The 72,089-nt window shown below is 44.2% G+C and overlaps 1 protein-coding gene and 1 pseudogene across 1 annotated transcript; both read right to left on the bottom strand.

Annotated features, from left to right (window-relative positions):
• Positions 1-37,928: 37,928 nt before the first annotated feature.
• On the bottom strand, positions 37,929-54,811 carry GJA5 (gap junction protein alpha 5). Its single transcript, XM_036099902.2, has 2 exons — positions 54,687-54,811; positions 37,929-40,081 (listed from the first exon to the last, which is right to left on the bottom strand). The coding sequence occupies exon 2, from the start codon at positions 40,047-40,049 to the stop codon at positions 38,973-38,975; it is 1,077 nt and encodes a 358-aa protein (XP_035955795.1). The 5' UTR covers positions 40,050-40,081; positions 54,687-54,811; the 3' UTR covers positions 37,929-38,972.
• Positions 54,812-67,489: 12,678 nt separating this feature from the next.
• On the bottom strand, positions 67,490-69,065 carry LOC118540644 (large ribosomal subunit protein eL34 pseudogene; annotated as a pseudogene).
• Between the last annotated feature and the right edge of the window lie 3,024 nt (positions 69,066-72,089).

Here is a 72,089-nt window from a genome sequence, read left to right as displayed (position 1 = left end):
AGACTGTGTTTCAATTATTTAAGCCTTTCTTTGCCCCAAATTACAGATCATAGTGCTTTGAGCATAGTAGGAACTCAATACATATGGATTGAATGATTCCAATTGGAATGATTTGAAAGGGAGGAGTGGAGCAGGATAAAGGACAAACCCTACACTCCATCTGAGGGTCCATATGGTGGTCAGTTAAAGCTGTGGCAGGACATTGTTCCCAAGGTACCTTCATATCATTTTCTAAAGCTATTTTCCCTGTCAGTGTGATTGAGAGACAGAGCAAGACAGAGAGAGAAAGAGAAAGCAGAGGCAGAGACAGAGACAGAGATGGAGAAAGAAGTGTGGGTGAGGGTAAAAGGCAGGAGGAAACTGCAATAGTCTTTTTTTTTCTCCTCATTCAACTTCACTAAATAACCCAAATATTTTAATAGCCCTATTTCTCAATTCTCTTGCAATTTAATTTGAGGGCTTTGGTAATGCACAATTGTTAGCACATTAAGGATTTTTTTTCTTAAATAAAGAAAAGTTTTGTGTTTGAATGGAAGTCACATACAGAAGGAATCTTTTTTTTTTTTTTTATTCTCTATTGTAGAACAATTCTCACACTTGAGTCAAACACTCTTCCCATCCCTTTCTCCACCAACCTCCCCCAGTGCCATGTAAGGAGATTTGAAAATAACTCATGGTATTTCAGGGAAAATCAGCAGACTATTTAACTTATCCTAGATGGGTCTTAATTAAGAATTATCCTCCCCTCAGTTTATAGCACAAAGCAAGTGTAGGAGGGTCCAGGGTGGAGGAGCTGAGTGGGCCTGCCCATTTAAGGAGCTCAAGCATATCAAGGCATGTCAGAACTTTGAGGGCAGCTGGTCGTGGTTTCTGAGTGTGGGCTTAAGGAGCCTCAAGGAAGAGGACCAGGACCAGTTGGAGCTGGTTCTTATTTTAATATCTGCAACCAGTGAAAGGGATAATTTTTAATGTCCCAAACTGAAACACTTTACCTGGAGAAAAAGGACAAGCAGGTGTACCAAGTCAAACCAAGGATGCTGTATAGGGTGAGGGGAGGGATGGTTTTGAGCATAACATTGCATAATGATGTAGAGTATGATATCACTGATAGTAAAACTTCAGGGGTGTCTCTGTCTTTGCCAGGTTCTGACCATTTTGGACACCTGCATATTGATTTCAAAAGTCAGGTAAGATCCATACAATCCAGATATCGCTCTGTAACCAGAACTAAAAAAGTCTTTTTACTTCAGGACTTTATGAAAATGGAAGAATTAAGAATGACTAAGCTCACATTCTGGAATTAGAATTTCCTACATTTTACCATATGGATAATGCACACATAAATGTATACACAAACTGCAAAGGATATAAAGTAGACTTGCTATGATACTGGTAAAAATCCTCAGGTCTGGCTGAGAGAATGACCTGTGTTCTTGTCCAATTCATAATTCTCTTATTGTAGTTATGTAAATTCTCTTCTATGTGCCATTTTTTCTAGATAAGAGGCCATACTGAGATGTGTCTTTCTTCTCTTGCCTTTATTATACGCTGGTTCACTTCATGCACAGTTTTTATCCATGTATTGCCAAGAAAATTGTTGACTTCCCCCTATGAGCAAAAAGAATCAATCAGACAAGAGTTGCTGCCAGCACATTGGCCTGCCTACCCAATTCCATTGGCCTGCCTACCCAAATCTATTGTGTATACTCTGCCTTTCTGACTTCAGTGTAGATGAACCCTCTGTCTTGTCTCCAAGCCCAGCTCCTCCACTTGGACCTTCAATCCCATACCCTTTTACCTATTCTAACACAGTGCTCCAGAAGTTCTTCCTGTCCCTGTCTCCCTACCCTCTATTGACAGAATGTCCATGTGCTGTTACTCTCCCATCTAAAAAATAAATCTTTCCTTGAACCCACTTCCTTCCGCAGCTACATCCCTTCTCTCTGTTCCCCTTTACAACAAAACTAATTGAAAGAGTTGCTGCCTCCAATTTCTTTCTCCTATTATCTCGTAAACCCACTTCAAGCAGGTGTTCATCTCCTTTAGATCACTGAAACTACTTTCCTCGGGGTCTTCTATGGACACACAATGACTTCTATGGAACTATAGCCAGTAGTCATTTCTCTTTTCTTATGATCAGCCACTGCCCCTCCCCTATCACCTCTCCAATCTTACCTTCGACTTTGCTCCTTCTCTCTCCACTCCACACAGTCCTTACTATGTTCCTCAAATCTTACAGCACATTCTCTCCACAGGCCTTGGTACGGGCTGTTTTCTCAGCCTGGGATGCTCTTCCTCCAGCTATATACATGCCTATCTCCCAGATTTTTCTTAAAGCTCTGCTCAAGTGTCACGTTTTTCAAGGAGGCTTACCCGGACCATCCTACTTAAAATTGTAGTCCCCACCCCACCTTGCTGTCATTCCTGATTCTCCTTTGTCTTAGTTAACTATTACTGCATAACAAATTACCCCAAACTTAGCATCTTAAAGCAATAACAGATATGTCCTATCTCTCATAGTTTCTGTGGGTCAGGAATTGGGAGTGCTGGGTGGGTCCTGGCTTGGGCTGTTCCATGAGGTTGCAGTCACACGTCACCCCAGACTGCAGCAGTCATCTGAAGGTTTGACTGGGGCTGGTTTCTAAGATGGCTTATGCACCTGGCTGTGGGCAGGAGACCTCAGTTTCTCCCCACATGGATGTCTCCCAGGGTACTTGAGTATGCCTTATGACATGGCAGCTGGCTTCCCCCAGAACAAGCAATCCAAGGGATAGCCAGCCAAAGCTAAAACATCAATTTTAACCTAGCCTTGAAAGTCACACACCATCCCTTCTGCAGTACCCTGTTGGTCACATAGGCCAGACCTATTTAGTGTGGGAGGAAACACAGGGAGGTGGGATCACTGGGTACCATCTTGAAGGCTGACCACAACACCTTCACTCTATTTCTTTCCATAGTATTTACCACCTTCTGATAAACATGTCATTTACTTATATCATATGTTTACTTTTGGTCTCCCCACACTGGATGTAAGCTCCCTGAGGGTGGTGGATCTGTTTCCTTGAGTATTATATCTCTAGTGTCTGTACTGTGTCTGGCATATAGTAAACACTCAGTTATTTGTCAAATGAGCAATTGAATGTAAAGCTCTGTAAAATTCTGTCTGCCTACATGATTATTCTGGAACAGCTTCTCTCTCTTAAATTTCAAGGAGCTGCAGCTTCAGTGGACTCTACACTTCTTTGAGCATTCGGTGACCCATCTTTATTTTCTGACCCAATCTATTTAGTGCCTTTGCTGGAGTGGATAACTTCCTGATTGAGATCTGACCTAAAAACAAACTCTCTCCCTTTGGAACCCACCCCTCCCAAGACCACTGCTACTATACACACTCACACAGTAAGTAAATGTTTTTCTTTGACCATTTCATGCCTAGTAAGTATATACGTAAAAGTAATAAGGTTTCATTCACAATATCTTCTCAGTCAGGCCTAGGTAGCTAAGGAAGGAATGATGTAAGTAGAAAGAGCAAGTCAAAGGAAGGAGCTGTGGGGTTAGGGTAGCTGCAAGAGAACCAAGGGCACATGGTGGTTCTGTTCTGTGGTCTAAGAGAGGAATTATTAGCATCTGGGTGGTGATCCTGCCACCACCAGAGTTCAGGAATTACTGAGAGGAGAAGCAGCATCTGTTTCCTCCCTGCCGGGTCTTGGCAGGGCTGGCAGGCAGCTGAGGTAGTAGGGGACATGCTGGTGACTGAGGAGGTAGGAATCCCAGCTGAGGACAGTAGTGAAAGAGCAGGTGGCAGGACGAGCTGGTGAGGAGAGAGCCCTGGCTTCTCCTCTGTCCACAGCTGTTTCCTCCACCTGTGCTCTTGGGCCCATCCTGACATTCTCTAACATGCTCCTGCTTCAACCATTTCCCTATACACATTCCTTGTTTCTTTCTTTACCACAAACTTTTCCCCCTCAGTCTGCAAACCTGATTAGCTCTCCCCTTTCCTAAAAACTTCTCCGCTCTCCCCAGACCACTTTTTCTCAGGTCTTAGCCACCTCCCAGGTAAAATGAATACACACAGGAAACCATGTTCCTTTACCACTTGGTCCCATTTCCAACCATCATTTGTCTTTCCTTAGAAAACTTACTAAATGAGCTGTTCATATGCCTGGCCTTCCTCATCAATTTATTCAGTTATTAATTTATTCATTTAAGCAATTTATTGAGGACCCAGCATATATAACATACTGGGAATAGAACAATGGAGTATGGTTTAACCTTCAAGGAGCTCTCTGTCTAACAGGGGACAGAGATAGGTAAACAAATTAATATAACGTGTTAAGTACAACAATATAATGTCAGGAGGTAACAAAGGAGAGAGAGTCATTGGTTAGAGAGAAGAGAGGCAGGAATCAGAGATGGTTTCCCAGAGATGTGGAGTCTGAACTAGATTTTGAAAGACAACAGATAAATCTAGGGCTGGGGAGTTGAGGGAAACAGAGAGAATCTTGGAAGCTGAATAAGAGATACTAGCCAGCTTACATGCACAGAGAGATGATGTAAAATGAGGAAAACATACATGAGTTGGCAGGGTGAAGATCATTGGAGGACTTTGCAGACGCAGTTGGAGTGAAGAGCATTCCAACGGCCCAACTCTGGAAGAAATATTAACATAATAGTCACCAGCCTCTTAGGATTGGTATGACGATTAAATGAGTTAATACAAGTAGAGTGTCAATGCCTGGCACACACTTGATTAGTAGGTGGTGGAGCCAGAATGTATATTCTCATCCTTGGGTGCCAATCACATGCTCATTCAGTTGCATCAGGAAGGCCTAGAAAAAGGTTTCCACTTTCAGAGAGCTCCTGGGTAATGGGGAGAGAAAAGAGAGATTGCGCAGGGCCACCCAAGACCACTCAGAGGACTCTTTGCCCATTTGGAAGAAGGAGGCTCTGAGCTGTCTCTCCCCAACAGGGCCAAACCTCCCTCACCAGTTGTCCCCATATGGCTTCCTAATATGACTTCTTCAAAGAGGAGGATGCCTTCTAGTGTGAGGCTGAGGGATGACCTTATCTCCTGATAGCCCCAAGAAGTCCCTGCTCCCCTCCCCACTGCACATTGATTTTGGGGAGTTTGCTATCAGGGGAGAGGACTAAGGTTGCTGAAGATGGCTGATCTGTGGCCACTGCAGTTTCGTTGACTACCCTGCAATGAGGAGGGAGTGTTCTCCAGCAAGAGAGCTGTGGGAAGCTCTCTGACACCAGCCCAGGAGGAATGAGCCACACTGACTGAAGGGAGCAGCAGATCCTGTTCAATCCATGACCTGGGGACAGTCTCAGATAAAGGCAAAAGTAGCATATTTATGCTAAAATTTTTAAAATGCCATTCATAAAGAAGGAAGAAAAATCACCCATAATCATACCACCCAGAGATAACCACCGCTAACATGTGGAGTAAGTCCTTCCAGACTTCTCTCCTCACTGGCTTTTTCCACTTAATATGCAAACTTTATTTCATATTAATAAATATACTTCCAAATACATCACTTTATTTTTTTCATGACAATATAAATGTTTTTATTTTTTTAACTTTTTAAAAGTTTTAATTCCAGTTAGCATACAGTGTTATATTAGTTTTAGGTGTACAATATAGTGATTCAACAATTCCATACATCACCCTCCAAATATATCACTTTAAATGATCATATAGTATTCCCGTGAATCAACTAAAGGGGTATTTGAATGGAACAAGAAGACATGGTTTATGCGATCCTGTATTCCACCTCATCCATCTCCCGCCAGGGAGCCCCTCCAGAGACCAAATTCCCACAACCTCAGTATATCTCAAACAGGGCTTTTTCCTCCAAACCATTCCCTCCTTCCGAATTCCATTCTTCTAGCCACCCCCACTCAAAACCCAAGAGTCACTTTTTCTCCCTTCCCTTTACGTCTGCTTGTCACCACATCTTGTAAATTCTTTGTAATACTTTTTCACCCACCCCATCCCCTTTTCATTTCTATTTTCAGTACATGAGGCCAGAACATTAATTTATGCCTAATTATAAAATTCTCCAACTTACTGCAATTGCTCCTTAACATATGCCTTCTCTGCCTTCTCTCTCTCTCTCATTTATTTCTCTAATTCATTCTGCAGAATGCTGTCAGACTTTAAATACTACTCAAAAACCTCCAATCACTTCAAATTTCCTTAAAAAAATCTTGCATTTGTATAATGCATCTCATATCATTTCTATTTCTGTAAATAAAGTATACCTGGTAACATATAGGAACATATTATCCTCTATAATCTAGAAATATCTGTCAACCTCAATACCTAGCCCAATACTTGAGAAATGGTAGCCACTCAATAGTGATGAATGGATGAATAAATGCATGAATGAAGTGCATTCTATTTCCCACTGACCTTCATCATGAAGTTGGAGTTCTGTCTTCTCTGGGTTAACATTTAAAAGTTAATTAATGGACAGACTTGAAGATCTTGATGAGGAAAAATTAATATGGTGGATAGGCATGAGGCATTGCACTGGGGAGGGTGGTGGTAGGAACTTTCTATCAGTTGTTTTTTTTTTTTTTTTAAGTATTCTAGAATAACACTTGACAGCATATCCAAACTCTGGCATCTTTAATGCTCTTCAATTTCCCTAGCTTCCTTCCTTAGATGACCGGAATGTCTGTCAAAAGCAACTTGGAATGTCCATCAACAGATGAATGGATAAAGAAGATGTGGTATATATATACAATGGAATATTATGCAGCCATCAAAAGGAATGAGATCTTGCCATTTGCAACGACATGGATGGAACTGGAGGGTATTATGCTGAGCAAAATAAGTCAAACAGAGAAAGACATGTATCATATGACCTCACTGATATGAGGAATTTTTAATCTCAGGAAACAAACTGAGGGTTGCTGGAGTGGGGGGTGGGGTGGGAGGGATGGGGTGACTGGGTGATGGACACTGGGGAGGGTATGTGTTCTGGTAAGCGCTGTGAATTGTGCAAGACTGTTGAATCTCAGATCTGTACCTCTGAAACAAATAATGCAATATATGTTAAGAAAGAAAAAAAGAAGAAGAAGAATGTAGCAAGAGGGGAAGAATGAAGGGGGGGAAATCGGAGGGGGAGTAGAACCATGAGAGACAATGGACTCTGAAAAACAAACTGAGGGTTCTAGAGGGGAGGGGGTGGGAGGATGGGTTAGCTTGGTGATGGGTATTGAGGAGGGCACGTTCTGCATGGAGCACTGGGTGTTATGCACAAACAATGAATCATGGAACACTATATCTAAAACTAATGATGTAATGTATGGGGATTAACATAACAATAAAAAAATTTAAAAAAAAAAGCAACTTGGAGGAAAAGTTAAAATATTTGGTTTGGAATCTAATGAGTGTCAGCAGTGCAGAGAGAGGAAAAGAAACCTCCCATTTGGTGAGGGTCACACACAGGTGACCAGAAAACTGATGATTCCCATCAGTACAGCATGGTGCTGGACTTTGGGATGAGAGTACCTGGAACACACTACCATCCCTCTCTGAGCCTGATTCCTTATCTATAAAATAGAAATAATACTTATCATGAATAGGTATATAGAGGAGTAAGGGCAGTTGGGATGTGTTTGTGCTTAGCCCATAGTAAAACAGTGAAATAAATAACTATAACTATTGTATTAGTCAGGGTTCTCCAGAGGAACAGAATCAATAGGATTTATGAGAATTATTATTAGGAACTGGCTCACATGGCCATGTAGGCTGGCAAGTCAAAAATCTGCAGAATTGATGTCTCAGTTCAAGTCCCAAAGCCAGCAGACTGTTGTAGAACCAGGAAGAGCCAATGTCCCAGTTTAAAGGCCATCAGGCAGGGGAATTCTCCCCTACTCAGGGGAGGGTCAGCCTTTTTTCTTTTTAAAAATTTTTTATTTAAATTCAATTTAGTTAACATATAGTGTGTTATTAGTTTCAGGGATAGAATTTGGTGATTCACAAGTTGCATATAACACTCAGTGCTCATCACATCAAGTGCCCTCCTTAATGCCCATCACCCAGTTACCCCATCCCCTACCCACTGCCCCTCCAGCAGCCCTCAGTTTGTTTCCTAGAGTTAAGAGTCCCTCTCTCTTTGCCTCCCTCTCTCTTTTTATCTTATTTTATTTTGCCTTTCCTTCCCCTATGTACATCTGTTTTGTTTCTTAAATTCTACATAGGAGTGAAATCATATATTTGTCTTTCTCTGACTGACTTACATGCTTAACATAATACACTCTAGTTCCATCCACGTCATTGCAAATAGCAAGATTTCATTCTTTTTGATGACTAATATTCCCCTGTGTGTGTGTGTATGTATGTATGTGTGTGTATATATATATATATATGTATACCACATCTTCTTTATCCATTCATCTGGTGATGGACACTTGGGCTCTTTCCATATTTTGGTTATTGTGGACATTGCTGCTATAAACATTGGGGTGCATGTGCCCCTTCAAATCACTATGTTTGTATCCTTTGGATAAAAAACAAGTAGTACAATTGCTGGGTCATAAGGTAGTTCTATTTTTAACTTTTTGAGGAACCTCCATACTGTTTTCCTGAGTGGCTGCACCATTTCGCATTCCCACCAACAGTGTAAGAGGACTCCCCTTTCTCCGCATCCTCACCGATGTCTGTTGTTTCCTGAGTTGTTTATTTTAGCCATTAGGGTCAGCCTTTTTTCTATTCAAAAGTTCAACTGACTGGATGAAGTCCATTTACATGATGGAGAGCAATCTGTTTTACTCAGTCTACCAATGTGAATGTTAATTTCATCTAAAAACACCCTCACAAAAGCACCCAGAATAATTTTTGACCAATTATCTGGGTACCCAGTGGCCCAGTCAAGTTGAAACATAAAATTAACCATCATAAATTTTATCAGTAAATTGTGGGCACAGAGTGCTATAAGAGTAGATCACAAGATATCGATCAGTCAGGGTGGTAGGTGTAGGGTAGGCCTCGGAAGAAAGAATTGATGAAGGCTCCCTGAAAGTTATGGAGTCTAACAGATTGTGCATCATCCGAGGGAAGATGTCCATTCAATGTAGAGATCTGGGGCTCAGGGGGAACTGCCAGGAGATAATCAAATGAGGGGAGAGAATGGATGAGATTAGTCAGAAGAAGTGTATAAGTGAAAAGAGGGGAATGGAGCCATGAAGAATACAGCATTTTACAGGCAGCCAACAGAGAAAACTATCTAAAAGAAAACTACTGAACTGGAATGTTCCTCCAAATCTAAGACTTGAGACAAATAAATGCTTTCTTCTTGATCTGTTCTGTCAATTCAAAGATCTAAAAATGAGTTTGCAGACAGTTGGTGCTCCTCCACTGGAAGCATAAGCACACATGGGGCAAGGCCTTTGCGATATTTGGCTCTGGCTGTAATGATACCTTACTTACCTGTTGTAGGCTCCCCAGCTCTGGCCCAGATTTCTAGGAACCACCATTAGGTGCCCAAGGCAGGGGACAACCTAGTAGATAACCACTTATATGGAATGATTTGGGAAGGTCTTTCTACCCCAATCCCACCTTGCTCTTACCTGCAGCAACTCTTCAGTCACAAACTTCTTGAAGCGAAGGAACCTTTTCCTATCCAACAGTAAAGGGTAAAGAGAGCTGGCTCTGCTTCTAACTGGCTATATGATTGAAAACCAGTCACTTCCTTCTCCAGAACTCAGATTCCTGCTTTGTAGAATGAGGAGATTGAAATTGATGAGCTTTAAAGACCTGTCTTTCTTTAATCTTTCATGAATCAGACTGTAAAGAATTGAATTATCTCAGTTAATGAATTTGTATTTTTCCATTTGGGTTAGGAAATCCCACCAAGAGAGGCAACATGTTATAAAATATTAATATTTCTGATTGCTGAGTGTAGGATTTTGTCAAAGAGTCCTGTAGGATTTTGGGGGGTGAAGGGAGGAGAGAGAGAAAGAAATAGTCTGAGTAGGGAACACTGTTCATGAGAATAAGCCTTTTGGGTGATTAGGGTTTGGGGTGGAGATAATGGGATAAAATCTATCCCAGCTAGTGGGGGCTCCTAGAATCCTAGAAATCTCAAGAGGCAAGTGTGTCCCCTGCACAACTGGTGGTCATTCTACACCTTTGTGTTTATTTCTCTTTATCTTTTCTGGCTCTCTACCAAACCACATGCCTACTCACCCCACCCCACAGGGCCGGTGATTTGCCATCATGAGCCAGCAGAGTAAGAGTCTCCCATTCTCAATGCCCCTTTGATGAGGAAGTCCTTGCCTCCAGGAAACAGAAGTCATCTTTATTCTTGTCCAGTGTACTTCCTTCAGCCACCTCTGTCAGTCATCCCCACCATCCCCCTGAGCTCCTGTCCTGAGATCATTTCCCCAGGACACTTGCGCTTCTCATCACAGCCTGAGCAGTGGGTGTCGCTGGTCTCCAGCTTTTCCTGCTCTTGGGTATCTGCTTAATTCTCCTTCCCTCTGGGTGTGGTGTCCTCCTGCCTCTCTGTGCCATCCAATGATGTTAAGAAAACCAGGAAGCGAAAACAGATTAAGGGATGGCAACTGATAATATTCTAGTGTGGGAGCTTTAGAAGCACTGGTCCAGGAAATAGAGGACAGGTGCCCCCTGACTCTGCCACCAGCTAGCCACGTGACCCAGGCCAAATCTCTACCTCAGTCGGTTTCCTCTTCTGGGTTGTAAAGTGAAAGTGTTGTGTGAAGTTAGTAGTTTGCAAACTTTTCACCACCATGGACCTCTTTTATTGTTTCTCTCTGCATGTGTTTCTCTCCAAAAATCCTCTGCATTTTAAAGAAATTATTTTGCCATCTGTAATTAAGCAGAGACTTTAATCATCGAGAGAGTTTTATAACCCTGAATTGACAAAAGCCTAACTAGAAGCAAATATAAATAGGCCAGACTTTTTTAGAGGTTTTATCATATTATTCCTGGTAAGTGCATGATTTCCACTGGACTTTTTGAAATATTAAAAATAGCTCTGGCTCTACCATTGTCCATTTAGTATATTCCTGAGTATGTACAGTCTCTGAGCTGGAACAACTTGGCTAGGTGATCTCTAAAGTCCCTTCTCCAAAAGTGGTTTAAATTTATGACATCCTTATGCTGTTAGCGGGCTAAAATGGGCTGGAGGCTAGAGGTCCAACCAAAAGAGGCATGTGGGGGCTAGCTGTGCTTCTATGTGTAGTACAATCAACCTTCATCCATTTTGTTACAATGATTCAAAATTGGTGATATTTTCACATGGGTTGAATGGAAGTTATCTTCGCTAAGTTTATGAACAGGTTTGCTAACCACAGTGGCATTTGCCAAGTCTCCCAGTAGCTTGTCAGGGTAATATTAGGGCAGGCACAGAGTTTTCAGGCACTTAATTTCCCCAACCCCACTTACATACCCCACAAAAATGATATCCTCATAATGAAAAATTTTGACTATCTTAAACATCTTAAGTTCCCTGGAATTATATAGCATTACATAAAACCATGTATTAATTGAGCAAATAGTTCTCGAGGCAAGAACCGTGCTAGGCATAGCTGGGAGGGCTATAGAAGTATATAAGATGTAGCTTAATTGCATTTCTACAAAAACATTTTTTAGCAGGAAAACCTTTTCAAATAGTGTGCATTATAGAGGCTTTGTTCCCATTCTCACTCCTGGGGAGACACAGAAGAGAGATGAGTAGAAAAGAGAGAATGAAAGAGAAAACTGGGAGAACTAGAGGCTGTTGCCAAAGAAGCAGACCCAGCTAATGAGTTAGGACACCTGGCTTCTGCTTCTTGAGGTGGGGTCGGCTTTGACCACAGCTGTAGGGCATCATTAGTTAGTAGAGGTATAAACAGAAATGCTAAATGCAGACCAGAAATTCTTCAGTAAGTCTATTCAACAACTACTCATTGCCTATCTACCATATGTCAAGCACCATGTGGAGATAAAATGCCAAATAAGTCCAGTCTTTGTCTTCAAGAATCCTGAAGCCAAAGGAGAAGTCACATAGGGAAATAGACATGCCTGGATGAAGTGTGCCACAGGGGTACCAAGCAGCACGGAGAAGAGAATGGTTTTTACTGTCATGGGTTATTGAGGCCACTTTACAAAGGAAGTGACCTTGAGGCCGGCCTTGAAGTAAGTTTCAGTCTAAGGGCTAATGACTAAGGGCATTTCAGGCACAGAGAGCCACATGGACAAAGCTGTGAACATTCATAGACATAGGTGGCCGGACCTGAAGGGAGGGTAAATGAGGGTGAAAAATTAAAGATTGGATAGGATTAGTTGAGATTAGTGTTCCCCAGATGAGGAAGAATCTAGTATTGTTGTAGGCATCACTTTACTTAAAATATTTCAGGGTATTTCCTCCAGGACTCCAGTAGGGCATGACTCTCAGTTGACTATCCAAGACAATGAGTAGACAGACATTCAGCAATCATGAAAACTATAATTTATTTAGTTGTTTGTTTGTTTGTTTTTGTTTTTAGGTTTTTTTTAATGCTAGTTTTGTCATTGTATTTTATTTTAGTTTTTAAATGTTAATTCCAGTATAGTCAACATACAGTTGTACATATTAGTTTCAGGTGTACAATATAGTAATTCAACAGTTCCATATATTACTCAGTGCTCATCACAAGTGCATTCCTTAATCCCCATCACCTATTTCCCCATTCCTTTACCCCCCCTTCCCTCTGGTAACCATCAGTTTGTTCTCTATAGTTAAGGGTCTATTTCTTGGTTTGTCTCTCTCTCTCTCTTTCTCTCTCTCTTTTCCCTTTGCTCATCTGTTTTGTTTCTTAAATTCCACATATGAATGAAATCATATGGTATTTGTCTTTCTCTGACTGACTTATTTTGCTTAGCATAATATTCTCTAGCTTCATCCATGTCATGACAAATGGCAAGATTTCATTATTTTTTATGGCTGAATATTTTTCCATTGTATATATATACACCACCTCTTTTTTATCCATTCATCTATCAATGGACACTTGGGCTGCTTCCATAATTTGGGAATTGGCTATTGTAAACCATGCTGCCATAAACATAGGGGTGCGTGTATCCCTTTGAATTAGTGTTTTTGTATTCTTTGGTTAAATACACAGTAGTGTGATTACTGGATCATAGGGTGGTTCTATTTTTAACTTTTTTGAGGAAACTCCATACTGTTTTCCACAGAGGCCGTACCAGTTTGCATTTCCACCAACAGTGCACGAGGGTTCCTTTTTCTCTACATCCTTGCCAACACTTGTTGCTTCTTGTGTTTTTTATTTTAGCCATTCTGACAAGTGTGAGGTAATATCTCATTGTAGTTTTGATTTGCATTTCCCTGATGATGGGTGATGTTGAGCATCTTTTCATGTGTCTGTTGGCCATCTGTATGTCTTCTTTGGAAAAATGTCTGTTCATGTCTTCTGCCCATTTTTTAATTGGCTTATTGGTTTTTGGGTGTTGAGTTGTATCAGTTCTTTATATATTTTGGATACTAACCCTTTTTTGGATATACCATTTGCAAATATCTTCTCTCATTCAGTAGGTTACCTTTTAGTTTTTTGGTTGTTTACTTTGCTGTGCACAGAAGCTTTCAATTTTGATGTAATCCCAACAGTTTATTTTTGCTTTTATTTCCCTTGCCTCAGGAGACATATCTAGAAAAATGTTGCTACAGCCGATGTCAGAGACATTATTGCCTGTGCTCTCTCCTAGGATTTTTATGGTTTCACATCTCACATTTAGGTCTTTAAACTATTTTGAGTTTATTTTTGCGTAAGTGTAAGAAAGTGGTCCAGTTTCATTCTTTTGCATGTAGCTGACCGCTTTTCCCAATACCATTTGCTGAAGAGACTGTCTTTTTCCCATTGGATATTCTTTTCTGCTTTGTTGAAAATTAATTGACCATATAATTATGAGTTTATTTCTGGGTTTTCTATTCTGTTCTATTGGTCTATGTGTCTATTTTTGTGCTAGTACCCTACTGTTTTGATTACTACAGCTTCATAATAGAACTTGAAGTCTAGAACTGTGATACCTACATCTTTCCTTTTCTCTTTCAAAATTACATTGGTTATTCAGGTTATTCTGTGGTTCCATATAAATTTCAGGATTATTTGTTCTAGTTCTGTGAAAAATACTGTTGGTGTTTTGATAGGGATGCATTAAATCTGTAGATTGCTTTGTGTAGTACAGACATTTTAACAATATTTGTTCTTCCAATCCATGAGCATGGAATGTCTTTCCATTTCTTTGTGTCGTCCTCAATTTCTTTCATCAATGTTTTATAGTTTTCAGAATATAGATCTTTCACCTCTTTGGTTGTAGGTTGATTGCTAGGTATCTTATTATTTTTGGTACAATTGTAAATGGAATTGTTTTCTTCATTTCTCTTTCTGCTGCTTCATTATTAGTGTATAGAAACCCAACAGATTTCTGCACATTGATTTTGTATCCTGCAAGAAAACCATATTTTAGATCTTGACAAGTAACAGGTAAGAATTTCTATTTAGAAGCATTTTTTCTTTGCCTTTTAAAAAATAATCTTAGAATTCTTATTAATCATCCATTTTTATGTAATACAGGACATAAAAGTATTTTTGAATATTGAACATGCTTCAAAACTGTCACAGGAAATGTCACATTATAGAAACAATTTATGCCATCAAAAACATTATTTACTTATGTGTTAATAAATAACTATATGTTGCTCTCTTAAAACTTATCATTGGGCTTGTTAAGAATATGGGAAGAACAAGATTACTCTGTTTACAATAAAATATATGAATAACTCAATAAAATGTTAGTATCTTATGGATAACTATTAAATTAAATTAAAAGGTATATTTTGAGCTATGTATGAGTTAAAAAAAGAGGGGACTAGATCGTGGTATGTGTTGTATGAGCATGTGTGTGTGTGTGTTCGTGTGTCTGTGTAAGAAAGGGAGGAAATGGGACAAAGACGCATTGTAAAGAGACATTGCAAAGTAAGTTTCTTGAGGCTATTTTGCGAAAGCAAATGCCAATTAAAAAACTATAGCAAGAAAAGTACAAAGAGGGAAGACTTCATGAGTTCTATAAATTAGGAAAGGAAAGAAAATGTTAGTTTAAGAAAAGCAATGCAAGAAAACATACATAAAGCATGCACAATAGTGTGCATCTGCAATACATGTGGTATACAAAATACGCATTGCTGAATTTGTATGCTGTGCAATAAATATTTATTAAGCATTTGCTGTATACCAGGCACATACATGGTATTTCTTCCTTTCTTGGCATTTTTACTATATCTCTCTGCACTTGACAGAAGAAAGTGGTAGAATTTTCTACAATGATTTTAACTTTTTCCCACTGTGTTGTAATTGCCAGGGCTATTTTTTATATTTTTAAATATATCAAATCAGAACCAGGGTGTAAATATGAGTGAGTTTTCCCCAGACCTCCAGTGGCTATTTTGTGAATGAGTGGCAACATCTTTTTGGTCTCAATCCAGTGCACTCTTTCAGAGTTTAATTCTGAAGCAGACCACTTTATTTATTTATTCATTTACTCATTTATTTTCTATCGGCCCTCAGGTGTAGTGAATTGACTTGGTAACACTTCTCAGTTCATGGCTCCTCATCACTGTCGGTTTATTCAAGAACCTTTTAAATTGTTCATTGTTTTTTTCCTGTCCCACAGGTCCCTGTCCCACACTGTTTTCCCTTTTATCCCCTCTCCCTGTCCCACACTGCTTCTGTGGTTTTTTTTTTTTTAAATTTAATTTAATTTTATTATGTTATGTTAGTCACCATATAATACATCATTAGTTTTTGATGTAGTGATCCACGATTCATTGTTTTCGTATAACACCCAGTGATCCATGCAGTACATGCTTCTGTGTTTTTAATGTGTGTCTTTTCAACTCACTGTCCATACATTTATTACATAGAGTGGTCTTGTTGGAGGACTGGCCAGAATAGTGACACACACTGAGCTGAAGTTATTTTGACCTTGTTTTGCTGGCGAATCAGGAAGTGAGCAAAGCAGCAATGCAGAAGGCATCCACTAGAGGAAGGAAATGTGGGTTCTCAGTGGCTCCCCAATGCCTGCCTTGTTCTCATCACAGAGACTCCTCTGTGAAGTCTGGTGGTCTCAGCATCCCCAAAAGAGTAAGGAATTCTCCAGCTCACAGGAGGTCAGAACTGTGGGCTCACTGCCTTTAGTCCCTTTTTGGCCTGGACCGTCACTATCAAGCTTAGTGATAACATTGTTTTAGACACTCTCAGCCATCTGTAGATTCCACCATTGCCTGTAAGGGAGCTGGGGTAGGGTTGGTCAGGGCAGGGGAGAGGGGGTGCAGTTTCACCTTGAAGTGAAAAGTTTCTGTTTGGTAATTGGAATACTCCTCTTTCCCGATGTCTTCCTAGATTTTTATCACGCCATCCCCCTTTGAAGGAGAGGGAATGAGCTTTTGTGGATTAATAGTTAATGAACCTCAAAGTTTGGCAGAAGGCATGTGATCACCCATGATCTGTGTGACACAAACCTTTGGCCTCCTGGCCTTCCTGTGTGTCTGTGACAGGTGTCTGCTGAGATCCTTTCCAGAGAAGTTCTACAGGACCATCGCAACGTTGGCACTTCTGTGTGTGTGGTACTCCTCTTCTGCATGTAACAGACAGCTTGAACACCTCCTGAGTAAGACACAGAAGCAGAATGGGGATGTGGGCTGGGAAAGCATCATGTTTAAGCTCTGACTTTGTGTTGAGTCACTTTTCAGTCTGAGTTTTCAGCTCTGTCAGCAACCCAGGAGTCACTGGGCACAGCCACTTTGATTCTTGGAAACTGAGCTGAGGGTGTGGCTGCTGCCGGAGCTGGTGTTAGAGTGTGACTGGATGGGGTGCAGTCTCAGCTGTGCTTGTGGTGACAAGGAGATTGCCATGCCCGCCCCCTTCCTATCCTGACTGGTCCCTATTCACTGAGCTTGCCAACAAAATATCCCACCTTGTGGCCTTCTGAAGGGGGCAAGGGAAGGGGAGAGGCCCCGGGAGGAGAGGCCCCGGGAGGAGAGGCTGTGAGGGTTTGCATCAGCCTCGTCATGTGTGGTGCAACACCTAGTGCTGGCTCGGGCTTCGCACCCACGAGGGCACACAGCCCACACTCAGACTTGATAGGCACCCATGAGGATAAGCACATGGGGGACTTGGACAGGTAGGAACTCCTTGGAATTCTCTCTACAATTTCCTGTTGTTGTTCAGAGTCATGTGACCTTGGGAGGGGTCCAGCTCAGCCCTCTAGGGGTACCTTAGACTGGCCTACAGAGGCGACTACCATCATGAGAACTTGGTGGCCATCTACAGCCTGCTACATGCAAGATCCTCTCTGGGCCGCAGGCTCACGTCAGACCACAGTGAACCCCTTCCTGGCCTGAAACAAAAGAACAGTTAAGGGTGATCATTTTTTCATTTTATGCACATGAGAGCACTTTTCATAAGTGATGTGGCCTAAAGGTGCCTTTATTTTTAAGTCAATTTTGGGGAATTTCACATACCAAATCCACTGACCTAAATGAACATTACCAGATCCCACTTCCTCTACTGGCTGTGGGACCTTGGGCAAGTTATCGAAGCCTCAGTTTCCTCATTTGTAAAAGGTAAATAAAAATAGTCAATCCACCTCAGAGGGTTGTTGTGAGGGTTAAGTAAGATCTTCCAAGTAACACCCCTATCACAGGACCTGACACATCTACTGCTCAATAAATGTTAACTCCCACTATGATATTTACTTATAGCTCTTCCACACTTTACAAGAGATAACACACTTGCCATGTGACTTCACTGTCAGAGAGGTTATTACCATCACCCGCCATCTTGTGAACGCACTGTGCAGAGAGATGTTGGGATCAACAGGGCCACGAGGAAAATCAATCAAGCAGAACTCAGCGAGCCACTGGCACCCAGATGTGTTGGCTCCCACCAGCCGCTGAAACCCTGTAACCGAGTAGCGGTAGTGGATGGAACACTTCTAAAAGTGGGGTAGAGTGATGTAGAGTGATTGAAAAAAAACAAGGAACCCATCAATGGCAAGCAATTACAAAATACTGTTTAACTTACTGTGAGAATATCTGCAAATGGGAGAGGATGAAACATGGGCAGACAACCAAAACAACTTAAACCAGTCTATTCAAAAGGACAAAGGGAGGACATGGAGGAGAGCAGCTTGTTTCAGGAAGGTCTTCTGCTGAGGACTCACTCCCTGCTCTCTAGGGCCTCCTCCTGGGACACCAAGGGGCTCCCAGAGCCACCCTGACAGACACCTGGGTGTGCTTCTAGTGTTGACCCTTGTAAGCACATCTTCTCTGAAGCTTAGAAACCTTCTCCAGGAGATCGGCCCCTCTTGCATGGCCCCATTTCTACTGCCTATCCAAAGAGAGGTGTCAGCCACACAACTTCTTAGGTTGGCAGGCCAGCAGGATTTGGGGCTGCCTCTGGAGTGTCCTGCCACCACACATCCTGGCTCCTTTGTCATTTATTGTAGCACTAAGTTGGAGAAAAATGAGGGAGTTGGGAGTAGAGGAAGCAAAAGTAGCTCCCATTTCCATGGCATTTGCAGTTTGTAAAGATTTCCTAACTGTGCAGGTATGTGACCCTCCCAACAACACTCAGAGGAGGGGAGGGGGCGTCCTTCTCACTTAGCAGAAGAAGACACTGAGCTCAAGTGAAATGACTTGCTCCGTGGAAGGTCTGGATTCACAGCTCTGTTGTGCCACTCATTTTGTGGAACCGCAGGCAAGTCATTTGGCTTCTTTAGTGTCAGCTTCCTTCTCTTTAAAATGTGGGGGTTGGATTAGCTGACCTTAAACAGTCTTTTCACTCTGACATTCTCCAACTCACCTAGTTCAGTATATAGGCTCTTCTCAGCTTGCAAATCATTTTCAGTGAACATTTATTCCATAAAAGCATCCATTCTAGGCAAGGACTCCCATCTCTGAAGGAAGCATATGAAGTCCCCTCTTCTCCTTGCTGCTGGGGACACTTAGGCACCCACTTACAAACACTGGCAGCTCCTGAGACTCCCCTTTTAGCCATTTATGCTAGCAGAGGGCACGAGGAACTCAGAACTTCTGTCACTGTGGTGGCCTGTGCAGAGGACAGGATCTCCAGGCCTCCTTGGCAGAGACAGCATTCCATTTTAGAATGCAGAATGGCTTCTTCTGCTGGAATAAGATTTTAAAGGCTGCTTGAGGTCTGTAATGCTAAGGTACTATAGTTAGTCACCTTGTGAGTTTAATAGGCTCCTGTGGAATAGCCTGGAAGCCTCCCTCTCCTGTTCATAGGTTTCTCTGAAATAAGCCTATTAAGTTTCAACATGTGTGGTTCAGGAACACAACCTATCCATAGGCCGTGGACTGACTGGTACTTAACCATCATTCTTAACCTTTCAGGACTGTGTCTCCTACAGTCTCTGGTCCAGAGCCCTGCATATAGACACGATCAGTAAATTATCTCAGGTGACTCCTGTATCTCTTAAATACCATTTTGTTCATTGCTAAGTGCCTGTGTTCCCCCAAAGCCTTCATAGACTAAGCAGTGTGTCAACATCAGATGATAAACCCAGAGTGGGAGAAAAGGGACTTAAGCCACGTGGTGGGTAATGTCCTAGCGTTATGATATTGACGCCATGCCTCTCCCCAAATCGCCAGCCTGGCTCCACTGTTAGACATAACACTGGGCTGGGAGGGGTGCAGGAGATTCTTGGCCAACTCAGCGTTTCTTATCTAGTGCTGACCTCACCTACCATAGAACAGGGCTAGGAAGTGTGTGGGTCTTGAAAGTTCAGAGTGTCCTGGCTCAGCATGGCTGTTCTTAGTTTTAAAAATTTCTATAGAGCTATCCACCCGCCAGAATTAATAAGCTCTGCTCGCCAATACAAGAAATTCAACTATATATTTTGGTAACTCTGTTTTTGCTTTCTTAGAATGTACAGCATAATAGGAGAAACAGCCATTTATAAATAACCCTGACATGAGGCAGACAGATAAGTGCTAGACCAGATACACTGGATATACAAACCCAGTGCCTTGAGAGACTATTTCAGAGGATCTTAAAAGGGTTTTTGAGGGGCACGAGATTAGAACCAGACCTTAAAGAATAACAGATCTTCAGCAGAGGTTCTGAGATAAGGTAAGGGATGCTGGAGAGGGAAAGGAGAGCAGGTGGAAGGTGCAGCGTGCGCCAGCCAGGGGCAGGGAAGAGCGTGGGGAGCCGCAGGTGCATGTGGGTGTGGTGAGGAGAAAGCTGGAAAGGGAGGCTGTAGCATCACTGTGGAGGACTTGCAAAGCCAGGCTTAGGAGCTGAAGGAGGCGGTGGCATGTTGTGCCAGGTTTGTGTTTCAGGGAGACCACTGCATCAGAATGGAGGATGGACTCATACAGGGGGATGGAAGGTGAGTACCAGTAGGAAGCTGAGCGAGGGCCTAGGCGGAATGACTGGGCCTCTAAACTTAGGTGGGGCAGAGATGACGGAAGGGAAGGAGAGGATGCAAGAGACATTGTGAAGTGTTTGTCAAAAGTTTTTATAGTCCAGACACATGCCTCTTTAGGGCTGATTTTATGAGAGGCCCCTATTCTTCTGGGGTCTCTTTCATGAGATATTCCTCTGCTCAGAAAATTACAGTGGTTCCCCTATTGTCCATTGGATCAAATCCAGGCTTCCCATTCTGACCTTCAAAGTTGTCCAGTAACTGGATCCTTCATGATTTCCTCTCCACTTCATCTGCAAATGCTAACATTGTAAACACTGTAGTTTGTTTGGGTCAAGACAGTCTGCTCATAGTCTCTGGCCCTGCCTGAATCCCTGACCCTTAAGGACTCTCTCCTCTCAGCTGAGGCCACCTGACACCCCACATCTACACCCCTATATATATATATATATATACAGGTTAAAAAGCTAAGTTCGGCCCAGCCTCCTTGGTATAATATTGCCATGAGGTAGGATTGAGTTCCAAGTCCTGGCTGTATTCGGTGTGTCCCTTTCTGCTGGGGCTCTCTGGGCCTCACACTGTTCTTCCCTGAGTATGACAGAAGGGATTCTTATAGCTTGTCCAGGACCACAGGAAGGAGAGACAGAGGAGGAGCAAAGTGGGTGAGGCTCAGACACACATTTCTCCCTGTTCCACAATTCATTCAGGACTGCTCAGTTTGAGGAGTTCTGTATGTGAGCTGATAGGGCATTGTATTTGAAGAATTTCACACTACAGAGGGCTGTAAATGCATTGACCTAGACTTAGCCAGCCTCTCCTTGGTGTAAAAATGGAGTACAGGATCAAAAAGACTTGCTCCTTCTATTTGCTTCCTGGTCAGGTGCCTACAGGGGCACAGGCAGGGGCTTAAGCGTGAGGGAGTTGGAACCAGGGCCTTGGGATTTATACTCAGTCTGTTTCTGGCTACAGCAGTTGTTCAGTACAACTTATTTTGAGAGACTCTATAATCCTTGAGTCAGAAGGTGGTGACTTTGTGAATCTATATTGGGCAGGAGGTAGTAAAGCTACGGGGGATAGCCATGATGGGGTGTGGTATGTGGTGGTATTAGAGGTGGGGGGTGGAATGGAAGGCTTGGACAGCCTTCCTTCAGGGGGCCTGGGATAGGAAAACAGACTGCACCACTGCCATCAGGTGCCCACTCTCCCCTAGCAAAGGCCCTATGAGGTACTCCTTTTCAGAAGTCAAACTCGACTTTCCCAAAACACCTGCTCCTGACAGTGTCTGTTTCCAGGCTTATTTTTAGCCAGTTTTAACTGCACCCAACCCTGTTCCACCCTCTGCAAAGTTCTAAAGAAGCGATGGATTAACAATGGGACCAGGCATCAGGCCCCAGAGTTTGTCTTATCAGGGGGAAACACCTAGAACTTCCATAATCCCTCCTCTCCCACATCGCCACAAGGAAAGGGTGCCTTTTCCTTGCTTGGCCAAAAGGAAGTGTGGCTACTTGTATAGAGGGGTGGTGGTAGCTTGCAGATTTCCCTGTCCATACTGACTGCCAGTGGCAGAGCTGCCCCAACTCGACTGCACCTAGAAGGCAAGCCCTGCTTTACCTCACTTCCCCCCATTGTGCTCTGCTCTCTTCCTAGCTGTAGGCACACACCATGTTCATTCATTCAGTGGGAGCTGGGCACAGGCCAACCAGGCAGACTTCCAAAGTGCCAATCCATAAGGGTTGCATTACCGGGCTGTAAAACATCACTGAGTATAATGAAATGAAAGAAAATATGTTTACCAGAACATCTTGCAAGGAGAGCACTAAATTTATTTCATTCATTTACCAAATAAATGTTTAGTTGTTCCTATCCCATTCATTCGATCAATAGATATTTATTTAGCACCTTAAATTGAGTACCAGACACTGGTCTAAGCACTGAGATACAGTAATGAGCATAACAAGTTTTCACCAGGGTAGAATTTATATCCTAAAAGGGAGACAGACATACACAAGGATCTTAGGTCAAGTTCCTCACAAGCAGACACTGAAATGATTTGGGTTTAGTGATCTGTTAATGAATAAAACAACCCCCCCCAACACCTTGTAATATAAAACAACTCTCAAGCTTCTAAAGTTGCACTAGCTAGAAGCAAGCTGTGAATGCTATATAGTCCCAAGCTATATATATATAATGAAATGAAAAAAAATTTCAACTCAGCAATGCTCACTTCAGATAAGGCTATGGAGGAAAGTGGACATGGACCAGTCTTCCAAAGCTGTAGTCAGACACCAGAGAGAACAATGGACAAGGAAATTCCTCCAGAGATCAGGATTAAGGTCTAGTCAAGGAATTCCACACTCACACAGGAGCAAACAGTCTTTACTGTGTCTACCCAGCAAGATATTATCATTGCTGTGGACAAGTGACTGCCCTGTAGCTCCCATTCTTCCCTCTTCTGAAATGGAATTTTATTTTGGCTTTTGTGTTCTTGCCTCCACATTGTATTTTGAGTGCTGGTTAGAGGAGAGAAGATACTTGTTTTTGAGATATAGGTCTCTGTACCACAAGGAGATACATCTAGACTTGCTAGAGATTACTGTATATCACCCTGAGATCCTGGTCTTTGAGCTGGATATAGTGACTGGGTGGGATTTTGGGTGTGTGTGTGTGTGTGTGTGCACATGCTAAGTGTGTAAGTATGGAAAGAAAGATGTGCACTAATATTTGATGATCAGTCTACCTCCTTGGTAGGCTGATAACATTAGACCTAGATGACTAGCTGTCCATCCAGTATTCATATAGTATGGGATTGATGTTGGGGTAGACTACATTTCCCAGAATCCCTTACATCCATATAACTAGCTATCACCAATGGACTATGAGTGGAAATGATGTGTATCACTTCCAGGCTGGGACTTTGAAGAAAGTAATGAGAAATATCCACATTTTCTTCTCCTGTCTGCCATCTGAATGTTGAGAACTCTGAGTTTCTAAGGAATAGTGGAGCCACAAGATGGCTCCTAAAGACCACATAAAGGAATGTTGAACCCCACCCATATGAAACATGTACACTGGACATTACATGATCAAGAAATAAATATAGATCATGTTAAACCACAATTTGGAGGGTTATACAAACTAGATTACCATAATGCTAGAAACAGCTTCATGTAAGATATCATGACACTGAATCAGGCATTCATTAAGCCCTTAACTGATGTTCCTGACATCATGGTAGGCAGAGACAAAAATGCATATCTAGATAAATACCTATTTCAGTGAGAACCAAATTGTTGCCCCCTCCACAATAAAAGGATTTAATGTAGTCAGACTTCCAGGCAAGTGCTAGGTTGGTACCTCTGGGCCATGGTACCATACTGAGGGTTCAAGTGTAGTCACTGCTTCTGGGAAGTTGGATACTCAGCAGTGATGGTGGCCAGGTCAGCCTCCATGAAGGAAAATGCATGTCATAGCCTATCTATAATTGTGACCCTGCCACTATGATGATGTTCATAGCCTCATTGATTAAATATGGGCGTGACTGGGAAAGAGGCTGACTGACATTCGTAGGGCAAGATATCTTGTATACTGTTTGAGAGCCTTCTGCATTGTGGACACCTTTGGGAGAACATTCTCATGGAACAAATATATTTTCACATCCTGGACCCATTATGATTGATCCATTCATATGCCTCTTTCCCAAAAATGCTTTGTCACAAATCCCTCACTTACCCCTTCCAAGTCCCTGACTATTTTCCCAAACCATTAGTCATTGTCCATGAACTGGCTTAGATCTAGATCTCACGCCATTTCTCATTTCAGACAAAGTACCACTTAAAGCTCTGCACAATGGAAGGATTTCTCTCCTCTACAGTCCTTCAGAGCCACCCATTAAATAGAACTATAACACTACAGGAGTCCACTTACTGCTCGTGCTAGCATATTGTGCAGATCCCTCTGTAAACCACGTTCTTTTAGGCTAGGACCAAAGGTGGGAGATGCTGCAGTTGAAATGTGCTCCCTGAGTTCATAGGAGATGATGGGATCCTGAAGTAGGAGAGGCAATGTAGCAGCACTGAGCCATCAGAGGCAGGATGGGCATGGTTACCATAAGGGGCATCAAGGCCAGAGTATAATTAGCAAGTTTGACCCACAGGAATCATTGTAAATGTTAAGCTAATAATGCATCCCTAGGAGCAACATGGAGGAGCAACTCAATACATTCCTTCTTGACCTGTGTAACCAAAGGAACTCTAGGTCTGAAAAATGTAAGCCTGACTTGAATCACCAACAGTAGAAAATCTAGATCAGGATCAACTCAAAGACCCAGAGCCCATTGAATGAAAGAAAGGCTGAAAACCCTTGAGAAAATACCCAGAGATATTGCCACAAGTATGTACTACAAATCTTTCTAGCCTTCACCAAGTGGGCCTTCTATAGCCATTTCCCAGGTAACTGTGTGCTATGGAGAAAGGAAATACCCAGACATTTTCAGAGATTATTGAATACTGGCTCTGAGCTAAACCCTGAGGACTCAGAATACCACTCTAACACATAAGCCAGGGTGGAGTCTTTTGGGGAGTGTGTCAAGTCATAGGGTATCAGGGTAGGTGGCTTTACCTCAGGCTTCCTGCCTGACCAAGATGGTAAGAAAGAAACACATGGAATTTGGGGCTTTGTCCATATCACAGTAGTCCCAGTAGATCACAAACACATCCCAACCCACCCCCCCGCCCATATTCCTGAGTATATACTGGGAATAAAGATACTCAAAAACTAAAAAATCTTCATGTTTTCTCCTGACCTGTACAGTGAAGGCTATCATTGTAGGAAGAAAGTGGAATCCTTGGAGCTACCCTAGTGAAATGGCAAACCAAAGCACCCAGGTTATGGTGGAATCACAGAGATTAGAACTAACAAAGCCTTGAAAGAAGCAAGGAGGTCAATCCTCATTATACTCCCATTTACTTTACTTGTTTATGTAGAAGACAGAACTTGGAGCATGATAGTGGACTCTCATAAAGCAAATCAGGTGGAGGCTACATTTTGTTCCAAACATAATCTTTTTAGCATAGTAAGTTAATACATACCCTGGCACTTAGTATGCAACTGTTCATCTGGAAAATGATTTTATTTCTACAACAATAAAAAAACATCACAATCAAGTAACTTTCATGTGGAGAAGACAGTTTTCTCCATCTTGCTACAGAATTACATCAGTTCTCCAGAGTCATGTCACTTTTTTACTCTAAAAGGCATGCCTTTCTCAATATGGTGGTGAAGAGAAATGTCTTTGAGCCCTCTTCAGGGACAAAGTTAAGGGGTGAATGAGTGGGGTTCTATGTGATAAATATACTCCAACATTCCTATCTCCCTAAATTTTTTGATTCCTCCCTCTACATTTAACCAAAGAATTTCTTTCTGTTGTTGCTGATGAGAAACCTACTGTTGTTCTTTTGTAGTTAATCTATCTCTTCCATAAATTCTGGGATTTTTCATTATTTTTATGTTTTATAGTTTATCTATAATGTGGAGTTTGGAAATTTATCATAGTTAACACTTGAGCTTTATAAAGCTGGACACATTTCTCCCTTCAGTTCTACAAATATCTACCATTCTGTCTTCAATTATTGTGTCTTTGTCATTTTCTTCAGTCTCTCCTGAAACTCTTTTATTAAACCATATTGGTCCACCTCCCTGTCTTTTAATTTCCTTTTTAGATTTTCTATTTTTTAATTCACTGGGCTGAAATTCTAAGAAATTTCATCAGTTCTATTTCCCAATTCAGTAATTCTCTCTTCATTTCTGTCCAATCTTTAACTTGGATGATTTTTTTAATTTTAATGCTCTATTTTTTATTTTTAAGATATACACTTGATTTTTTTTTCATATTTACATGTTCCTGCTTTGTAAATCCTCTTTTTCTTTTGTGGATGCTACTCCATCCTTTATTCCTTTGAGGATTTTAAACATGCATTTTTTTTTAAAGATTTTATTTATTTATTTGACAGAGAGAGAGAGACAGTGAGAGCAGGAACACAAGCAGGGGGAGTGGGAGAGGGAGAAGCAGGCTTCCCGCCGAGCAGGGAGCCCGATGTGGGGCTTGATCCCAGGACCCTGGGATCATGACCTGAGCCGAAGGCAGACGCTTAATGACTGAGCCACCCAAGCGACCCTAAACATGCATTTTTGAAGTTTTTTTCAAATTACTCTGTTATTTCTCTTTTCTCAGATGTGTTTCTTTTGATTTATTGGATATGATGACTGTATCATGGTCCTGCCTTTCTTCAAATGCTTTATTAAGAATTGTGAGCTTGTCTTCCATAACATTTTTAACAGCTTTATTGCAATATAACTTATCTACCATACAATTCACCTATTTAAAGTGTATAATTCAATTGCTTTTAGAATATTTAAGGTTGTATGTCCATCACCACAATCAATTTTTCATTACCCATTCCATGACATTTTGTCCCATATACACTCCTGAACTATGATGACCTCCCTGTGGAGCAATTTTGCAATTTCAATGCACAGCACCAAAGCAGATCTTTTGTTTGAGGCTTGGCTCAAGACTCGGGCTCTGAGAAAACAGAGTCATACTAAGTCCTGCACTCATCATAGAGGTTTATGCCTGGGTGTTATGCAGGTGACTCTTCTTCCTTAGCCACTGGTATACCTCGTTTTTGCATGCAGTTCCAGGAGGGAGGGTAGAGTTATTCTAATTTCCTTTTTAAGGTATCAGCTTACTCAGGAATTCTGATCCAGACCCATTGCCAGTAATGGAGCTACCAATAAGAACACTGGCCTTTATCCTTGCTTGGGCATCAAAACTCTGGTTTTGATGATGTTTATGTATTTCCTCCTTCCATGGATCATGAGGTTCCAGCCTTTGCCTGTGACTGTAGGTTCTTTCCATATATTTGCTTCTCCTCTCTTAGGGTGGCAACTTTATTTCTGGTCCATGAAGACTTCTCTTTCTAGTGCTTTATGTATGGATGGATTTTTAAATGTTCTATTTATCATATGTGATGTGGAATGAAAGTGTGAGGTTCAGCCTATGCTCAATCCACCCCATTGCCACAGAACTGGTAAATGCTTTTCCAAACAACCTTCTGGCAGCCTTCTCAGATGCTCAGGGTGTTTATCCTGTCCTCAGTTCCCCAGGATGCTCCCAGTGGTGCATCCCATGCTTTGTGCTACCATCTCTATGGAATAGGCTTTCTGGAAGCAGAAAGGTTTTTGCAGTTTTGATGCAAGACCCCCTATGGAACTGAAGGACTAATCTTGTCTTTCCAATATACTTGCAGGCCAGAACTGTTCCTGTCCTTTAACCCACTCATTAGCATAAGAAAGTGTGCAGGGACAGATAAAGGGCTGGTATCCAAGATCTATAAAAAACTTCTCAAACTCAACACCCAGAAAACAAATAATCAAGTCAAAAAATGGGCAGAAGATATGAAAAGACACTTCTCTGAAGAAGACATACAAATGGCTAACAGACACATGAAAAAATGTTCATCATCATTAGCCATCAGGGAAATACAAATCAAAACCACATTGAGATACCACCTTACACCAGTTAGAATGGCAAAAATGGACAGGGAAAGAAACAACAAATGTTGGAGAGGTTGTGGAGAAAGGGGAACCCTCTTACACTGTTGGTGGGAATGCAAGTTGGTACAGCCACTTTGGAAAATAGTGTGGAGGTTCCTCAAAAATTTAAAAATAGAGCTACCCTATGACCCAGCAATTGCACTCCTGGGTATTTACCCCAAAGACACAGATGTAGTGAAAAGAAGGGCCATATGCACCCCAATGTTCATAGCAGCAATGTCCGCAATAGCCAAACTGTGGAAAGAGCCGAGATGCCCTTCAACAGATGAATGGATAAAGATGTGGTCCATATATACAATGGAATATTACTCAGCCATCAGAAAGGATGAATACCCAACTTTTACATCAACATGGATGGGACTGGAGGAGATTATGCTAAGTGAAATAAGTCAAGCAGAGAAAGTCAATTATCATATGGTTTCACTTATCTGTGGAACATAAGGAATAACATGGAGGACATTAGGAGAAGGAAGGGAAAGATGGGCAGGGGAATTGGAGGGAGAGATGAACCATGAGAGACTATGGACCTGAGAAACAAACAGGGTTTTAGAGGGGAGGGGGGAGGGGGGATTTGTTAGCCTGGTGATGGGTATTAAGGAGGGCACGTACTGCATGGAGCACTGGGTGTTATACGAAAACAATGGATCATGGATCACTACATCAAAAACTAATGATGTATTGTATGGTGACTAACATAACATAATAAAATTAAAAAAAAAAGAAAGTGTGCAGGGGAGATGGGTGGGATCTCATGGTGGGCTGCTATCTACCTGCATCTACAAATCTCCCTCTCTGATCTGAGAAGATGGAAGGAACAGAAACTCATTAAAGTCATACCTGTAGTGGAACAGAGCACCAGACTAGAGAGGAGACACATGATTTTAACTGATTCTATCACTAACTAGCTCTGAGGCTGGTGGAAATCACTCTGTTGTCTTAACTTCTATGGGAATAATTATAACAGCAGTTTATTATGGCAAATTGCTTTCTTTTTTCACTCATGGAGCATGTATTTCAGAGACAGCCTGGCCCATTCTAGTCCCAACTCTGCCGCTAACTCTAACTCACCTGATGACTTAGGGCAGCTCACACAAGATGGAAATTCCATGAGTACAGATTTCAACTAAAAGAAAACTTAGAAGTTGCTACCAGAGCTATCTGAAGATAGGCTGGGTTGTCTTGGGAAATGGCATAATAATAGTTAATATTTATATTTAGTAATCATTTGATACTAGGTATTATTTGCTTTACTTTTCATAGCAAGCCTATGAGTTAGATACTATCACACCATTTCATAGATGAGAAACAAGAACTCAAAAAGTTGCATAAGCAGAAAACTGGGCTCTGACCCCAGATCTGTGAAACCAGGCTGACTACTCCTAAACACTCTGCTGTTTTGCCAATGGAAGTGCTCAGAAGAAACTGGATGACTGCTGTCAGGCAGGGGAGAGATCACAGCTGCAATTAGGAGGCTAGGCTGGGTGACTGCTCAACATTGAGAACTCTTCATTCTCCAGGGCTCTGTTTCCTGGAAAGTAGGGCTTGAATTTAATTGCTAGAAGCTCCTTTCTGTTTTAAAAATCCTGTGATGCGGGCACCTGGGTGGCTCAGTTGGTTAAGTGTCTGCCTTCGGCTCAGGTCATGATCCCAGGGTCCTGGGATCGAGTCCCGCGTCGGGCTCCCTGCTCTGTGGGGAGCCTGCTTCTCCCTCTCCTCCCCACTCGTGCTCTCTCTCTCGCTATCTCTGTCTCTCTCTCTCTCAAATAAATAAAATCTAAAAAAAAAAAAATTTTTTTTAAATTCTGTGATGCATATGCTAGAGACAGAGGGTGACAGAAAGAAATGTCATATATACTCTGTTATGTCCCAGGGTTTAGTTGGGAATACAAGTCATTTGTGCATGAACCCAGCTGCCCACGACCAGTGCTCTGCCAGGTGGGCAGGAAAAGTCAGCAGGGTAGACAAAAAGTGTTGGAAGGAATGAGCAGGGGGCTTAGAATTGCAGGGTCTAAGTGGGTGCCAGGAAAAGGAAACAGAAAGGGTGCATGTTTGAAAAGCCAGACGTGTTTCTCTTTGAAAGCTTAGCTGCCACTGGAGCAGCTCCATCCATGCCCTGACAGCAACCAGCCCCGGTAGTCAGAGGGTGCCTTTCACTCTGTCTAACCAGCCAAAGTGCCCTGGCCATCCGGAACTCAACACCTTCTCTCCTGGTCTCCCGCCTGAGCCTGACAGAGGAGGCTGAGAGAAAGGCCACCATCACTTTGGCTACCTCCCACTCCCAGAAAGCCCTTTGGGTTAAGGGCTGCTATAAATATTAAGATAGGGGCCCTGCCCTGCCAGGTGTGTGTGTGTGTGTGTGTGTGTGTGTGTGTGTGTGTGAGAGAGAGAGAGAGAGAGAGAGAGAGAACAACTTTTTATTTTCCTCAAATCTTGAGACTACTTTAGGGATGGAGAGGAAGAAAGACAAGTTAGTGGCAGTGATGTCCTTGATTAACTGGGGAGGGGAGAATAATTTCTTTCTATACTTTAACTTCCTTTCCTACTAAAAAGTTGAACAAAACTAGGAGGTTGTTATGGTTTGTTGGTAGGGGTGGATGGGAGAGTGGACTTGTCCTGGAAAGAGGGACATAGGGGCATGATAGAAGCAACCAACTTGGATATTTCCTAGGCAGAATCTCTAAAGCCACTGCTTGGGAAGGGGGAACTCTTTGGATAAACCATTGTATAATCACATAGTATCTGTTGGAGCATGGTCACACTTTCACACCAAATGGAATTTCCAATAGTGCTATCTTACCATGCACAAGCAGTACAAGGAAAGGAAGGAAATGCCCTTTTGGAAACTAGTTTGTAGATAAAGCAAGGCAATGAAAGACAATATGGAATCCAGGGAAATTAAAGAGAACAACTTTGGTTCAACGTGGCAGATGTTTTCTGGCATCTTCTGCCTGCCCAACACTGTCTAAATGCTGTGAGGCACAGGGTCTTGGAAGTAAGATCTATCCAGGCAGACAAGACTAACATACAAGAAACTATGGGAATCTCTATAAATGCTGAACAGAAATGTCAGGATTTTTTGACCTACACTACTATAGTGTACTTGTTCTAGAAGTGAAGTATTGCTACTAACCTTAATGTTCCAGGCTTGGTCTAAATGCTATATAGTTTTGCCTAAAGTGAGAACAGCTAGAGTTTAAGTAAGAATCATTGGTTCCATCTGGATTTCCCAAGAAGCGGAGTCTGAGGCAGAGACTGATGTGCTAACACTTTATTAAGGTGTGCAGCTCCAGGAACAAGAGTGGGAAACAAGAGGAGAGAGTCAGGGAAGCTCGTGGATCCAATAGGAAGATGTATTACCGAGCTGGGCACTGCTAAGTGGGACCGGTTGTTCAGTCTAAGGTACTATAACTGGGAGAAGTGCTAAGAACCAGGTCTCAGAACTACCAGGGTGGTGGGGGTAGGGGTGGAGGAAGGGCTTCTGTCCCCTTGTGGTCAGAGGTTTGCCCTTTATTGCACAGATTACTCAATAGTTCTGGGTTGTTCATTTGTTGGGATAGGTGCTGAGCAGAGTTTTACCACTGTCAGTAAGGGGAGCTTGGAGGGGAGTAAGATCCACACCCACCGGCAGCTGGAACAAGAGGCAGGTGAGGCCAAGAGGATCTGAAGTGATGCATAAAAGGGGTCTAAAATACCCATTACCCCTCCACTGCATAACAATCACTGTCTTCCCACAGATTTCCTCTCTGGGTCCCCAGGTCCTGGCACTGAGTGAGGTACAGAGCAGGCCAGGTTATATTTGTGTTAACTAAATGAATGGAATGAATTTTGTTGAAATAAATTAATAAATGGTTGCACAGACCTGAAACCTCTTCATTATCTCTGGCTTCCTTCTCCTACTACCATCCCCACCCTATACCTAGTCCCCATGGTTGAGGCTCTATGTTTTCTCATTTCATCCCTGGTTCAAAAGGGAGCCTCATGGATGACCACAGCCTCCCAGCCTCCGGGGTCTTCCCTCTGCAGCCCCTTGACAAGCTTCTGCCTCTAGTCAACCTCAGGTACCGCACTGATCACCCCACTCCCCAGATACCCAAAGAAATGCAGTAGCTCCTTAGTGCCTACCAAGTGAAAGTTACACTCTCAAGCAATCTCCACAGGTGCACTTGCCATATCTTCTCCTCGCGGTTCCTTGTGCTTCCTGGAACATACCATCTTACTCATCTTTCACAGCCAATTTCAAATGGCATTTATTTTTTTTAAAGATTTTATTTATTTATTTGACAGAGAGAGAGACAGTGAGAGAAGGAACACAAGCAGGGGGAGTGGGAGAGGGAGAAGCAGGCTTCCCACTGAGCAGGAACCCTGACGTGAGGCTCGATCCCAGGACCCCGGGGGATCATGACCTGAGCCGAAGGCAGACGCTTAACGACTGAGTCACCCAGGCGCCCCTCAAATGGCATTTAACTCTAGGAAGCTTTTCCTGCTGTTTCCCTCTCCCTGGGTCCTCGCCTTGCCCTGAGGGCCCGCACTGCCACTTTCCTCTCACCATACTCAGCTTCTCCCTTGGAATATGGCATGGTTCTCCTCTCCTGCTGGGTCTGAGCACCTGGGGGCTCTCCTACTGGTATGTTCCCAAGCTGCCCAAACAGCGCCTGCCCACAGCCCTGACCTGACATAGAGCAAGAGCTCCCCACACTCACTGCACTGAGGGGGTGCAAGAGCTCACGGCTGCGGGTCGTGCCCCCGCCCTCACTCCAATGCTTGGCCTCATCCAGAGGCACAGCTGGCTGACCATCCACTGTCTCAGAGTTGGGGTGGGTGCGTCCTGCTAACCTTATTCCATTTAAGGGTGGCACTCAGAGCCCAAATAAAGACAGATTTTCCCAGGCATGAGTACTGCGGAAATGAAGAGAGGCAGCTCCCGGCAGTCACCCCAAGGGAACACCAAATTTAGCCCGACGGTTGAAGATAAATATATTTTAAATTTTTTAATTACAAAAATAACATGATAACATTAAAATAGTTTAGAAATGAGAATTAAAGCATTCCCACAGATCCACCGTACTGGAACAACCACTTTCGTTTTGGTTTGTTTCTTTCAAATCTTTGTTCTTTTAAGTACCCACTTTACACATTGGAATCAGGGTGTGGGTACAGTTTTGTATCTTGCCTTTTTCCATAAAGCTATATGAGAAGCATTTAAGAGAAGCATGCTGTAGACAAAGAGAAGAGTGTTTGAATCTCACTTCTACCACCTACTAGCTGTGCAGGTTACAGAATCTGTTTCCTTATCTGTAAGGGGGGCGTCCAATGACCTCATAGGATTATTATAAGGATGAAATGATAATTCATGAAATCTCTTAGCACAGGGCCTAGAAAATAACACTTAACAATTCCAAGTTTGTTTCATAATTATTACCAAAATATGTGGGTTTTTTTTTTAAATTTGACTTTTCTCCAGCTAATGACACCCTACACAGGTTTTGACATTGGTTTCCAAATGTACAATTTTGGCTTAAACATTTGTAAGCTTAAACCTCTCCAAGTAATCCCAGGAAGGCATGCAACAACTTTCCACCCTGCTCTGCATGTCCGCTGCCCTTGTTTGAAAGGTAGCTGCTGTCTGCGGGAATTTAGCTAGGCCAGCCTGCAGAGCCCAGGGCAAGAGCTCTCCTGAATGGGTTCATGCCTGGCTCTCAGTTTCTCTCAGAGGAAACCCTTGTCAGCAAGTAAATGCGCCCCATCCCATAGTGCCTTGAGTCAGAGTAATGGAAAATCGGCTAGGTTAAAGGGACAGAGGGGACTTAAGCCTTGTTTCCTGGCCATGACTTCCCAGGGCTGCGTTAGCCTTCCGTGTGGTTGAAGGAGGTGCCAACTTGGGGTGATTTCAGAGCAGTATCAGATCCCCTGCCAAAAATCATCTTCCCACCCACCACCATGCTTGATGAGGTGCCTGGAAGTCTCACTATTGGTCATTCCTTTAGATTTATGACTTTGAAGGCATCTAGTATATGTTACCATCAATAAATGTCTTTAGCAGCACCTCACATTAATTCTGATAATGGGTACCCACCTTGTACTCTGTCCAAGACTCTGTCCTGATGCATTGCCTAGTAACCCAGCCACTAGCATGAAGCTGTGCTTTGCCCATGTCAACCTCCTCCTCTGAGTCTGGAGGCCCAGCTCCAAAAAAACCCAGATCAGGGGCTGTTTCCCTGCTGCCGGCTGAGAGATGTTCCCAGTGATGCCTGCGTGCCTGGCGTCTTGCACAACTTCTGTGGCCTGGCTTCCCTGCCACTGTACTCTCCCTCCTTCCTCACTGCCCCCCTCTCTGTGCACTTGATGTCTCACTGTTTTTACTCCTCTGATGCCAACGCTCCTCTGGACCACACCCCACTGGCTCTTTCCCAGCCCCCTGGGATGCAATCTATGCCCACCAGCCTGGACTCTAGGGAATGGGCCCAATTTAGAAGGCCCCAAGCATGTTACAAGAATCAATCCTGGTGGAAATAATAGTTGCAACATCAAAAAAGGCTTTATAGAATGTTGACATATGATATTTAGTTGTTTTAATTAAAACCTCCCTTCTCTTCTTTGAGTAAAGAGAGTTTTCTGTCCCTTGAGGCTTTTACTGAAAAAGTACGTGGTGCCAAGTGGTGTTGTTTTAGGTGCTATTTAGGTGCTGCTTGAATTCTGTGTCTTTCAAGAATGTTGGACCAGACTGAAGTCAGGGTCACTTGTATTCTGGGGTTTCCTGGAAGGAACTTGGGTTCCTCTAGTCATCAGTGGCTGGCTTCTTCTCAGCTGTCAGATCTCAGCCTCAGTGTTACCTCCTTTCTGCCCATCCTCCCTGAAGAACGTCCCTCCTCCACCTTTGTTAGCATCTGATCTATCTTTGTTTGCACTTACCACAATTTGTAATTATTTTGTTTATTTACTTGTGTTAGGGTGTCTTCCCTTCTAGACTGTAAGCTCCAAAAGATGGAATCATATGTTTTATAAAATTGCATTCCTGAAACTTGACATAGTGCCCAGTACAAAGTGGGTGCTCAATAGATGTTTGTTGAGTGAAATTTTTCTCTTTTCCAATGGAAAGAACAATAAAAACTAGAGATCATACTCATTTCTGATGACCAACAAGTAACCAACAAGAGGAAAAACTATTGATCCTATTCTATTTATATATCTATCATTTGTAAATTCTGTTTATTGTTCAATCCATGGACCCACTGCAGGGGCTCCTAGGAACTATGGAGGATTGGGAAGCACGAAGCTTATTTTCGGCACCCCCTCCAACCTCGCTGTTTTCTTCATCTGCACATCATGAAAGCAATCCTTTAAGACACCTGCGAGGTGCCCAGAGCCCTTGTTCTGTTTTGCTCTCTGCTGGGAAAATTTGCTATTAGGAAGAAATATGAAATTCATTCATACTATGATTCTTCAAAGGAGTATTATTAACATTTAAGCACTGAGATATTTTAACCACAATCATGAACCACTAGTGGTAGAAATTCTGATCTTATCTGGCACTGGAGGGAGGAAATTAGGAAAGGGGCCTGCAGGGGCCTACAACCCAGAATGTGTTTACCATATTACCACCCAGCTAACCCTCCTCGGTGATGAACCTTTAAAGGGGAGAGGAAAGAAAATGAGAGCAGATACATGAGGTTGAAATCTTACTCACTGCAAAATAAGTCCCTTAGCTTTTGCTGTATTGGTGTAATACAAACTGTTAAATGTTAATAGCTATGTTTATAAAACCATGAGATGCACTGCTTCTTTTCTAGGGGAAAAAAAATGGATCTCAGATGCTTTTTCCACTTGGACTACCCAGGCACCTTTGGACTGAGCACCTTGCCCTTGAACAGATGCCAGGTACACCCCTGAGTCTCAACTCTGCTGTCATGAGATGTGTTCTATGATCTGCTTGCAAGCCTCTTTAAAAGAGCTTTCTTGCCCTGGTGAACAACACTGATTGGTAGTTAAGATAATACTTCTGTAGTGTTCCCCAGCCTTTGTTTCTTTCTCTAGGAAATAGCACTCATGTGTTGCTCAAGGGCTAGGTGGTGCCTTGACCCTTTGTTTGGAGCAAGAATCATTTCTCCTCTTCCAAAAAGATGTGATCCCAATCAGAGAGGCCAATGAGAAGCTTTCACAGTCACAGACATTTCCTGGGTCTCAGTTTCCATGTCTGTAAAATAGGAACACCAAGACCCATTTCACAGAGTCATCCTTGAGGTCTTCACTTGTCTAAAACCTCAGCCTCTTAGGGCCCAGGTCAGGTGTCCCCTTCCAGTGGTTTTGTCATGTTTCACTTCCTGGAGCCTGTGGTTCTTAGAATTGATAATTAATGAATTCCCATTTAATTCTATTCCAATTGTTTCCTCTGCAGTAATTGGAGTTAATTTGACCTGAGTTAAACTGACCACCTTAGGTAGATGTGAGCTCCATAAGGGGAAGTTCTGGAATCATCTCTTGACATCCCAGGTTTTCAAATACTATGTATTCAACACAATAATGAAAATAATAAAGATAATAATGACAACAATATCAACGATTACCATTCAGTGACATACTGTTATTTCCCAGGCACTCCGATGAACTCTTCACAGTCTCTCATTTAACAACCCAACGACGTAAATATTCTGAAGCTCAACTTACAGATGAGAAAACCAGGGTTCAGAGATTAAGTAGCTTGCTGGAGACCAGCTGTAAATCAGCAGCTGGGATTTTTAACCCTTGCATGCCTGACTCCAAAGCTGTTTGCATTACTGACTGATGGGTGGAGTCTGAGTGCTTCCCTCCCCCACCAAGTCTGCCATCCTTCTTCCGTGGTCATGGCATGAAAGGACACAAAAGAGATAGATGCAGGGCCAAATTTTATTAAGACAAACTACGCATATTATTTCCTATTTCATTCCTGAAAGTCCCATCATCAAGGACTGATCTCATAGGATTTGTAATCCAAGAACACTCATTTCACAAAACAAACCCATTTCAGAGATGTAGGGAGAGTCTTTTTGTTATTGTTATTTTGGAGAGAGAGAGTCTTAATGCTGGTGCCAGACAATAGATAAAAAGTGTCCTCTCTAGGGACCTTGGATGACCAGTCATTCTTCCCTAAATGGCGTCCCAGTCAGTCCCCTCCACCTCTCTACCTTCATCCTTCTCTCCACGCACCGATAGCAGCCAAACATCAGCAGAGGGGCCTGGAGATGGAAGGGGGGGGTGGGCAGAGGCTGAACCTCCTTCTGAGCCTTCACCCTCCTCTGCCCCGGCCTCTCATCTGCGTAGGCCAATGCCACTGGAAACAGTGAGGCTCAGCCCCTCTGCCAGCATCTGGAGGTGAGGACAGGAAGACACAAGTTCCTCTAAGGTTTCCTTTCCTTATTTCAGACTCCCTTCCCCTTCACCCACCCTGTCAGTGTACACACACACACACACACACACATGCATGCATGCATTTTGAAAAGTAATCATCTCCCTATTTGTCTCAGTATCCAATTCTGAGCATCCTATACCTTCATCCAAAATGGCAACCACCCATTACAGATGGACTGAACAGAGAAACCAGGCCAGTCCCTGGGAAGGCAGGGCTTTTCCGCAGTCCTCAGTCACCACTGCTTTCCAGCTGTCTCGTTAGGAGCACCAGGGAGACATAGGAATCTCTGTGCTCTTAAATGAGGCCCCTGCCAAGAGAGCTGGAGATTCCCTTACTGCTTCCATGCCCATGTTAAGCCCTCCAGGGAGAGAGAGCTCTGGGGGTTCCATAGCTGTCATCACACCTCCTCTTGGCACTCTAAGTTGGCAGTCAGAAAGGGAAATAAATAGGAGGGGAAAACAGTTTTCCAGTATTTTCTCTCTTTTTTTTATTTTTATCTTCACAGCAGAATTATTTTTTCCCAAAGGGAATCTGAGAAGCACAATGCCCTCTTTGTTTTAATAAGACCTAGGGAAATTCCAATGGCCTTCGTGGCTGGTGATCTGGTCAGGATCTGAGAGAGGATGACGGCTTCTTGGGCACTCTGGTCGATAAGGTCTTTAGGGGAGCACAGGGTGAACAGCGAAGGGAGGAAGGGATGGGATGGTTTCTATCATCGGGTTGAGCTGTAAAAGAGCCGCAGGATGACAGGTGGTGGCAGGGATTCCAGTGGAGCCTGTGTATACAGTCACTCCCTGGGGGAGCTTGCACCCCCATGGGCTAGTTGTCACCCTGGCAGAAGTAAAGGTTGCAGCATCACTAAGGTGGGACATTTGCCAGAGGTACATACCAAAGCACTTGTAAAGTTGAGGCTGCTGGTCAAGTTCCAAGGACCTCTTTTTAAGTAAGACTGGGTAGAGAGGGGGCAGCCAAGGGCAGCCCAAGGCCACCTCACCGTCACTCCAAGGTTTGACCCAGGGAGACAACAGATTCAAGAGCACATCTAATGTAAGGTCCTTGATTGATGTTCTTTATTGGCTGGGAACTTTGGGCTCTTCCTTGCAAGAAGGATGATCAGGTCAAGGAAGCCACAGAAACTTGGAGAACCCATCTGGTATGTGGCTGGTATGTAGAGAGCCATTCTATCCTTCTGGCTATCCATCCCAGGCTAGATTTACCACTGTTTCCTTTTCTTCCTCTACCCTGTTGACTGAGGATCTGAAAGCCTTCTGTGTACACTGGGTAGAGGATGGGAAGGGCCGGCAGCCTGGGTGGGTAGCCGTGTGCTGCCTGCACTCCCAGAGCCCTGGTCCTACCTTCTGGAATAAATGAGCAATGCCATTGAGACCTGAAGCCCAAAAGGAGCAGAGCAGGTATGAGAATGAGAGATGGGGTCGGCAGGGACACATCTTCCCTCTCTGAGCTTCCTCGGTTCCCACCTGGTCCTGGTTCCCCCCCACTAGAGGGTCACACTGATAGGTCATCTGACCTGGCCTTGCTGCTGGCCTTGCTGAGGCGGCGCTTGTCGCCCTGATAGCCTTGGGGCAGGCGGTGACCTGGGGAGGCTCCATTGGGTACCTCAGGCTTCTGGGCATAACGGATGTGAATGAAACCCTCCCCAGGAATTGGCTCCTGGCCTTGTACTTGCTCAGTGGCCAGGTTGTCGGTGTTCTGCTGGGAAGCCATCTTGTTACTGAAGGGATTGAAGAATTTCCCCCCAGGGCCATTCTCCAGGCACTGATTGAAGTCAGGAGGTGGTGTGCAGTTCTGGACTATGCCGGCCGAGGGGCCAGGAAGCTGACACTCAGCCATGCCCTGCCTAGACTTGACAAAGCGCTGTCTGATCTTCTTCCAGCCCAGGTGGTAGAGCTCAGCCAGGCTGAGGAAGAGGGACAGTGCAGCCACGGCCAGCATAAAGACGATGAAGACATTCTTCTCGGTGGGCCGGGATACGTAACAGTTGACGGGGTGGGGGCAGGGACTCCTGCGGCAGACATGCAGGGTGTCCAGGAAGATCCCGTAGAGGAAGTACTGGCCCACAATGAAGGCCACCTCCATGGTCGTGCGGATCAGGATGCTGCAGACATAGGTGTTGAGCAGAGTGCCCTGGAGGACAATCCTTCCATTCACTTCTTCCCAGCAGGACAGCTCTGCCTTCTCGGCCACTGGGTACTCATAAGACCCAGTGCCCCGGACCCCTTTGGCCTTCTCAGCCTCCCGCATCTTCCGCTTCTCCTGCATGCGCACCGTGTGCATGGCATGGCCCATGTACACCAGTGATGGTGTGGACACGAAGATGATCTGCAGCACCCAGTAGCGGATGTGAGAGATGGGGAAGGCTTGGTCATAGCAGACGTTCCCGCAGCCAGGCTGCATGGTATCACATTGGAAATCTGCCTGCTCATCCCCCCAGGATGACTCGGCAGCCGTGCCCAGCACCAGCATGCGGAATATGAAGAGGACGGTGAGCCAGACCTTGCCGATCACCGTGGAGTGCTTGTGTACTTCCTCCAGGAACTCTCCCAGGAAGCTCCAGTCACTCATCCTGGCTCAGCAAGAGATGGCCACCAGGACTTCTGCAAATGGGGCAGAGAGAAAAAGAGTAAAGGAGAGGGATGCTTCTGCAAAGTCTGGAGGCTCTGGGATTCCACTGATCCATTCTTTAAGAAAGTGCAACTCATGAGCCAAATTCACCTAAAAAGTTCTCTTTTTTCCAGGCCAACAAAAGTAAAAGGAAATAGAAGATTAAAATTGGTCGTGTTAGCAAGATTAGAGTGTGATTCCCACACTTGAATGGATCTAGAAATCAACTGAGGAGCGTGTTACAAGTGGGTTCTGTGCTGTTACCTGCAGAGAGTCTACTTCGAGAGGTCTGGGGCCGCCCCTGGACCCGGGATCTGCTCTGAGCAGCCTGGGTTATTCTGAGGCAGGCAGTGCAAAGACCATGCCTGGAGAAACACTGGTGAAGCGGGAGGCACACAGCACTGCTCCCTGCTCTCGTGGGTCTGGCCGTGTGCCTCACTGAGTTGGCAACCTTGTCTGTAAAATGGGGATGGAAAACAGCTGCATCAGAGTTTTGAGGGTTAAATGAGGTGAGGTACGTGATATGTTGGGAATCATAACTCAAATGTTCCATATGTTTGAATGGCCGTCAGGTGAAAAAGAATTACTTTGGCTTCAGAAGGCGGAACTGGGCAAAGAGGAAGGAGTGAGGGTGGGGGTGGCGAGTCTGGCCTCTCAGAACGCATCCTCTAACCTTCAGAACTGTCCCCAGCTGTATCAGGAGATGGCGAACAAAAAGGTATGGGGCCACACCAGCTCTGGGTGCTGTGAATGAGTGCTCAGGTTCCCGCAGCTGGGAGGCACCTGGCAATGCCAATCTCCCACACCTCAGTGCAGTGCAGCCATTCCAGGGGTACGGCTCTTTGTCCTCCTGCAGAAGGTCCCCATGCACATCCCTGCTCATCCAGAATAAATGCCCCAAACCATTATGTCCCACACAGAACCTTCTCTCAGCAGGCCCTTTCCTGCTTCTTCAACCTCATTTCCTGTCTTCCCCATTCATTCCTTTTGTTCTGCCATGTCACATCCTGGGAGATTCCCAGACGCCCTCTTCCCAGCCACCTCCTACATGCCCCCTCGCCCTTAGCTAAATGCTTATTAATCCTCAAAACTTAACCCAGTTATGGCTCCCTCCAGCCCTCCCTGCTCCTTCAAGCTGAGCCTCTTCAGCTCCTGTGGTGGCCCTAGGGACACTCGGTTCCCTCCTAGAACTTGCCTTCTTGTTTTGCCGCCCTCTGCCTGTCTGTGTTCTCCTAGTAGGGACTCCTTGAGAACAGAGATTGCCTTTTCCTCTGTATCATCATTACCTGGCCCAGAGCCTGGCCTGGAATGCGTGCTTAGTAAATCTTAGTCGAGTGAATGAAGGGTGGCAAACTCTGGTATGGGAAATCAGTTCCCTATTCCTTGCCTGCATCCCATTAGCAGGGTGAAAAGACCAGATTTCACTTTCTCAGTCTCCACTGCAGTTAGATCTGGTCAGCCAGGTATGGTGAGAGTCTAATGTAGAGGGAGTGCTCTAGAAACAGTTTTTCCAGCCCCCAGTAAATGGAAAGAGCCTCACTGGAGGTCCCCCCCACCCCCCCACCCCCACTACTTCCTGCCAGTGGACAGGGCTATTTGAGCCAAGATGTCTGAAGCTGTCCAGAGAGTCTCAGAAATGCCAACCAATGGCCTGAAGCCTCTGAATCAGCTCTTGCATCTTCTACCTCCAGAATTCTTATTTGATGAGCAATAAATGTCCTTATGGCTTAAGCCTCTAACCAATCTTAATCAACAGAATGACAAAAAATAAAAATAAAAAAAGAAAGAGAGAGAACTGAACATAAATATTCCCTTCTTGTAATCATAAAACCTCAAATCTAATGAGATCTTGGAGATTGTCAAGTTCAAACCTTGACCTTCACATCTTTGCTGCCAATATGCCCCTGGTTCCTATCTGAACATTCTTTATGCAAATGAGGAAGGACAGGGTGGAGTGCCATATTTCATGGTGCAGGCTTCCTTGACTCCTGAGTTGATACCTTGACAGAGACCAGCCTCCTGGCCCTGTCTTCTCCCAGGCCCCCATTCCCCAACCCTGAGAGTCCACACATGAGTGGAAAGGGCCTTATCTCTGTCCCCTTCCATATCGAAGACTCATCCAGGTCTTGAGGCCTTTCCTCTGGTTTGTGATCAGACACATGCCCTTTCCCTTAGGTAGTGAAGGGTCCCCCTCCCTTAACCTCCAAATGTGGAAAATCGTGGAGCATTGGCTCAAAAGGAAAATGGCTGATTAGATAAGAGTTCGAATGGTCTGTCATCTCTTCTAGGCACGTGCATAGTGTTCAGCACCTTCAGGGTCATCCACACACGTGCAGGGACCAGGATGTGCTGAGTGTCTGAGAGAGGGGAGGGGAGAAGGGGAGGGAGAGAAAGGGAGAAGAGAAGCAAAAAGAGGGAAAAGACAAGCGGGAGTTGAGAATGGAAAAAAGAGAGACCATGTAGTTGTTAAGAGAATACAGTTTGGGGGTAGCTAAGTGGAGTTCAAATCTCTATTAATATCGCTGAGCTTGGAGTGCTCGCTTCGGCAGCACATATACTAAACTATCGCTGAGCTTGGAGAAGCTCCTGGACCTGTATCTCGATTTCCCTATCTGCAAAATGAGGATACTGTTACTTAGCTCATGCAGTGTTATGAGGTGATGCATAAAAAGCACTTAGCACAGTGCTCAGCATATAAGAACTAAAGAATAAAAGGCAGCCTTTACTAGCAAGGAAAGTGGCAGGGGAGGACAGGAACGGAGAAAGAGGGAGAGAGAGAGAAAGTAGAGAGAAGTGCATTACAAAGAAGAGAGAAACACATGGAAGAGCAGAAGAGGAGAAAGTGAAAGGGAAACAGAAATGGAAATAAAAAAGAAACAAAAAGAAAAAAGGGAAACAAATGTCATATTCTTCCAAAATTTGGGGCAAGTTTTCCAAACTGTCCTCAATCCCTGAAGACTTTTCCCTTGATCTTCTGACTCTGCCACTCATTCCTTGCAAGTCCCCCAGGAGGTCTAAAAATAGGGCCAGGCAAAGAATGTGACGCTTTGGTCTGGTCTGCCAAGACGGCTGACCCCTTCACTTGTGGTGCAAGGAATCCCACCTGGAAGAAGGAAAGCACGGGTACAAAAAAGGAACATCGTGGAAGAGGAGAAAGACAGTGACGTCAGATAGGCTGCTTCATGGGGAGGGAACAAGAGAGACTAGCGGATGGGGTGGGGGTGAGGCAGACCCTGAGCACCCTGGTGGCAGCAAATAGGGCACAGGACAAGTCTCATTTGTGACTTCCTGGATGACCCAGGCGAGGTCAGAGAAACTTAAAATTGCTACCATGTACCAGCTGCTCAGTTTATAATGTGAAAGTCAGTTTCCCAGCTACACTGGGTCCCTTCGGGTCCCCCACAACCTCAGCCAAAGAAATATGTAGATTAGATACCCATTGAGTTTACTGGGCGTAGAGCATATAAAATGCTTTGTAGATTATTATCCATTTCTTGGCAGGAAGTGTGTTAGGAGGGGCAGAGGAAGCTGCCCGTGCCATGAAAAAATTCTATGAAATACAATGCTAATGTTATACCTCACTGCTTTAGCTGTGATCTTCACTGGCTTCCTACTGCTTATAAAGTTGAGACTCTTTAACTTCTACTTGAGATCCTCCACAGCACAGCTTCATCCTATCTTCTTCCCCGTTCCTCTCACATACGCCATACTTAGGCTACATGACTCCCCATACACGTGTACATAGCCCACACCTTCTCACCTCTTTGTCTTAGCTCCTCATACCCCTTCTACCTACAAAGTCCTTCTTCCCTTTCATTCATCCATTTAATATGAGTGGTTACCAGGTATCATGCAAGGCACTGAAGACACAGCAGTTAAAAAAACAAACAGGGATGCTTGGGTGGCTCAGTCAGTTAAGTGTCTGCCTTCGGCTCAGGTCATGATCCCAGGGCCCTGGGATCGAGCCCCGCATCAGGCTCCTTGCTCAGCGGGGAGTCTGCTTCTCCCTCTGCCTGCCGCTCCCCCTGTCTGTGCTTTCTCTCTCTCTCTCTCTCTCTCTCTCTGACAAATAAATAAATTAAATCTTAAAAAAAAAAAAAAAGAGTCCCTGACTTTACTGAACTTGACTGCCTTTATATCCCTTAACAAAGGGGAGATATCAAATACATGGCAATAAAGCATGATGTGGGTTAACATTAAGGAAGTGCTATGGGAATACACAGCAGGAGGTTGACTCTGGCTTAGGGGATTGGGCCTCATTAGGTCAGGGCCCTCTAAGGAGCCCTGAGTAATTGAATTCTACAGCCTTTTGCAACTGATACAAGTTCTGAAATCCCCACGACAAAAGAGATGGTCCCTAGAACCCGGATGAGGACATCCCCACTCTGTAGTTTCTTCACTCCAAAACCTTCAGCATCTTCTTTCAACGTGTCATATCCTGGGACAAAACATTTGGAAGAGTCATCAAGGGACTTGTTTGGTAATAGTGACATGGTGCTTGGATAAGAGGGAAAGGGCCAAAAGAAGGCTTTGTGTATAGTGAGCATGGATCATTTTATTCCCTTGTTTTGTGTATTATATGACTACAAATAAAATTCAGGTACCTACATTTCCAATCCAATGTTACCATTGTTGCCTCCCTACACAGCCAAAGTTTTCCAAGAAAACCAACTTAGAGCAACCTAGGTTAACATAAACTCATAGTTAGTACCTCCTCCTCTGACCCCACAGATCTAGGTAGAAGTGGAGAAGTCTTTTCTCAAATTGATCTCAGCCCATTTTGAAGTCTCCTGAGCAATAAAGACTCCAAATTACTGTTCAGCATGTAGGATACATTCACACTTATATGTTGCCTTACACTGCTTTTCCAAAATTTTCTTTCTATCAGCCAACCCACAAGTACTTTTTTGAGTCCCTGCTATGTGCCTACCACTATTCTGGGTACTGAAAATAATATCTAAGGGGCACCAGACCTGGCACATATTATGCATTCAATGATATCTGTTGAATTAATAAAACCAGGCATGATTCCTGCCCTCAAGGATTTAACAGCTTTTCCCTTCAAATGAGTAATAGACTTCTCAAAGTCAAAAGCCCTGTCTTCTACTTTGTATTCTTATTGCATTAGGTTCTCACATTAGGTACATAATAAATGTTTCCTTAATGATGGAAAAAAATGTTTGATCTAGAAGTAAGATTACAAAGTGATCTAGGGAGGCTTAAATCTTCCTTCTTAAGTCCAGCGATAAAAGAGAAAACCTTACAGGGGCACCTGGGTGCCTCAGTCAGTGTGGCATCTGACTACTGATTGCAGCTCAGGTCATGATCTCAGGGTTGTGAGATGGAGCCTGTGTCAGGGTCTATGCTATGTGTGGAGCCTGCTTAAGCTTCTCTCCCTCTCCCTCTGCCCCAGCTCTCTTTCTCTCTCACCCCCTCTCTAGAAAAAAATAATAAATAAAACCTTATACAGTTCAAGATGTGCTTCTCCTCCCTTCTCTTGCTGACTCCAAGAGGGTGGGACCATATTTGTTTCGTTCATGACTGACTACCTTCAGGACATATAGACACTCAATTTTTATTGTTGAATGGAGGAATCCTCATAACCACTTTGTGGGGTGATGGTTATCGCCTCCGTTTTACGGAGAAGGAGACATCTACAGAAGGTAAGAGATTTACTCAAAGAAATGAAGACAAGTGGAGTTAGAACCTAGACCACTCCATGGTTTCTGATCAAGTTTGGTGCACACCAGAAAGTTTCCCTCCATCTTCCTTCTAAGATTGGAGCCCATCAGTTCTTATGTCTCTCCACTTTGGAACTTCAAAAGCTCCTTTGCACCATGGGGCAGGGAGTTATTTGAGACATGACGGCCATTTAGTGATAAAGCCTGGGGTCAGCTTTTAAGCAATCAAGGAAATATTTATGATGCTCCCTTGATGTGACCAGCACTGGGTGGGGTGCTGAGGGGATTATGGGAAAGTACAATTCAGTTCACCTTCACAAACACTTACTGAGTGTCTGCTTATGCAGCAGAAGTTAGGGATCCAAAGATCAGTAAGACTCCATGTTAAAGGCACTCACTGTCCACTGGGGAGGGTATGTGCTCTGGTGAGCGCTGTGAATTGTGCAAGACTGTTGAATCTCAGATCTGTACCTCTGAAACAAATAATGCAATATATGTTAAGAAAGAAAAAAAGAAGAAGAAGAATGTAGCAGGAGGGGAAGAATGAAGGGGGGGAAATCGGAGGGGGAGAAGAACCATGAGAGATGATGGACTCTGAAAAACAAACTGAGGGTTCTAGAGGGGAGGGGGGTGGGAGGATGGGTTAGCCTGGTGATGGGTATTGAGGAGGGCACGTTCTGCATGGAGCACTGGGTGTTATGCACAAACAATGAATCATGGAACACTATATCTAAAACTAATGATGTAATGTATGGGGATTAACGTAACAAAAAAATTTTTAAAAAGAAAAAAGAAAAAAAATAAATAAAGGAACTCACTGTCCAGTGAGGGGTACAAACACAACTAAATGTGCAAATATACTGGGCTTCCCCGAAGAGACAACCCTTGAGTAGGAGTTAGGGGGAGGTGAAGCTTGCAGAGGTGAGGAGTGGGGGAAGAGGGGAGGTACGGGAGAGATGGGGGCGTTCCAGACAAAGGCAACCACATGAACAAATCCACCAAGTGAAAACCAGCATGGTTTTAGAGGACAATGAGCCGAACAGGGAGGTAGTCTGCAGAATAGGCAGAGGCAGGTTATGGAGGGCTTTGGAGGCCATGCCTCGGAGTTTAGAGTAGTTCTCAACCCCTACAACAGACCATGTTCAGTACATGACTTGTTCCTATGGGCAGACCCTAATGGGACACAGTCCTCAAATGGGGTGGGGACATAAAGCACTGCACAGTCAATAATCACTCTGCTTGTGGCAGTCCTTTAGTAGTGGCTGCAGCACAAACTAGGTAGGCCGCTGGTGACAGGTGCCACCCAGCAGACTGCTAAAATAGCACCCTGTCTCTCCTGCTCAAGAAAGCATATTGCAAGGGAGCAAGAAGCTACCATAGGGATACATTGAAAATTCTTTTCCTTCTATTGATTCTAATTCTGTCCTCTGGAGCCACACATAACAGCCTTTCTAATTTCTGTGTCCCCCACCCCCACCCTAAGTCAGCAGCTGGGCCTCGGACTGAACTGTAAAACCACTGGGGTTTCAAATACATAATGAGAATTATTTGCTCTACTGGCTGTGTATTATCTCTCCAACCTTACCCTGAGCTCCGTGAAGACAAGGCCCATATCTGTTCATCATTGTGTCCTCCTCCTAAGGTCCCCTGCCCCCTCTTCCCTCTTAGTGCTTAAGATTGTGCCTTGCACCCAGTAGGTTGATTCGTGCACTTTTAAAAATCAACAACAGTAAATGAATTACAGCGTTCAGCTCACTCAAAACACCTAATGCCAGTAGAGGGGCTCCCTGGGAAGTGACCTTGGGGCACCTACCTGCACAATGACAGTGGTGACCAGAACACCAGGGAGACAGAAGCCGCTGAGCCTTCCTTCTGCCGGTGACAGAGCCCTCGGCTCAGCCGAGCAGGACTGGATGGATCTAGAGCAGAGATGCAATCGCTCACCGTGGACTATTTCTTCTCCTCCCCACAGATCACTGGGGCGCTCGCTCAAGTTTGTCAGAATTAGATTATAAGACCACTCCACAGAGTCTGAGTCTAATTCTGGACAATGACACATGTTCTGTACATTATCTAACAGATCTCTGCTTCTCAGTAAACGTTGTTATTCGCAGTAATAATAACAGCCCTCTGGGCCCACGCTGCAATTCGGCTCATCACACAGTGGAATGTGGCACACAGCAGGGGTGACTTGCTTCCCAATTAAGAGAATTCTGTTGTAAAAGGACCGGAAGGGCCTCACTTAAAGGATCCTTGACACAGTACCAGGTCAGCGCAGCTCAGTTCAGAAAGTGCTTATTGAGCTCCTGGGCTATGCCAGACATCAGAGGTGGCTTTATAAAGTAAAGCACCAGGTATAACATCATCTCAGAACTCTTTTGTACCTTATTCATTAATACACGTCTTTCTGATTTCCCCTTCCCCCAGTAGTTTCTCACTAAAATGGAGAGATACAGGGAGGATTGCATAAGAAAGTGGTCTTGATCTTCAGCTACTTCAGCAATCTTTGTCATCCTTGGAGATTCTCAGCTCCATTTTCTAGTTTACCTAAAGCCACACAACAAGAAACTCTGAATCTAGGTGATAATGATAATAATAAAATTAAGTTATTGAGACCTTTCTATGTGCCAGACATTCTGCAAGTTTCTTGATATATTTTTTCTCATTTAATTATCCCAACAACTTGAGCAAGTAGGGATCATCCCCGTCCCCTTTATACGGGGCTCAGGGAGGTTGACTGAGCAACGTACACTCGAAGGGGACTTGCTGGTAAGTGGTGGAGTTGACACCAAACCCAGCTCTGGTCTTCTCTGACAGCAATACGCCTGCCTTAACAACTGTGCTGGATCCCATCTGAATCACCTAAAGTTCCTTTCTTTAAAAACCCTTACCAGTCCGAGGCTGGCCACTTTGACGTCAGGTGAGTGCTGCAGGAAGGTTTTCAAAGTGACTGTTAGAACTGGGAGTTGATTTGTAAGTGCTTGGGGGTAATTCTCACATTTAGAATTTCCACTCTTCTCCTGACTGAGGTTTGGGGTAGCCTCTTCAACCTCAGGGGAAACAACCAGGCAGCTAATACAGCTACAGCTATTGAGCTAGGCCGTGTGGGCAACTTTCTCAGAAGTCTGGGGCAGGGCTTCCACCCCTGAACCTTAATCACTGAAGAGAGGAGAGGAAAACAGAGATGAGAGAGAAGCAGGAGACAGATGGAGGAGATGAAGTGTCACTTGAGTTTTTCCTTTGACTCCAGCCAATGGCAGATAATTAACCTCTCTTTTAATTTTATTATTTTATTCTAGCAAGGACAGAGTGGTCCGCTCAGAAACACTCTGCTGGGAGACAGTTGTTTCAAAGCCAAGGAGGTGGAAGGGAGGAAAGTGGAGAAGGAGAATTATGCTGGGATAAGTTATTTTCTTATTAAATTGTTGGAAGAAGAAATATTTATAAGAGGTGGGTGGGAGGTGGTGGCAAATGGAGATATTTGATTACAATGAAATATTAGGAGGTCTTTATTAATTACTCCCAAAAGGTTGACTAGAACCTATGCAGTTATTAATGAAAATTATACTTATGAGGCACTTAGGTTTCTTTATTATTTCCACCATTTGTCATAGATTCATAGTATGGCAGAGCTGAAAGGAATCTAGACATCAATCAAAATCAATCCCTTATTTTTATACAAGCTGAAGACCAGGGTCCAGAGAAGTTAAGTAATAGTGATAGCAGATACCACTAAGTTGAGTGTTTTCCATGTGTGAAGCATTTTACAACTATACTTTTAACCTTTATATTAATTCTGCTAGGAAAGTAGTTATTATCTCATTTTACAGCTGAGAAAACTGAGGCTCAGAGGTAGCAAATGCTGCATAAGGGACCTGCAGCTGGTCTGCCTGACTCCAAAGCCTACCTTCCCGCTGTGTTTCTAAAAGGGAAAGAAAATCAAAGAGACCCTAGCCCTGACAACTGGTAACAAACCTGTGACTGGAACTCTGTCCAGTCTCTGAATTCCCCGAGCAGGGCTTTTCCTCTCCCGTAAGAGGCCCAGGGTTTTTCCTTTGAGCCCCTGGCTTCTTGGCTGGCCATCTCTTGCCTATGCTGTCCCTAGAATTAATGATTCCATCGAAGCCCTCAGCCCACAGTGGTCAGGATTCCCAGACTCTTCAGCATCTGCCACCATTTGGCCAGAATTCACATATAGAAAGTTATTTCCTTTTTTAGCCACTAAGTGCTCTTGGCTGCAGCCGTGTCTAGTGCTGGGTTTTCGGCTGGCCAAACAACAGGCTCTGGTGTTCCATTGATGTCAAATCATAACAAGAACAACTGAAACAAAAATAGGAGGTGGGCCTCGTGTTTCCTAAAGAGTAGTGGGATTCGAACCCTGCCTCCACTCTCCAGTTGTGTGTCCTTAGGCAAGTCACTCAGCCTGTCCGTTTCCTCCTCATCTGAAAAAAGGGAATGTTTACTCATGGGGATTCAACAGTCTGCGGACGTGTGGAAGCGCCTCAAACGGTATCTGGCACGTAGTAGACACACAATCAGGTTAGTTCCTTGTTTTCTTTTCTGACATTTCCAGTAAAGACTCCTCTCAAGCATGAGCCAACTAGCCAACCTGATACAGAATTTGGCAGTGCAGCAGCTGGTTAGAGTAACCCAACAAGGATGCTCACGGGGCACCGGGTGGGGAAGGTGAGGAAAACACGGGCCATGGGAAGGATATCAATTTCTCTGTCCGTTCGTTATTTCACTAGACCCTTGGGGGGCAAGCATGGAGAAGAAAGGAGGTACAGGGTCCCACTGAGATCAGGCCCCTCTCATTCTTATAATTGGTTCACCCTAGTTCCGGACTTTTCTTTAAGTCAAACCTTTGGGCCTGGAGATGGGCTCCGTATGAATCCACATTATAAAATGTGTGCTTCATGTAATTCCTGCCTTCTGAAAAGCTGCAGCACTTTTGAATCTGATCACCAACCAATCCAAAGGCACATCCACAGGGTAGGTTTGAAGCTGGCTCAGTTCTACTTGGAAAAGAAATCGGTGACCTGTGGAGAAGGGCCATCCCGACCCCTAACCACATCCGCCCTCTCCTGAAGTTCTGAATCATGAAGATCCCCGGACGGATTAAGATCCTGGAAGTTATCTGTGAACAAGAGCCTTGAAAGAGAGGCTCTTTTGAGTCCCAGCTGTTTCTCCGTGACTCTAGATGAGACATTCCCCACCCTGAGCCTCAGTTTGCTTGCATGTAAAAGAAAGCAGTTGAGCTGGATGTTTGCTAAGTTAGAACATCTGGGGAGTTTGTGACTTGACTTGACCAATTGCGATAGTATGGCAAATTAGTGGCAAAGCCAAAAAGCAAAGCTAGATTTTCTGACCCCCAGCTTAGAGGTCAGCAAAAGTAGTCCCAGAAAAAAAAAAATCTGTGGTCATAAAAACCAAGCAGTACTTTCTCAGAATTACATGTCATGGTGAGACTTCACTGTGGGAAGGCTTTTACATCAAACGAGAGGTAGTTCATAGAAATGGGCTGAGGACCAGGTAACCTGGATTCCACCCTATTGTTCTATTGCTCATTGAGCACTTAATATATAATAGCCATTTTAAATACAGTTTCCCCCACCATCCAAAAAAGTAGAGTATTCCTATGAAACCATTTGTAAGCCAAAATGGCGTAAAGCAAAGAAGCAACGACCATTTCATAAAAGTGAAAATCCTCTTTCAGATTTCCATCAGTGAAAACAGGGACTATAATGTAGGTCTTTTGTGAAAGTCCTGAGGGGCACCTGGGTGGCTCAGTCGGTTAAGCGTCAGCTCAGGTCATGATCCCAGGGTCCCAGGATTGAGCCCCATGTCAGGGGAGCCCTATGTCCTGATTGAGCCCCATGTCGGGCTCCCTGCTTGGCGGGGAGCTTGCTTTTCCCTCTGCCTCTGCCCCTCCCCCCACTGTGCACACACTCTCTCTCTCTCAAATAAATAAGTAAAATCTTTAAAAAAAAAAAGTGAAGTGGCATAAAGCACATGTTGGATAGTGGGGAAATATGTACATTATTTTATTTAATCGTCACAAAACCTTACAAGGAAGGCATTTATTACCCTCTTGGCAGATGAAGAAACTGAGGCTCAGAGACATTAAAGAATTTGCCCCAGGTCACACAGCTGAAATCCTAACCCAAATGTTGACTCCAGATGCCCAGGCTCTTCCTTCGGCCCAATCCCTGAATTAAACTCTAAGATCCCTCTATGCTATTTCAATACCTCTGATTCTGAGAGCTCCTTACTCCCTTATGAAAGTGAGTGGATCGTTGAAGGCTGAATTTTTTTTTTTTTTGCCCATGATTTGCTAATATCCAGAAACAACTGAATCACAAAGTGACATCAAGCTGTCATTCTCCAAGAATCCATAGCTTCTGACTATAGAAAGGGAATCAGTTTCTTTTCTAGGAGATTTGAAGCTTTCCTGGAAAAATGGGCGTCTCTCCCCTTTGGTCAGCTTAATCCTTGAGCCCAAGGTGGGGCCAGCTGGCCCAGAGCCTGCTAGAGTCCCAGGTGGGTGAGGTCTTCCCTGAGGCAGGGGGCAGAGCCTGGGCCTTGGGTCTCGCTGGCCTGAGGACTGCACGTCTCCCGACTGATCCAGGCAGACAGGCTCCCTGTTCTGCCTTCACTGGCTACACTGGGATCAGCCAGTCCCCAGGAAGCCAGGCTGCACTGTGGTAGCCCTGCTGGCTGCCAGAGCCCAGAACCCTCCACTGCACGCACCCCCAACAGCCAGCAGAGACGATGAGGGGCAGGTGGGCAAGTGAGTGTTCCTGCCAGAAAACCAGATCGTGGAGATACTTAAATGGAAGAAGCAGGGAGGCCTGGGGCTAAATGGAGGCTCAGAAAACACAGCTGAGGACGGAAGTCAGAAGGGGCCTAGGTATGAGTGAGCAGAGCAGGATGTTCTCCCAACCAAACTAAACTGACTCACTGTGTCATCCCTCATGGGTCACTTTCCTTTGCTAGGCGTTGTTTTCCCCACTAGTGGAAGAAGTGGACAGGCAATCTAACAGACCTCTTCCAGTCCTAATGGCCTAGGACTTTTGGTCGGGATAAGGAGAGGGGACAGGAGTGAGGCAGCTAGGGGACAAGAACAACAACCGGTTTCAAGAGCCCAGCAAGAACATCCATGGGGTTCTAAGGCAGTGGCAAAGCAGGGCAACATGACAGTGTTACTGCTGTGGCTCGATGAACTTCATGTGTCTGGGTGCAGGGATGGCCAGAGGGTACCAGTCTGGAAGCCAGGGAACACAGCTCTGGGTTTCCTCTGCCGTGAGCACTGTGGTCAGGGGACTGCTCCTTGGCAGCTGCTGAGTGAGGTAAAGACGAGGTGGGACGGCCAGGGGAGCAGGCTCCAAAGAGCTCTGCTGCCCTGGGGAAACTGCCGGAAGGTGGCAAGTTCAGAGCTGTCCCTAGAGAGCAGTGAATCAGGTTCTTGGGCTGAGCTAGGGCTCTGGAGGCTTTGGGTGGAAAAGATGAGGGCCCGCTGATATGAAAGTCAGGCTGGGGTGCCTATAAGTACCAGCTCGTGTCCCCAGTGGTGAGCCATGCCACCTGGCAAATGAGGATGCTACACCTCCACATACTGGCTTTTGTCTTCTCTCCAGTTTTGCTATATTTCTCCTGGGTCTCCTGACTCCCCGTCCAGTGCTCCTCACTCTGCCCTTCCTTTCCTCCAGCCAGTCAGACCCAATGTGCCAAGCCTTGTGAGACGCTGAGGAGGAAAAACCAGGAATCCCTCCATTATGACAGCATACTGGGAGGGGGAATCGAGTTAAAAGTGAGCAAGGGCATAGTACAGATGTAAAATCCTTGTGATGAGCTTCCCTTTTTCATGATTCTGAGGTATATTTGAGCCTAAGGAATCATAACCTTGTACAATGTTACTGCTGAATGGAACTGGAGGGATTCTTCTACTTCAAACCCCTCATTTTCTTCCTTTCTTTTTTAAAGTAGACTCCACCCTGGAGCAGACATGGCCCTGAGATCAAGACCTGAGCCAAGATCAAGAGTGGCACGCTTAACCAATTGAGCCACCCAGGCACCCCGCAAACCCCTCATTTTCTAGATGAGGGAACTGAGGCCCAGAACAGGGAAGTGTCTGGCCCAAGGACACACAGCCACTCAGGGCACAAGAACCCAGATGTCTCAACCCCCAAGTCTGGGTTCTTTCGCCACATGCTCAGAAGAGAGGTCAAGGAGCTGACAGAAACCTTTGTGCCCTGCGGCCATCTACCTCACCCTGTACCCAGGAGGAAAGGGGACCTTCAGTGGACACCTCTCCCCACTTCCACTCTGGGTCTTCACTAGCCTCTTTCCTCTGACAGCGACAGCGAGTGGCAGGCCAGACTGCTCGCAGCGCACAGCGGGGACATGATACTCTGCAGGAAACTTAAGCAGGGAATATTTTTAAACCACCCAACATGCCGTAGGGGGGAAAAAATCAAAACACTCCCCTGGATGCTGCGGAAAGCAGTTCAAAAAAGATTCCAAGCCTAGAGGAAGCACCGTAAAACAGTGATGGTTTTTGTTTGTAAAGGACCAATTTCATCTTAACCAAAGTTCTTGGAAATGAATCGCTGAGCTGCTTGGAAGATGCCCCTGGAGGGCAGCCACTCTGCCAGAGGTAGACCAACTCCAAGGGCCCTCCACTCACATTTCTACAGCTCCTTACAAATCAAGTGAGTAATTTATCTGCTGCTTCACAACGATCCTCCTCCGTATATCCCAACCTCACCATCGCAGGGACTAGTGATGGGGTAGGGAATAAGCCCCCAGGTACAGAGAAGGAGCTTTGTTGTTGTCCAGCCTGGAACTCAAGGCTCTCTCTTCTGGCTCCTTCCCATCAACTGGTAGTTTCATCTCTTAAAAGCCAGGCTATCCTTACCTTCTCCCGGGTCCTCCTCTCTGGAATTTCACGGGCTTCCCGGTCCTGGGTTCCTGGCTGCCTCCTCTGCTGCCCAGTCTTCCCCGCTCTCACTCAGCCTGTCAGTTGCTCTCCCACCCCCTTTTGACTCCGTGTCTGTCGCCCTCCCTCCTCCCACTTCTTCCTACTCTTTAGCTCTCCACCCCCTTCCCCCCAGGTCCCTCCCTCCCGGCTCTCCCTCTGCTCTTAGAATCTTTGCTCACTTCAAAAGTTTTCTTCCCTCTAGCCCCCTGCAGTCTCTCCTCACTGGGAGAGAGGAGACGGAGCCTTCCTCCTTCCCTGCTGCCCTCCACTGTCATTGTCGCTGCAGTCCTGGCGCCCTCCCTCTCCTTCGGGCGGGTGACACACAGCCTCCCTAGTCTCCGCAGAGCCTCCCTGGGATCCTCTGGCCAGGGCTGTCCTGGGGCATCAGGGGAAAACTGGCATTACCCAAGAGGTCTCTCTTCTCCATCCTTTTCCTACTGTCAGAGAAAAAGAGTGCTCCTTCATGGACAGGTCTTTTGGGGACCTCCACTATGTCCCCATCAGTGAGCTGAGCATCAGCTAGCATAGGAAACAGTCTCCCAACTCACAACCACCAGCACCCAGAATAGACACCAGGGGTGACTGGAAAGCTCCAAAGGACAGGGAGAGGGCACCGCCACTGACCAAGATCATACTCCTCTCTCCCCCTTCTCTAAAGAAAAGAGAACACCTTCTATGTGCCCAATAGTGGGCTAGAATATGTATATATATTCCATTTTTATTTCACCTAATTATTCCAGTTTCCAGTTCTACATGGTAGACATTCCTACATTTGAGGAAATTCAATCATGGTGACCCAGTTGGTAAATGGTAAGAGGCGGGATCAGAATTTTAGTCAAAGTCAAAATTCACCTCTGTGCTCCCCTCACAAAAGCATACAGATCTCCCAGCTGGAATCCAGTGGATGGAAGTAAGCTTATCTCTTGTTAGATCATATATCATAGGCGAGCAAATTCAGAAACTGGGAGGCATCTCTCCCCTCAAACTCCCCTCATTCCCAACTCCTCAACTTAAGCACTTAGCCGTGGACCCAGTCGGAGTGTGACAAATACCAACAACAGAGGTTGCTGTGAGTGGCCTGAACCCAGACAAACCAATGACCAAGAGCCCACATGTTGTGACAGCAAGAAGAAAACCCCGGAGATCATCGGGAACAGCCACGGAAACTGAGGCTCAGGGAGTCGAGGTCACTTGTCAGTGTCACACACAGTAAAGTCAGTGGCAGAGTCAGGACCGGAACCCAGATCCATTCCTTTGCTCCACATGATCACCGTCACACATAGCACTGCTCACACACATTTCAACGTTTTGCGAAAGCTGTTTGTTTCTTTAGTGGTGGTATTTTTCATGGGTGAATAAGCTTAGGGTCGGCAAGAGGGGAGAGAATGTGGGGCCAAACTTCCTGTGTCCAGGGAGGCAGCAGCCCTATCGAAAACAAATTCTGGATTCTGGATTCCTTAGTCAGAGTTTCACTCTTTTTTCTCCTATGTAGTATCAGAGCAGATTCCAGGGCCAGCCTGTCTGGGTTTGAATCAGGGCTCTACCACTCACTAGCCATGTACCAGTGAGCAAGTTAACTTGACCTCTGTGCATCTCAATTTTACAAATTGGGGATAATAAGAACTACCTCCTAAGGTTGTCATGAGGACTAATGAGTATGCGGAGAGCACTTAGGACAATGTCTGGTGCATGCTTACTGCCGTGGATATGACAGCACAATCAACACAATACCTTTGCAGTCTCCTCCTGCCTGTACTTAACCATGGCTGGGCCAAACCCCGAGGATAGAATTTACCATGTGAAACCATAGATTGCTCTGGGGACACCAGTTTCTTCTCCACAACAGAGATTATCCCTACATCCCGGCCACTCTATCAAACCTGAGGGCTCCTGGAAACACCTTATTATCTCCACCCAGGAGATGGGCCAGTTAAAGAACACATAAGTCTCAGTTGAAAGATAATCTGAGAGTGGGGAAGGGTTAGTGAAGTGTTAATTCCTAGATCACTGGCTGCCAAAGGGGAGTCTAGCTGGCATTACGGCTGGGGATAAAGGGAGAATGCCATTTTCCTCTGAATGCCCAGAAGGGAAGAACTGCCAAGATGTCGGCACACCCATGATCTGGGACAGAGCACAGGGCGCAGAAGGTAAATGCTCCCACACTGCTTGGCAGGCAGAGAAATAGGCAGTGAAGAAACTGGATGGGCTGCTAGAGGTGACCCAGGAAGTCCGAGTCAGTGTTGGGAGAAGACTGAGGTCTCGAACTCAGATCATCCCAACACCATGAAGTGGAGCAGCTCTCCACCATGCGCTCACGATGGTGCCTTGGACGGAGTGCATTTTGTCGGCCCAAAGCTACGCTGCTTTGGTAAGGCCTTCAGAAGTCTGGTTTATTTCTCACCTGGGTCTCTTTCAGGCTCAGGTAAGGACTCTGACAAAATTAAGGAAAACGTCATTCAGGCTATGGATCCCAGATGATCATTTAAAGGGGCTGAATCTGGCTGTCACCACGTATCTAAGAAGGATGCCATGAGCAGATACACAACACCCCAGAAAAGGAGGTGTCGGGCCAGGGCCAGGGCTGCGAACTGAGGGTCTGCCGTGTCCTCCCCTTCATCCTCACATTCAGCTTAAGACAGGGTCTTACAAAGAGGTGTCACACATTAAAAGCTATGAAGAAACTCAGAGAGGATTTAGAGAGGAAGCCAAAGAATTGGTCAACAATACCTGTAAGGGAGAGGCTGTAGAAGTGGGATGGCAAAATAGACTTCGTTCAACATTTACTACATGCCAGGCTTTGTGTGAGGCATTCTTCACTTTCTTCTACTGGGAGATGAAAAGACAGAAAGATGACCTTCTAAACATCATATGAACCATCCATCAGGGTTGCCTGGACAAAGATTCACTCCTGTGGACCCAGCCTATGCTAAGTAGGAGAGAAGGGTCATTTTTTGTCCACAAGAAGTGGACATTCTAGTCAGCTATGTAGATAAAACAATTAGCATAAATGGCAGTACTCAATGCATGATGTATTTGTCCTCAATGCATGATGATATAAAAAAGTTAGGTGAGGGGGCGCCTGGGTGGCTCAGTCATTAAGCGTCTGCCTTCAGCTCAGGTCATGATCCCAGGGTCCTGGGATCGAGCCCCGCATTGGGCTCTCTGCTCAGCGGGAAGCCTGCTTCTCCCTCTCCCCCTCCTCCTGCTTGTGTTCCTTCTCTTGCTGTTTCTCTCTCTGTCAAATAAATAAATAAAATCTTAAAAAAAAAAAAAGGTGAGAAAAAAATCTTTTGGAAAACACGTTCATACAGCATGATCTCTTTGTTGTGTTTTAGTGAAGGAGAAAGGGCAAGGCACATTCATTAAAGGCCTTCGATGTACCAAGAATTTTCACCTCCCAGCACTACAAGGTAGAGACAGCATTACTATTTCTGTTTTACAGAAAAGAAAATTCAGACTCAGAGAAGTTTAGTAAATTGTGCAAGATTACTCAGTTAATAAGTGTGGAAAAGGTCAGGCACTTTCTCACCATGGCTGTGGAGGAATTCTCATGGAACCCATTGGCCTGGTCAGAGAGGAGGGCACAGGGCCTTCCAGGTGGGAGCAAATAGGTCTGCAGATGCCACAAGAAGAATGGGCTCCAACCCTAGCAAGAGAGGCTGTGTTTGACCATGACGATGAAGGTGGCACAGCCCCCATCTGAGATTTCCAGGCAGAGGCAAAATTACCTTTTGTACAAGTCTTTTAAAGGTGGCATTTTGAAAATTACTTCTTTTTTTGCTTCTCCTTAGAGGCAAGAGGGCAAATGAAGAGACCTTTCAATGTCCCCTCTACCCAATGAATCTCTGACTCCCCTAGTTTCCTTCCCAAGATGCTATGGTCCAGATATTTAAAGAGCCTCCTCCCTTAGAACCTACAACCATAACACATGCAAATAAGTTCTGTCAGCATCTAATTATGAGAGTGATGAGTCCCCCATGCCTCACTGGAGGTCATAAAGAGGTAATTGGAGCCATGGTTAGTGGGCTGAGGTCACACTTTTCTGCCGGTAGAGATGCAGACACCACAAGAAGAAGCTGTCCCCTTTAAGACTTTTGCTTTCCAGATAGTGGATAAAACAGGCAAGAACGTCCTGTTCCAAGAAGCAGAAAGCAAAAGAAACACAGACTTCCTTGCCCCTGATGCTTTAGTCTATGATTCTATTCTCAATGCACCTCAAGTTTTAATCCCAAAGAAAAGCTCAAAGTCGTATCCATACCTTTTCTTGGGCTTAAGGCAGATGGGATCTTTCGGGATCCCAAACTTAGGAACTCTTGCTTCTTCTTTATTTTGAAAGGTGTTTTCAGTCAAGTCCAAGGTATATGCTAGGTGGTCTATTGGCAAAAATCATAAAATACAAGGTCAGGAAACTTTCTGCCAAATACGCCATTAACTCGGGTGCCCTCAGACAAATCACATCAAAATAGAGGCATTTTCTTGCATGTGAAATAAAGATGCAATATCCCATGCCTAACTTGATAATTTAGACAATGATGTTCAAAACCTAATTCAACAACAAAGTTTACATCTCCTCCTAAATTAGTGTCCAGCTTCAACTTTAGCTGCTAGGGTCAAATTATTACAGAAGATTAGAGTCATTTAGGAGATGAAGATTATTCCATTTTTTCAAAGTTTCCTCTCACATTCAGTCAGCTAAGTTCTCAAGGTAGAATGGACAAGATTTGGGGCAAATAACTTTGTGGTTAAGAATATTATATCATATATATCTGTCATAATTGTGGTTCAGATCTTGGCTCCACCACTCAGCAGCTATGTGACCCCCTTTTGCCATGTGGGGACCCATTTGGAACCCTGGAGTTGGTAGGGAGATTAAATGAAGGCATTTGAGATTCATCAGACACAGGAAGATGCCTCGTTGGAGCTTCCCTTATCTGACTAAAAGCAGCAACTTCTGGGAAATGAGGCTGCCATAAATCCCCTCTCTTGGGGGAGTTGCATGACCATGAAGAAGACAGAAAGACCACTGCACCTGCATAAACAAACATTATCACAAACTTTCTTATCTCCAATTTGTTCTAAAAACTCATTTGTCTTTCCTAAAGAAACCAATTTGTTCTTCCCATGGAAGCCTTTTCTCCCCCCCTCCCTTTTCACTATTAAGTTTAACCTTCAACCTTTTAGTGAGCTAGCTACTTTTGTTAGTTTCCCTATGCATATGAATAAACCTCTTTTCCCGTTATCTATCTTCTGTCAGTTTAATTCGCAAGCCTCCAATAACCGAACATAAATGGTAGAGGAAATTTTTTTCTCCCTGGCAGCCTCATCTGGCTCACTTTTTAAAATGAGAATAACATAGTAATTAAGAAACTTATAGATTGGTTATGAAGGTTGAATGAGATATATATCATGTTTGACATGTAGTGAGTGCTAAATATTCTCTCTCTATATATAATACATATATATATATACATATACATATACATAGATTATAGATATAGATCAATACATACATACAGCATACAATGAATCATGAATCTGTTCTGAAGATTAAAATTAAATTATAGAAGGGAGACTACTTTGAAAGAAATAAAAGATAAAAGATTAACAATGGAAACATGGTGTTATTATTATTATAGCTCTAACTATTATACCCATCTTCATTACCTCCTTTGAGCAAGGCCACCAGATCTGGCCACATAGATTGTACACTACAGACATCCAAAGGTGCCATTCAAATATAACCTTCTCTTTGTACCTGAGAACACACTACAACTGCTTTTCCAGGTGACACTATACTTCCCCCACAGCATCCCCCACCAGAGTCTGAGGAATAGCACCTACCCTGTAGAGTCATTCATTGGCTAATCATTAATTCAGTGAAGGTATACTGAAGACATACTATGTGCAAGGACAGGCATACAAAGATGAAGGAGACACAGGTTTCCTCCCCTCCCCTGACACTTCCCATGGCTGGAGAGAGAGCCCTGGGTACCAATAAGTAGAATGCAAAGTAATGAGTGAAAAAGTGGGCATATGTACAAAATGGTACAAGTGAGTTACATTAGCTCCCCTTATTTGTGGTTTAGCTTTCTGTGGTTTCAGTTACCTGTGGTCCATTGTGGGTCCGGAAGCAGATGATGCTCCTCTGACCTATCATCAGAAAGTCAATAGCAGCCCAACACTAGATCACAGTGCCTACGTCATTCACCCCACTTCACTGCATCATGCAGGCATTTTATCATCTCACACCACCACAGAAAGGTGAGTACAGTACAGTAAGATATTCTGAGAGGGAGAGAGACCACATTCACATATTTTTGTTACAGTATATTGTCATAATTGTTCTATTTTATTATAGTTATTGTTGTTAATCTCTTACTTGCCTAATTTATAAATTAAACTTTATCATAGTTATGCATGTATAGGAAAAAACATAGTATATATAGGGTTTGGTACAATCCACAGTTTCAGGCATCCAGCACTGGGGGTCTTGGTGTATATCCCCTGCAGATAAGGGGCACAACTATACCAGCTTTCCTTCATACTGGTGGTAGTGGTGGGGCAGAGGGCAGAGTGGTTAACAACAGCAAAAAGTGAGAAAGTCTACTTCCCTTCAAAAACAAAAGTTCCCACAAACACCATAATAAAAAAGAATTAACATGTCTCTGTAATGGGGTCCAGACTGCTAGAGAAAGCCAGTGGGGAATCTCCTTTATTGGCAAAAAAGGGACTGGCCACTCTGTTGAATGTTCATCAAACCTCTCTGGCAGGAGGAAAGTTCAAAAATAGCTCTCCTAACACTGGACTCAACCCAACCCTAGCTTTGGAGTATGTGGAGAGGGAAGAGGAGAAGGGACAGGGATCTATCAGTTAACCCCACATCCAGTGAATTTCAAATGTAGATTCTTACTTAACATGAAGCCTCAATTCTCTTTGGTCCAGATGATGGACCAAAATCTGTCAACTTTGGACAGATGGCTTCTCATTGCAGATGGATGTCCTCTTTCAAAGAGGTCGTATCTCAGTCAGAAGATTGAAGATGGACTCTCAACCCTGTCCCTTACTTGTTGTGTGATCTTGGGCAAACTACTGAGCCTCAACATCCTTGTCTGTAAAAATGGTTATAACATTGTCTTTACAAGTTTGTTCTTTGGACACTATACACCTTCATTATTACATACTATGGAATGGAGGTAAGATCTCAAGAGAGAAGAAGAGGCCCAGAGGCCCCTTCTGTTCCCAGTTGGAGCTTGCATCCCCAGAGCTGCCTGTCTACCAGCCTCTAAGGAGCCTCTGTAACTTGCTACAGAAAGGAGATCTTGCCCTGGAGCATTGTGCTACCAAGCTGGTGAGCTCAGCCCTTCCGTGGCTCCAGCATCTTAACTTGTAAAGAAGGAATTCTGAGGCTATCAGAAAGGAAGTCAAATTGTTTTCGGAAAACAATAGCCAAGTAACTACAAGTCATTAGCTTCCTCCCTGGGGCCTGAAATCAAGCGTGTCTGGGTAGCTGAAAGGACTGGTAGCACTGTTTACTTAAAGACCTCTGGACAGGACCCATAAATTAATTCCTGTGCATGACTTTCTGGAATGAGAGGAGGTGAGTCATGGAAATGGGAGAATGTCTGAGAGTGGAGAAGAGATTTCTGTTTCTTCAGAGCACAGCTAAATCCCTAATGCTAGCCTGCCTCTCCCGGTCCTCTGGGTGAGAGTTTCATTTGGATACACATATGTGCCCAGTGGACATCTGCCTTTCAAGATGACCCTTAATAAGTTTCTTCCAAGAGCAGAAAACAAACAAACAAAAACAACTCTGTTCCTTGCCTTTCCCCTGAAGGCCTCTGGGAAGCTAGATGCTTCTCAGGCAGGGTGCTCTAGAAATTTCTGTGGACAGGCGTTCCTTCGGTGACAGGAGCAGACCAAAGTTAGGATCCAGAATCATGACTTCTTAGAGGGTTGTCTCTGCCACACAGATATCAAGGACTCACAAATGACAGAACACTGGAGCTTGACAAGAACTTAAAGAGTGACTATGCCAGATGAGGACACTGAGGCTCACAGTGGGGAGGCAGCTTGTCCAAGGTCAGAGGCAGAAGCTAGATCTCTCAAAGAATTGAGGAAACCTGGGGACTTCCCTTAGGGCATAACAGGCCAATTAACTGATAACAGATCCTCTGACCTCTGCTGGGTCTCTTAGCTGAAAGTCCCTGGAGCTTAACCTATTAGGAACTAGAGAAAAACATGATTGCTTGACCTCTTTAGGTCCTGAAACAACTTGTCTCCAAGAGCTAGGGATGACTCTAGATCCTGAAGGTTTTTGAGAGGAGATGTAAAACTTTTGCTCTTGAGCTGTTTTTCAACATCTCTGGCCAAATCATGAACTTGCTGATTTGGACTTTAGCCAAAGAATCTTCTATCACATGCATGGACCCCTAGAAGATTTATGGTACAAGAGCCTAGGAACCCCTGCATTCATACACAAAGCTTTAGGGAACAGGGACCATAGTCTTGACCTGATTCACAAAGCATTCTCTACCCAGAAAAGGTTAAAGATCACTGCTCTAGGTTGAAAAGGTCAAGAAAGGTCATTTTTTACCAACTTCCAAAGTAATTGAAATGGCTGACAAATCTAACAGAGGCCAACATGACCTATCCATGACCTAGAAGTCTCTTATCAAACAGGTTAAAATCTGTCCCACAGACATGAGGTGAGCTTCTCAGTTCAGTCTTCACCTGTCAGATATGAAAAGGCCCTCTGAGATCAGCTTGTCCATTCCTTCCTTTTATAACTTTTGTAAACTCACAGAGCTACCCAAAGCCAGAACCCAGCTTTAATCACACTAAGGCCAGCACTCTTTCTGCTGCCTCATAATATTTCCAAGTATTTATTAATACTTGGGAAGGGGGAGGGGGAGAGAGAGAGCACACAATTGTGGAAATTATGGAAATTAGGAATTATGGAAACTGAGATATGCCACAATATGCCATCCACAGGGCAGAGACCTAGGAAAACCAGTGGTATAATTCAGTCTGAATCTGGAGGTCTGAGAACCAGAGAAGCTGGTAGTGTAAGTTCCAGAATCCAAAAGCCCATGAACCGGAGCTCCAATGTCCAAAGGCAGGAGAAGATGGATGTCCCAGCTCAAAAAGACAAAGAGAATTTGCACTTCCTCTAACTTTTTTTTCTTTGGGGCCTTCAACAGATTAGATGATGCCTGCCCAGATTGGTAAGGATGGATCTCTTCACTCAGTCTACTGAATCAAATGCTAATCTCCTCTGAAAACACCCTCACAAACACAACCAGAAATCATGTTTTACCAATTATCTGGGCATCCTTAGCCCAGTCAAGTTGACGCATAAAATTGACAACCACAGTAAGAAAAAGAGTGCTGGGGAAGACATAAATCACTAGCGTAACTAGGGATCCCTGGGCGAATCTGGTCAATTTGATCAATGAGAAGTAAAAAATTAGTTAGTGGTGCCAATTTCCAAGAATGCTTCGGTCTTGAAAACCCTTTGACTGGGTGCCGGGCAAACAAATGCAGCATAAACTAAAGGATTTGTCCATAAGTTTGCAATCTTTCACAGACTAATACCGGTTTTTGAAATACTTGGGGAATCAAGAGGAAAAGGTCAAATAAGTCTCCAAACTGAAAAGGGCTGTGTCTTAAAAGCTCCAATGTAAATTGGTGATGTGGAATTTGGAGTATATTTTCCCATAGAAATAATGTTGTAAAGGGTAAGTAGCTTCTCAGGCTAGCCCCTCAGTTTATTTAAGGCATAATGTTGCTTAACTACAGCACTGAGAGTACTAGAGGCTCTAACAACCTAGTTAAGATGGTCTCGGGGTGGGAAATAATGACGCCAAGTTCTGACTGGGGACTCCAGGAATACATCCCCCTCTCTGGAGTTTCTGACAGAAGAGTCTCTACCCCACACCTACACTGAGGCTGGCCTCTCCCTACTTCCCTCTCTTCATATGGAAGGGAAATAACATTTACTGATGTCCTAACTTTCTTAATGCAAGGACTGACCCCTTCAGCAATATCCCCTTCATAAATGAATCTCTGGGCCCAGCCACAAATAGAAAGCTTTATTTTTTCCAACCTTTATAGTGTTTTCCAAGTATCAAAAGTAAAAGTATATTATTGTAAAATTTTTGGTGGCACAGAAAAAGTGTAAACAGAATTTAAAATCCCCTATAATCACTGTTAATATATTGATATCTATTTTTTATCCACCACATTCTTATCGTTATAATTTTTTTTTACAAAACTGAAATTGTATTATGAACATTGTTTTGTAATCTGCTTTTCTTTCACTTAACAATATGTCAGGGACATTTTCTATGTCAATAGCTATACATCTTCTTCATCTTTTTAATGATTATCAGGAGTATAGTGACAGGAAACGGCACCCAAAGGCAATACAATCTGTTAATCTGTTCATGCCTTTCTCTCTAGAACATTACCACTACACTAGAATTTGCAAAGAGTAGCATCTGCATGGTACCCCCTAGACTGATATGTCTCCTACCCCCCTCGCTAAGTCCTTGGGTTACATAGTTTCCTACTCTTTGGACTTACCAAAGTTCATTTCATTCCCCATTATGGGGCATTTCAATTTTTTGCTACTGTAAATATCACTTGTTGAAGGTAAGTAGTGTCCTTTTTAATTTCTATAACAAAGTAATTTGGTGCTGTTGACACATTCACTCTCTGCCCCAAGTGGGTTACTCTGTGTGATTCTGAGCCCTCATTTCAAAGCCTTGCAAACAGCTCGTGGGAAAAAGCAGCATTTCTGAACAAAACAATTCAAAAGAAAACAAAAAATACTAGGCTCCCCCATCAACCAACCCCTTCCCCACCACATATAACACACAAAAGGAAGTGTGCTGGTTGAGCGGTGAATAAGTGGAGATAAGAATGACCTTGACAGACCCTGAGAAAACCCTGCAAAAATCATGAGAGAAGATTTCCATGGGTAAACACGGGTAGAAGTTTAAATCCTGGACAGCTAAAAACTAAACGTTGTAAAAACCCTTGCCTCTCCCATGGAGCTTGCTGCCCCCAGGACAAGTATCTCCTCTGCTTCTTGCCTCCAGCCCTGCCCAGGTTTCAGTGAGCTCTGACGTGTCCCTGGGATTGAGGAGCAGCTTTGCCCATGGAGGAGAGGACATGTTCGAGACACAAAGGCTGATGGAACCATGAGAGCCCAGGGAGAAAGGGGCTGATCAGGGCCTCAGGAGACCTGACTGACACTTACTGACACTTAGAGTCAAGTGACCCTGAAAAGTCACTCATGCTCTTTGGCCCTCAGTTTCCATGTTGGTAAAAAGAAGAGATTGGGCTCCATTACAGTGACTATTCCTTCCAGTTCGGTGTCTTTATGATTCTAAGCAATTGGTTCTCTCCATACCAAGCCAAAGCTTGGAAGAAGCTGAAGTTTGTCTTGGGTGTGCAACTATATGTGCTCTTGTAGCTGATCTCTGGGGAGCACAAAGATGTCCTTAGACCCTTTTTATCCCAGATGGTGGCACTGTATTGAAAACTCAAGAGTACTCCAGATAAGAACAGAAATGAGCAAACGCTTGGAGGTGTGTTTCAATCAGGACAGTTTTAGCTGTCAATAACAGAAGGCACAGATGCAGCCAATCACACTGACACTACACTCTGGGAAAGTAGAGGGTGTGTTAATGCCAATGGATGGCCTACTCATAATTTATCCATGCATTTATTCATTTAAAAAACCCACTGAGTTTGGTACTGTGTTGGGAACCAGATGTACAAGTGACTCAAACATGGCATCTACATTAAAAGACACCAAAACCTAAGGTATCGAAGTGTCAGGGGGGATCCCAGACCCCTCTGAGAGCCAAATGAGTTGTGTTACCAGCCAAGCATTCCATGGGCATGGAGAACTAGTTGGAAGAAAAGTGCTGTCTTGGTTTAGATCACCATGTCTAGGAGGATATCCTGATATCTGGATTGAGGGGGTTGGGCAATACATGCTGGAAGTTGATGGAAAAGACTGTGGAAAGGATCAAGGTGGGGCTCTGATCTCAGAGGAACATTGAATTTGGAAATTAGGAACCTTGCCTGTTGGCATCTATTCACCCTACACACAAAGGTACAGAGAAAGTCACATTCTTGTTCTGGCTTATTGGCCGTGGATGTGCAAGTGGCCTCATTGTGATGGTTGAAATGTAGGTAGACCTGAATAGGAGGGAAACTTGACAGGTGACTTCAAACAGATAATGATAATAACAACAGCAACAACACCAACACTTATAGTGCCAGACAGTGATCTAAGTCCTTAATACATGGTGGCTCATTGAATCTTCATGATAACTCTGTAGGGTGAGTACTAGTGCCCCCATTCTACTTAGGAGGGATACAAGAGCAGAGACTTTGTCCAAGGTTCCACACTGGTTAGTCGTACAGCTGGGATTTGAATCCAGGTAGTCTGGTTTCAATGTCTGTGCACTCAACCTCAAAATCAATTACACGACAATGTGAGAAGTGCCACAATAGAGCTGAGATCAGAATGCTGTAGGAACCAAGAATGGGGCAAGTCATAAAAGTGCCAGGGGAGCTCCACAGAGGAGATGACATTGTGGTACATCTCAAAGAGTGAGTAGAAGTTCTCCAGACAGAGAAATGAGGAGAAGTACATCTCAGGCAGTATGAGACAGCATGAGCAAAGGCATGAAGTGAGAAAGAGAGATGGCATTTTTATTTTTTTATTTTTTTTATTTTTCATTTTTTCAAGCCTTCTGATTTTTTTTATTACTCAAAAAAACTTCATTTTTTTATTTAGCTTTCTGACTCTGTGCTTGGGCCTTCAACACTTTCACAACGATTTTCTGCTCCTCGATAAGGAAAGCACGCTTGATCCTGTCACGAACACACTTAGCACACATGGAACCACCCTAGGCCCTGCTGACGTGTTTTTTCGTTTTGGACAACCTCATAAGGACTTTAGGTCTCACAGCACGAACTCCTCAAAGTCGGCCTGGGCACACGCCACATGCAGATTTTGGTGCTTTCCCAACCTTCTTGGTATAAAGGTAAACGATTCTATTACCAGGGGTTCGGGACAGCCTAGTTTTGTTAGAGGCTGTATTATAGGACAGCCTACGACGGTAGGTCAAACGCTGGACCCTTCTGAATGCCTACGGACACCGTCCCCCGAGAGATGGCATTTTTAAAGACCAGTAAATAATTCTACATAGCTGGGCCAAAAGGTATGTGGGAGCCTGGCTTGCAAAGAAGCCAGAGTTTGAGGCCAGATTTTTAGGAGCTTTGCAAACCACATTAATTTGTTTGCCAGGAGCCAAGGAAAGGGAGGAGTCAGGACTGTCCTCCAATTTTCAGGGATTCACAGGACAATTTCTCAGTTGCCCTATCCTGGATCACACCCAATATAAAATCACTTCTGCTTTGGGCACCTGTTCCATGCTTTTAGCCTCCTCACCCCCAGCAATTACACATAGAGCTCAGGGCTGGGAACTTTAGTTTTACTGTCAGTCCAGGGCTGGACGGATGCATAGTTGCTCGAAGGCAGAGCAGGGCAGGACACTGCAGTAGCTTTCCACCAATGGAATCTTGGGCTCCTCTCTCACCCGAGGATCCCCAAATCCAAGAAAATCCAAATGGATGCCAGCAAATAACTTATTTTCCTTAGAATCTCTAGGAAGAGCCCTAAGAATAAGCAGCTTAGTCAGAAGGCTCCCTTGGACTTTGTAAGTGAGAGGATGAATAGACATTAGAACTTGACTACCCCCAACAACACAACTTCCAATTCACCAGTCAATTGTCATTCTCTCCAGGACACTTCTTGCAGCCTTACCAAACATCATGTGTCTTACAAGTCACTGTGTCTCTACATCCAAAAGTTTCCCCGACTTATAAGTAGAATAAGCTAGGCCTACTTATAGGTCTCAGGCCACCTGCTTCTCGGTGTCTCTGCTGACCATTAAGAAGGAGGCTCCCAGAGGTCTTATGGCCTCCAGGGCAGAATGAGGCACTCACAGCAACAATCCAACAGCAGCCCCAAAGCCTTCAGAACAAGGTATGTCACAAAGAACTCTAAGCTCAACTCAAATGCAAGCTCTGTCACTTGAGGCCATGTGAATGGGTGAGAGTCCCTTAACCTCTTCAAACCTTAAAGTCCTCATCATAAAACAGGTATTCCTTTTGTAAAAAGATGGTTCTGCCCATGACAAATCCATCACAATATTGTAATGAACTAATGCGTTCCAAACTGCAAAGTGCCATGCAACCAAGGTTATTATCAATCAGATTCTTGCTCTCCATACCATGGGGAAAGCTCTTCCTATGAGTGGGAACTATTCGGGCTCGTCAGTAGCATGTCAACAACCAGGAACAACTTAGCACAGAGCTGTGCCCGGGATTCTAGGGCAGAGCAGGCAAAGTGCAGGAAGTATGTCTGGTCAGCTTCTGCACAAGCCTGGGTGGGGATCAGCAGGGGAGGTGGGAAGTTTTTCCCACTGCTATTGTGCCTTTATGCCTTCATGCACCATTCTCCTCCTGACCCCATCTCCACCCTCAGGCCCAGGTAGTGGAGTGGTGCTCAAAGACTCTGGAGTCCAGACGCTGTTGGCACAGACCCTCCCCAGGGGTGGGGGGAAGCCTTATAAGATGTTTACTTGTGTTTTACTTTTGATAAAGTAATGAGGCAGACAAGTCGAAAACAGATTTAGATCTTTCCAGTTTGATCAGTTTAGACCACAAAGAGGGTCTTGCCCTGACTGCAAAGAAGTCCACAGGTAAGACAGAAGGAAGTCAGGCATACTGAGCCTGAAGGAAAGAGGGATATGAACAGAGCATCTTGGTATTGGCACTGAGATTGGCACTAAGAGGAAGATCTGGCTTATTCCAGGCAGCTCAAAGGGGTGGAGCTAAGATCCATGGTGGGAACGAGGAGGAGGAGGACGGCTAACATGAACTTAATCTTATTGGAAATCTAAGTGCTTCACAAGTATCATGACATTGAATCTTCACAACAATACCATGAAATGGTTACTATTATTACCTTCTATTTTATAGGTGAGGAAATCGAGGCATAGAGGCTAAACAACTTGCCCAAGCCACACAGCAAGTAAATGACTGAGCCAGGCTCTAAAACCAAACATTCTGGCTCCAGAGTCTCATAAAAGCTTTCTGCCTAATACGAGAAAGTACTTTCAGAGTTCATCAATTAAAAACATAGAGAGCTGTTTTATGGAAGTATTTAAGCCAAGGCTAAGGGGCCATTTTCATGGGATGCAGGCTCAGTAAAGGTTTTTTGGCAGAAAGTATCAGAAACCAAAGCTTACTACTTTAGGCTTGGCGAGGAGGGAGAGGAGGGCTGGGATTGGGGGTGGGGAGGAAAATGAAAGGAGCAGGAGAAGAAAGATGAAGAGGAAGAAGAAAATGAGCAGGAGGAGGAAACATTTGTTGGAATAATGTTAGGAGTGGAATGCAGAATAAAAGAAACTTCTGAAGATCCAAATTTGAGGACCAGAAGAAGGATTGCCTAGGATCCAGGGAACAGGAACTGATTAACCATTTCTTCGGGGCACAATTACCCAAATGAATTAGCTCTATTGGATTTCTTTTTGCCATTCTGCTCAGGATTCAAATTCCAGGAAAGAACATTCCTATGACCTAGACTTGGGAAAGATTAATGATTTAAAAAAATCACTAATATTTATAGTGTGTTTATTTTCTACCAGGCACTGTTGTAAGCACTATATTTACACATATTTTCTTCTCACAATAACCCTATGGGCGGATACTGTTATAATTAAGAAACTGAGCCACAGAGAGTTTGAGTTACCAGTCCAAGTGAGCACAGATGGTCTAGTAGCAGAGCTGGGATCTAAGCCGAGGCAAAGTGGTGCCACCATGTTATGCTTCCTCTAATATCGACAGGGAAAGGGCAGGTTCCTCAAAGCAGAATTTTTTATGTTGATGAAGGAGGGGAATGGATATGAAGAGATAAAGCCCACAGATGCTCCCTTATGGCTTGGTCCTGTTAGAGGGAAAAGAGAGGACTCCTGAGGTGACTTCCTGCCAAGAATTCCACATTCAAGTCTCCATGCTTCCCTCTGAGCATTGCAAGGGGAAGATGAAAGCAAGCAAGGAGCGAAAAGATAATTAAATAACAGATGTAGAACAAGTTGTTAGATATCTGTAACATAAAGACTGGATGAAATGCAGATATAAGAGAATTAATAATTTCTGAACAGGAAACAACTAAATGACAAAATTGTGAGAGAGTGAGAGCCACGTCTATAAAGGCTAACTTGAAAGACAACAAAGAAAAGATTCCAAATACAGAAAAACTTTGAGAAACTGAGATCAACTGGAGAAAAACAAAGACCAATTTCTCACAAATAGTAAAGATGTGATGTGAAGCTCTAAGGATTCCAAGAGGCTGGACTCCATCGTGGTTCAGGGTGAGAATGTAGAGTCAGGCTACCGGGGTTAAACCCTGCCTCCAGACCTGCAACTTGGGAAAGTTGCATGATCCCTCTGAGTCCCAGTGTTCTTACCTGTAAAATTTTCATAATGCCTATGTCAGAGGATGGTTGCAAGGAGAAAACAAAGTGTGAGAATGTGTTAAGCATAGTACCTGGCACAGAGCAGGTGCTTAACCAAATATTAGCTACTTGGCCACTCTTTGTTAGTTCCGACAGACCCAACACAGTCTTGGAACAGGCACACAGGGGCCCCTAGAACCAGCCCCTCTTGGGAGATCACAAGCAGCAAGCCTAGAACAGCAGAGATCTGGACCGGGCATGGGAGGCCATGGAAAGCAGTGTTGTGAACAGATGAAGACAGGCATGGAGGGGTCCTCCACAGAGAGACGCTCAGGGTAAGGAGAGGAAAAACATCCTAGTCTGAGAGTCCAGATGATGGAGGGCCAAAAATGAGGCTCTGGAACAACATTCCACCTGAAATATAATCGTAAGAACTCTCTGTATAATTCTCAGAAAACCCCTGTGAGGTCTCCCAGGAGTCAGGGAACAGAGCCCCGGGCTGACAATCAAGAGCCAATCTGTTGATACCAGCTAGGATCTGTGGCCATGGGTAAGTCATTTATACTTCCAGGGTCTCAAGATCCTTGTCTGAAAAAGTGAGGGTAATGATATCCACCCCAAATCACTATAAGGCAGATTAAATGAGGTGATGCCTATAAATCTCCTGGCACATGGTAGGTGCTAAATAAATAATAGCTTTCCTCCCTCCCACCGACTCTTATAAAACAGGGACTCCAGTGGGGCCAGAAGAATAAGGTAAGTGGCTGCTTTTTGAAATTAATTTCCAGAACCT

This window comes from Halichoerus grypus, chromosome 5 (assembly GCF_964656455.1).
Source record: "Halichoerus grypus chromosome 5, mHalGry1.hap1.1, whole genome shotgun sequence".
In the NCBI taxonomy this organism is placed as follows: domain Eukaryota; kingdom Metazoa; phylum Chordata; class Mammalia; order Carnivora; family Phocidae; genus Halichoerus; species Halichoerus grypus.
Note: the sequence above shows the minus strand (reverse complement) of the source record. Positions and strands in the feature narration are given on the sequence as shown.

Coding starts and splice junctions, on each gene's coding strand:
- GJA5 (XM_036099902.2), bottom strand. CDS start 40,049: ATGAGTGACTGGAGCTTCCTGGGAGAGTTCCTGGAGGAAGTACACAAG.